Below are 72089 nucleotides of genomic sequence, written 5' to 3' on the forward strand. Positions count from 1 at the left end.
CAGTTCTGGGCAGTAACCAAGCGAGCTCTGGGGGCGCTTGGGTTGCAAGGTGTGAGTTTTGGTACTCATTCCTTTCGAATTGGAGCGGCTTCGACGGCCGCTGCCATGGGGTATTCAGGTCAGGCTATTCAAAAGGTGGGTCGGTGGCGGTCTGCGGCCTACCGCTCCTATGTGCGCCCGCTGAAGTATGTTTGATAGTTACTAATTGCTGTCTTTCTTAGGTCCTGCGTCACGGGTTGGACGACAACGCATCTTGATATGCGGGCACAGTTTTGTCTTCTGGGCTGCCCATCAAGCACGCAGGACGTCAGTTGGGTCCCAGCTCGGACTCAGCGATCGGGCTACTGTGGAATGGCGGGGCTGGCGGGGCCTTCGGTGGCCGGGCCTGTTGCCGTTGCTGTTTGGGGCTGGGCTTGGTATGCCACCCCATATTCTTGTCATCCATTTAGGGGGCAATGATTTAGGTTTGATGCAGGGCAAGGCCTTATCTTCACAGGCGCTATCTGATATGCACCTCATTGCGACGCGTTGGCCGGGAGTGCTGATCATGTGGTCGGCTATGATCCCTCGTCAAGTTTGGAGGGAAGCTGAGGATCGTCAGGCCATCGAGTGGGCCAGGATGAAGGCCAATAGGGCCATTCAAATAGGTTTGGGGGCTGGGTTAGGCGTTTATTTGCCTCACCCTCGGATCAGGGCCGAATTCCCCGACCTCTACAGGGGTGATGGGGTGCACTTGTCTCAGACAGGCAACCAGATTTTTCTCGATGACCTGCGGCAAGGACTTCAGTTGGCCTTAGGCCATCAGTGGGGCACCAGGGCCTAAGCAGAGGCTTGGCCGTGGCGTTGGCTGGTTTGTAGGAGTAGGGTGCGGGACGGTGAGCACCCTTGGCGCTTCCCTATGTGGGAAAGAGGGGCCTGCCTAAAGGGCTGGTACTGCTGTGATGGCTGCCAGGCCCACAGGCAGGCTGCCTTCGGGAACCCCAGCCTGCGAGTCCTTTCCCTCACTGCTATACGGCTGAGGTGTCAGGAGCTTAAAGGGGGGTGACCAAATTTGCCTGGCCGGCTGGGTCCGCCCCATCCACTGGATGGGTCCCACCTGGGGCTGCGGGGCTCGCCCAGACAGGTCAAGGCGGTGGTCCAGGTAGGACACGTTGGCTTGACCTGTACCGCTTTAGGTCCTTGCCGCTGTTTGGCTGGTTTTGTTTGTTAAAGTTAATAAAGTGGCCCTTAGATCCAACTTGGTGTCCGTCTCTTTTCTGACTGTGTGGCAAACAATTTCGCATTTGAGTTCCTTAGAAACTCTTGGATATATTCAGATGTGTAACTTTGTTGGTCTGTGGTAGAAAAGCAACATTTGATGCCTTATCTGATGAAAGGAGCTTCGAATGTTGCAAGTTTATATCCTGAAAATTTCATTGATTGATAAGGGACCACCAGACGCAAAACTTGGGTATATGCCATCCAGACCCAGACGTAAAGTTGTAGGACAGTTAGGCAAATTTTCAAAATCCTTTTTAACATTTGCCTAACTGTTCTACAACTTCATGTTTTGTCACCTCAGTTTTAGTCAGTTCTTTAGACGCCTGTTCTGAAAACAGAAGCTTCTCCAAAACAGCAGCCCACAATTTTCTTGGTGAAGACAGATGCATTCAGTTTCTCAGCCACTTCCCTGTTCTCCTTAAACAATTGTTTCACTCCTTTGACACCAAACATTCCTCCCTGGACACTTTCCTGCTGCCAATATAGTTGAAGAAATACTTAATGTTTATTTTCTCCTTAAAATTCACCTTTTGGTTTTCTTATCATCAACTACGCTTGTTTTGCCAGAATTTGTGCTCTTTTCTGTTCACCCTATTTTGACTTTCTCTTTAAAGAAGTTTTTTTCACCTTTTATGGGTTTCTGGAGTTGGGTCATTAACCAGACTGTCATCCTTCAAGACCTTGTGGTACCTTTCCTGAGGTGAAGTATGCATTCTCTCTGGGCTTCAATTGATGTGTTATTAAATATCTTCCAACTAGGGGTGTGCAGTTCGGGTTTAGGGAAACCCAAAAAAACCTGAATCACCCCTATTCGGGTTGATTCGGAGAAACCCGAATTGATTCGGGAAAACCTGAATCGATTCGGGTTTTCCGAATCGCCATAACCCGAAGCGATTCGGGTTGATTTGGGTTGATTCGGGTTAGCTTTTTCAATGGGAAAAAGCCTCCCCAGACTTCTCTGAAGCCTGAGGGAGGCATTTTCCCACCGAATCATCCCAAATTTGGTGGAGGCCTTCCTCTAACTCCCCTATAACAACCCCCCAAGTTTCAGAACGATTGGACTTTGAGGGGCCATGTTATGGCCCCCCAAACCAGGTCCCCCTATCCTCGCCTAAGAAAAGGGCATAGCTTTAGGTTGCTGCTGCTCATCTTCATTCATTTTTTCCTATGGGGAAAACATGAAGAGGCAGGCTTCCTTTGCCAGGCGTGGCATTTCACATGCAAAATGCCCCCCAACCCTCAGGGGCCCTTCTCCCACCTTTCCTCCCACTGAGCCTTGGTGGAGGGTGGGAGGAAAGGTGGGAGAAGGGCCCCTGAGGGTAGGGCAAGACAAGCCTCCCCAGCTGTAAGTGGTAGAGAAAAGAACACCTACTTGGGGAGGCCATGAAATGCCCTCCCCCAAGTGGGAGCAGGCTGAGCCTTGGTGGGGGGTGGGAGGAAAGGTGGGAGAAGGGCCCCTGAGGGTAGGGGGGCATTTTGCATGCAAAATGCCACCCCTGGCAAAGGAAGCCTTCCTCTTCATTTTTTCCCCATAGGAAAAAATGAACGAAGATGAGCAGCAGCAACCTAAAGCTATGGCTTTTTAAGGAGAGGATAGGGGGACCTGGTTTGGGGGGCCATAACATGGCCCCCCAAAGTCCAATCATTCTGAAACTTGGGAGGTTGTTATAGGGGAGTTAGAGGAAGGCCCCCACCCAATTTGGGGTGATTCAGTGGGAAAATGCCTCCCCCAGGCTTCAGAGAAGCCTGGGGAGGCTTTTTCCCATTGAAAAAAAAACCCGAATCAACCCGAATCAACCCGAATCAATCTGCATCGGTAAACCCGAATCAGCTGGGCGATTCGGGTTTCTGCTAAACCCGAATCGGCTGGGCAATTCGGGTTTAGCAGATTCGGAAAACACGAATCAGGGTGCCTTTGCACACCCCTACTTCCAACCATCCTGGAGGGAACTGACTCTTTTGGTTCTTCCTTTCAAACTTCCTTCACCACTCCTCTAGTTGGCTCCATGATCAACTAAACATCTATTTTTTTTTAATAAAAATTTTTATTGGATTAGACACATAAAATTTATTACAATCACATTCCCTTAAATTTTCCAATTCTAACCCCCTCCCTTTCCCCCCTTTTGTTGACTTCCAACAGTTTTCCAACCCCTTGTCTATTCTCCCTCTACTCATTTCAAACTTATTGTACTTATTATAATATACTTTCAAACTCTTCTAAGCTTTTCTACAGTAACATAGTGCTATCTCTAATTTCCTTCCCAAATGGGTAAAAGTATGACAATCTTAACTTATCTTTTTCAATAATAATAATAATAATCATTTTGGTATTCTGTACTCTATCTTACTCTTTCTAAGTACTTCAAAATGGGACAAACAATTTGTCCCTCTTTATACATAACTTCACATACTTCTATAAACATTGCATACATTTATTATAAATCAATCAATTTGACTTGTACTCTATGTGTTACTCTTTACTTTCTTTTACATGTCTTGTCCTTTTTGATTAACTAATTTCTCCATTATAAAACTACACAACAAACCATTCATGTACACATTCAACAAAAGTCTATCAATTAGACCTATATTATGTATGCTAATGTATATTAATTCTCCATTGTACAGTTATCTGCTTACTTAAAAAAAATTAATTAAATTCTATCCTTATAAGATCAACTAAACATCTAAATCCCACATCTCTATGGCATGACTTGGGCACATGTTTACACAGTCAATTTGAATGTAGTTTAAATTACCTATTACATTTTCCATAGTTAATATTGAGATCATCATTACAGTTTTGATCAGGCAAGTGACTGTATGTTTCCACTTTCATATTAATGTTAGGGCTTGATATCTTCACCCGTAGCAATTTCATTACCCTTATGCTTTCTAGCTTATTCAACCATACATCCTCTTTGATATACAGAGTAACTCAATCTTCAAAACATTCTGCTCTAACCTGTATGTGTAGAGGTATTCACATTGTGGCTTGCAAACAGCTGCATTCACAGTTGCCATCAACTCAAAAAACACATTCCATCCCTGGAGTGAGACCTGAACCTCAGGAGGCTCACAGCTTACTTGTTCCTCTAGCAGCAGCTGTTTAAGTTAGGAACCACCTGTCAACCACAAGTGCCTCTGGTCAAAGGCCTGCCCACTTCCCTGCTGTAGCACAGTGGTTAAGTGGTTGGGCTCTGACTGAGTACCCTGCTGGTTCGACTCCCATGAACTCAACAGGTGGCCTTGGATAATCCACTTCTTTCAGTCTCTCTGCATGAGACATCTTACACAGAGATGCTCAAGTGTAGGGAAACACAATGTTAGCCAGGAAACGTACAAGAGAAGTTTGAAAAGACAGAGCCAGTGGAGATCGCTCCTCAGAGATTTTATTAATTTCATCTTTGCCTCTGAAAGGAAAGGTGAAATTGACAGAGCCTTTGGGGAGGTGAAGATGAAATTAACAAACCCTTTGAGGGGCGATCTCCTCTGGCTCTGTCTTTTAAAACTACCCTCCTGTAGAGAGGTGAAATTGACAGAGCCTTTGGTTCTGCCTTTTTAAACTACCCTTCCTGGTTAACATTGCATCCCCCTACACTTGAGTGTCCCCGTGTAAGATGTCTTGTGTAGAGAAACTCTCCGCTGCAGCTCCCCAGCTGTATTGTGGAGATAATAATGACTTTGTTCACTGCTTTGAACTGGGCACTAATCTGTCTAGAAGAGTAGTAGTAGTAGTAGCACATTGTTATTATTACTATTACTGTTTGTAGGCTAGTGCTGAGTGGGGGAGGAGAGCGGGGAGGAGGCACAGAGGCAAAACACACAGACATGGGGCAGGTGCCACATTGGGAACAGTGCTCAGAAGAGAAACAAGTGGCATGTCAAAGAGTTACATGTGGCTCTAGAACCATGGAGTGAATATAACTGAAACTGAATTTATATCCGGGTATGATCATATTACATTGATTTTCTCCATTTCACCAGGTTTCTAGGTCTAAGTTGTCACTGAACATCTGAAATGTTTACCTGAAATTATGCAAACTCCTGTACTAAGAAGGATACTGCATAGCATCCTAATTTCCTCATCCTGATGCTAAACCCATGCAGGAGCTTAACTCGTGTGTCTTTTTTCAAGATACTTTGTTTCTAAGGTTCTCTCTTGTTTCCCCTAAAATGTTCCCACTGAACTCCTACACAGAACTTCTCTATTAGCATACAGTGTATATGCTCTAGTTACTCTCAGCAAAGACATGGTCTTTCCTACATAAGTGAACTCTGACAGCTGAGGGATATTGCTCCACACAAAAGTCTCAGGCCATAGCAGACTGACTCACATGACAGTTCAAGCAGCAGAAACCCCTGCCACCAGAAATATGTGCTTTAATCAACATCAGGAGCTAAAGAACAAGCAAAAGAAAAAGAGACAGACTCCAACAGTTCAAGAACCAACCAAGACCTCCTCTTAGCCTCTTGCTCCAATCCCATGCACTCACTTGTAATGACACAGCACAAACTCCAAGGGTCAAACTAGATGTTATATGCAGGTGCACATTACGTTCTCCTGAGATTATTATTTTTCAAATGAAAAACAGCCTTGGAAATTTGTGATAAAGAGTGGAAGCATGGTGGGAAGGTAGATGTCTTGTACCTTTTCCTAATATCTCTTTACACTCAATAAATAAATGGGATCAGCAAACTACAGAAAAGCTAATGTAGCTAAACAATGAACATCAATATATGGAATAAATCAAACAACCATGTCTCCAGTCCATAAAATCTCATTTATTGGCCTCGTATACTGCAAACAATAGGGAGAACAGAATGACACTAAGAAGGAACAGATTTTTCTTGTTCTGTTCTATAATAGTTCTGAGGGTGTGCTCTGCTCTATGTCCCACTCTACTTGTTTTGCAGTTTAACTCAGAGAATTTCTAAAATAATTTTGAAAGGGTGGAGGGAAGGTTGCTGCAGTTTTCCATTTGTGTTCTTTATTTCTTATATGTTAATAAGATGTTCCAATGCATATGCACATTGATTAAACCAGAGTACAAAAAGCATGTTTGATGTGATTTAATCTAAGTATACCTCTGCACTGGAGCCCTTCAGTAACCTTCAAGGGGAAAAAAGAGGTGAACTGAAAACTATCTCAACTGGCACAGGTTCAGCACTGTGAAAGAAGTCTGAAAACTGTCATCCAAGCAATTGCAGATTACAAATACATTGGATGATTGTTGATGCTGCTCCAGAAACTCAGAACCTCAAAATCTAGATACAGTCTCTAGGCCTTACATGGTTAGGAACTTACCTCGTTCAGGACCTTGCTGTTAGGAATGACCAGAACCTTTCAGATGCAGATTCCAAATGCCACCCCGTTCAAATGGTTTTGTCACCCATGATTAGACATGGGCAAGAACAGCATTATGAACAGAAAAAAACCCACAAACAGCCTAATCTGCTGTTCTCAAACAAGCTGTTCATGAGGCCCCATCCTAAATAAACAGGTGGTCGTTAAAAGCCTTGTTCATTGCCTTTGGCAAGCCAGACAGTCTTGCACCTGCTGCAATCAATCCCCTTGGCAACTGGAGACAGGAGCTCAAAACACACGAGACAAAATACCTAGATTCAACTCGTGTTCTCTTACCTAAAGGTTTGCCGGGAAGTGTAGGCATCCTTGCAGCTTAAAGTTCAGCATTTACAGTCCAGGCGTCCTTGCAGCTTAAAGTTTAGCATTTACAGAGCAGCAAGGAGGGAAGTGCAGGCACGGGGTGCCTTTCCTCCCACTCTCAAGGTGCATCACAGCATTTTCCCTTTCCCTCACCCGGCCTGGCCCTGCAGAGCGACGCCTGGCTGCACCAGGAGACTTTAAGCTGCAAGGACCCCCGCACATCCCTCTCTGCTGCTCTGTAAATGCTAAACTTTAAGCTGCAAGGACACCTGCATTTCTCCCTGCTGCTCTGTAAATGCTAAACTTTAAGCTGCAAGGACGCCTACACTTCCCGACAAGCCTTTAGGTAAGAGAACACGAGTTGAATCTAGGTATTTCATCTCATGTGTTTCAACTGAGGGAGGGACTGAACTCTGAACTCCTTCTGGCTTTCCTTCTGGCTTTAACCCTTAAAACTACTTCCAGCAGAGTCCCGTTTTTGCCACTGTGAAGAGAAAATGACAGCCAATAAGGAGACCCGTGGATCATGCCTTTCCTGGGGTGCAATCTCTCTGAAACTTGGGGGGTCTTCAGAGGACAGTGAGGACTATGTCCCCTGCAAATTTGGTGGGTATTGGACATTGAGAAGGTAAGTTTGTGGGGTGTTTAAAGGGCCCTTCCCCTTGCACATGGCAGGAAATGGCCCTTTAAACTATCAGCTGGCAGGCATCTGCAAGGAATCCCCCCCTGCCGCCTGCCAGCTGATAGTTGAAAGGGATCTTTAAAGGGCCAGGTAAGTGGGTTTGAGGGGATGGGGGCTAAGTGGGGGGTTTGGGGGTGGGGGAGGTTCTAGCTCCCACGAACAACGAACATGTTCAGGAACAGTTCATGTTCATCCATGTTCATTGTTTGTTGTTCGTGGCTGGCACTGAACGACGAACATGGTGTTCAGGTTTTTTTTCCCATTCGTGCCCATGTCTACCCATGATCTCCCATTTCAAAGGCTGCAGAAATATCTAATAGGATTAATCTAATCTTAAAAGGCACCCCTTAATGGTGCCTTTTAAACTTCTTTAATATAGATCAGTAATTAGGAACAGAAACTTAACCTCTGTGACATTACAGGCTAGGGGGAATAAATCAGATAGGAACACAATACACTCATTGCTCAAACTATCATGGAGGAATGTGTCACAGCAAACACATTGTGGATCTTGCGGAAAAGAAGGAAAAAAATTAATGGTTACATATGATGCAATGCGAATATAGGGGTAAGATAAAATTTCATTAACTGTGGAATGACCCTGTAACAGACCAGAGGAAAAATAATTATTGCATCTTTTTACTCTTTAAGTCTCTATGATGTGAAACAGGAAAAAGTAACTGCAAATGTAAGTTTGATGGCTGTCTTGAAAGATTCAGATGCCACATTTACCTTTGTATTTATCTGTTGTTCAGGCTGATGCTGCTAGCTATTGTATACGTTAGTATTTCATAGTCAATGGCTTGGTTATAATTGTATATAAACAGTTGGCCTTCATGCTGAAACAATGAGATAAACTTGTGTAGTGAAAGCTCTACAGTCGGTAACATTGTCCCCAGAAGAGAAATCCTGGGCCTACTAATCTGAACTTATATTGTAAACTATTCAGTCAGTAATTGCATTTGAGTCTAGGTTTCTTTTGCCGTGAGAAATAATAAAATTAGAACTGGAAGATCTCTGTACAAAGAAAACCCCCAAAGCCTTCTTTGGGCAATATGCTTTTAGCCTAGAAGGAGGGCAATTTCCTAACACATTAAATTAATTAATCATATCCATCCCTAGAAGCCAAGCTTCCATTGCTTTATTTAACTATCAGTGATTTCATGGAATACTAAATAGCCCTTCAATTCTGTTTCTTTAATGGCTATTAAATAACAAAAGTGGAAGAAAGGCAATCATGGCCATCTAACAATTTTTAATTAAAATAAAATGAAGAAGTAGTTGTAATTTACCCACCACCTTTGACGGGAAACAGATAGTAAAGTTTATAGCATGCACTAGTGAAGTATTCTAGCTTTTAATTAAAACTTTAGTACTTTGAGATGAGCATGCAGTAACTACGAAGTTTCTGAAAGCACTGATCAGCTTTACGCAGAAAAACATGGTTTATTATGACTTAAAGGTCTACAGCTAATTTGCCTATTTTGTTTTAGATGTAATTAATAAAATATGAAAATTAATATTACATATATGGTGGATGCAAGTGGAAGTTACTTTAGGTAAGTGAGATGTTAAACATAGCTTTTAGAAACTTGAGTTGTCTGGGCAAAATTATCAGAGAACTTAGAAACTGGGGGAGTCTAGAATATGAATTCTGAGTTGAACATCAAGTTTCCAGATGCTTCCACATTTGGGGCTTAGCTTGCAGTGCTGTGCTTTCTTCCCTGTCACCCACCTTCTTGTCCCAGCTCGGAGGCTTCCCATCATGTTTCCCAAACCTGTCTGAGGCTAAAGTAGCACTGGGGTATGAAGCCCAGTCTTTCTTTCACTGTTTTCAGACATCTGTCCATAAGAGAGACTAGAGCTCTTCTCCAGGAGCATCTCAGGCAGAAGTCATCCTGGGAAGCTTAATTTTCCAGGAGCTCCAATATAGTTCTATCAGAAGAGCACATTTTGGTGCTTTATGAAATATGTATTTAAAAAGAAACTATCAACATTACCCAGGCAAACTTAAAATTAATGCTTCATTGAATATAAAACCTATGTATCTGGGGGATTGCTAGAGAGACATGGAGATACATGACATTACTTCCAGTTATGCCACAATACCACTATTTCCCACATATTCTCCTGCTGCTGTACAAAACAGCAGCAGCCAGAAGTTTTTTTAATGAAAAAAATTTATTATTATTTTAACTGCCATGGGCAGGCTTCTGGAAACATGACATTTTTTTTCAGAATGAAATTATGAGTGAATTGACTTCATGAATCACAAGAGAAGGCCATAAACCTGTTATTCAGAGCCAAGCTACAAGTGACGCCTGACACAGGTTGGACACATGTCAGCTTCCCTCAAGTTTTGATGGGAAATGTAGGCATCTTTGTCTTACAGCTTGGCTCTCCATTTAATTGAAGTTTACGTAACCTCCCCCCTGACACACATACAGAGAAGGGAAAAGGGGGCACCTGGTGAGAGCCTGATGCCTGCACTCCCCTCCCAACTGCATGTTCTCCCTCCCATAGACTGCTGCTCTGTAAACTTCAATGAAATGGAGAGCCAAGCTGCAAGATCAAGACACCTTCATTTCCCATCAAAACTTGAGGGAAGCTGACAAGTGTCCAACCTGTGTCAGGCATCACTTGTAGTTTGGCTCTCAGTCTCAACCTTACTTCATGCATTGAATGGGCCATGGGGTCCCTTTCATGCCACTTCTACTGCCTGTAAAATCAATAACTTGGCTTGCACCCGTACTGCTCTCCACTTTTCTGCCAAAGACCAGGTTGCTTCATTCTGCCCTCTGCACTCAAGGACCATTATTTTTAAATTTTTAAAAATATATTAATGTAAAACAGAAAAATAAAGAAGTAAAAAGAATGGAGGAGAGTGCTGGTTACAATACCTCTATTGGAAAAAACTATACATAGATATCTATAAGTTTTCCAAATATCTAAAAATAAGTCTATATGCAATTGCCTTCTATATGTGTTACGTTCAAATGCTGATAAGTTAATAAGGTCTTCAATCCAGTTATTTATGGGAAGTGTGCTTTTGTCTTTCCAATGTTGAGGTTTGGCAACTGTAAGGGAATGAAGGGTCTATTTCCACTGACCATTAGTTAGATTCCAAGAGAAAAGCAAGTAGTTTAAAAGTACATTACCATTCTCAAAAGTAAGTGAGTTTCTTAACACAAAATTAATATGACTAATAACTTCCTCCCAAAAGGGTTGAATGACTAAACATGTCCAAAGCATGTGCTTAAGAGATGTGTTTTGTGAATTATACCACCAACAGAAAAGAGCAAGTGTCCAGTAGCACCTATAAGACTAACAACATTTGTGGTAGGGCATGAGCTTTCTTGAGTCATGGCTCACTTCTTCAGCTGTGACTCATGACAGCTCATACCATAGTACAAATTTTGTTAGTCTTATAGGTCCAGTAGTACCTGCTCTCTTCTGCAGCTACTGCTCTTTTCTACAGCTACAGATACTGATACAGCTACAGATAGACTAACACGCTACCCAACTTGATCTATACCACCAACAATTAGACACTGTGTTAAAATTCACCTAAATCATGTCCTTAATATTCCTTGGGATCAATATTCCAAGAAAAGTAATAGCATCTGGGCACCATCGAAAATGTCCCTCAATAATTACACTCTGTGATATAATGTATCCCAATGGCATTGTCCTGATTTGGTTCAATTAATTGAATAAGCAGACAGATCACCAACATTATTATTCAAACTCACTAATTCAGAAATGGAAGACTGAAGTTCTGAAATAAATAATAAAAGTTAACCGGCATATAAAATAATTCTAAATTCTAAAGATTTATGTATAAAGCCATACATTGTCTAATAGCACAAGCCTGAAGTTCCAAACATAAGTCAAAAATAAGAGGAGAAAAAGGAAAACCTTGCCTAGTACCTCTTTCAAGAGGAAATGGTGTAGAAATATCAACAACAACAATAACAACAATATTCAATTTATATACCACCCTTCAGGACAACTTAATACCCGACTTCCTGTTTGGGATCCATGGAGGTCTAACGCAGCTCCACTTGCGGAGCTGACCGGACTGCCGTTTTAACCGGCCGGCGGGGTGAAAATAGCCCGGGGCCGACTGCTCTCAGGCGGGGAGCAGGCAAAGAACGCTCAAGACCCTAGGGTGAGCTAGATCTCGGATGAGGGGGGGCTCTACACAACGGGTCCCCTCCCGATCCTTGAGGTCCCACCTTGCGACGGGTCGGCTATAATCTCTGCGGCAGTTTTGGGGCCAATTCGGCTGGCATAAGACCTACATACCCAAGCATCGATTGGGGGAAGAAGCTGAGAGGAGAACTTAAAATCGAAACAGCGATTACAACCCGAGAAAAGTGAAGAGAAGGTAAAGATCATTATCTTCTGAGACGGGACAGATTGATAAAAACAGAGAGGAAAAAAAGTAGATTTTTAAACTGCAACAGACTAGTGAAAAGGAGGGGAAGACTCGGCAGGAATCGAATTTAAAAAGAGACTAAGTTTAAAGAAGTTATTAAAGAAATGGGACTATTGTTTTGAATACCTGTGGCTTTGGAGCTGTGAGAAAAAGACACCATCGCGAGATCTGCTGTGGGAAGACGGGAGACAGGAAGTGCGTAATAACAATAGAGTGGCTGGAGAGAAGCGGCCCTTGCTGGAGGGCAGGAAGTAGGGAATCGCCATTTTTGAAAGGGGAAGGGTCGCGGCTTCAGCGGAAGAGGAAGTAGGCCATCTTGGATTACAAAATCATAGAGAAACCATAGAGAAAAGACGCCCGACATTTTGGACTCTTTAAAATTTAATTTCTATAAGAAGACCGGGACATTTAAAATAGAAAAACGTTAAATTTTACGCCACGGAGTTAAGGAAGAGAGCGGATTCGTGGGAGCGAGCTAAAGCAAGCCCCACGATGTCAAAAAAAGAGTGGCAATCGGCAATAGAAAACCTGGATAAAAACCTGGACAAAAAACATTTAGATATGATTAAAGAAATTAAGGACACGAAATTGGAGCTGATAAAAGAGGTTAAAGAGGTTACACAGACAGTAAAATCGGAGCTGTCAGAAGTGAAAAAAGGTATGGAAACAATACGAAGTGAATTACAAGGAACGCAGCAGAGAGTTAAAACAGTAGAAGACGCGATGGAGAATTTAGCAGACACGCAACAAACAGAGATGAGATTGGTGAAGGGGAGAATGTCAGTTGCAGAAACTAAACATATGGAGAAGCAGCTACGTTTTCGTGGCTTGCCAGAAGTGGAAGGAAAGTCAGCGCAAGAACAGATGACTGAGGTGTTGGCTGAGTACCTGGGGAAGGAGGAGGAGGAAGTTGTGGCTATCCTAGATGTGGCATACCGTGTGAATTCGAGAATAGCAACCCAGAGGAAACTACCAAGAGATGTGATTGTGCAGTTTACAACACGAAATATGAAAGAGAGGATTGTGACAAAACAGTTTCAAGATCCATTGGAGATTGATGGCAAGACGATTATTATAATGAAGGAACTGCCCAGATCAGTGTTACTGGACCGGAAAAAATATAAAGTGCTAATTCAGATTTTGAAGGACATGAAAATCAGGTACAGATGGGAGTTACCGGAAGGAGTGTCCTTTGAGTTTGGAGGGGCCAAAAAACGCATCAGATCTGAGCGAGAGATGGAGCGATTTATTAAGGACAATGAAAAAGACTTACCAACAAGATCATGAGTATGGAGTGTAAAGTATTATCTTGGAATGTAAATGGACTAAACTCACCGAATAAGAGGAAAAATACTTTTCACTGGCTACTAAAACAAAAATGTGACATTGTTTGTTTGCAAGAGACCCATATCAGAAAGCAGGATGTAAAATATTTAAAATCTGGAAAATTGGGCAAAGAATATGTAGCGGCCTCCAACAAGAAAAAGAGAGGAGTGGTGTTGTACATAAAAGAGGAGCTACAGCCAAAATTTGTTATGAGAGATGTGGAAGCTAGATTTGTAGCAGTGGAATGTATTTGGAATTTAAAGAGAGTGTTGGTAGTCGGACTTTATGCACCTAACGGTGCAAAAGAAAGCTTCTTTGAGGATTTAAGGAAGCATTTAGACGATCTTGCATACGACCAGATAATTCTTGCTGGAGACTTCAATGGAGTGACAGACTTGGAACTAGACAAAAAGACTACAACGGCACAAAAGAAAAGAGGACTATTACCAAAGCTTTTTTTTGAGTTGATTCAACAAGAGACTCTTGAAGATGTATGGAGGAGAGAATATCCTAAAAGCAGACAGTTTACTTTTTATTCTGCAAGGCATTCTACATTATCAAGAATTGATATGATCTGGGCCTCAAAAGACTTAGCATTATGGACTAAGGAGGTAGAAATAATGCCTATGGTAGGCTCAGATCACAACCCAATTATGTGGAAATTTGGAAAAAAGAGAAAAAGGAAAGCATGGAGAATAAATGAGGACTTGTTACAGGAAAGAGAGAATATGGAAATACTGAGAAGAGAGACAAAGTTTTTTATACAATACAACATGAATAAAGAAGTACCAACCAATAAAGTTTGGGATGCTTACAAGGCGGTTGTAAGGGGCATACTAATGGACTTAAATGGTAGAGCAAGAAAGAAGAAAGAGGAGAAAAGACAAGAGATTGAGGAGAAAATAAAAGCCAAAGAAATACAGCTAAAAAAGAGACCAGGGAAAAAGAAGGTATACCAGGAAATTAAAATACTTCAAGAACAGCTAACAGCAATGAGCAATAAAGAATTGGAGTGGAATCTCAAAAGACTGAATCAAAAAGCGTTTGAGGGTGCTAATAAACCTGGGAAGTACCTGGCATGGCAATTGAAGAAGAAAAGGGAAAAGAAGATAATAAATAAAATTTGCGAAGATAACAAAACGTATTTGGAGCAGGCTACCATTAGTAGAGCCTTTTATAAATTTTACGCTAAGCTGTGTAATAAAAAAGAAGTAAACAAAGAATCAATAGCGTCATATTTGGAGAAAACCAAACTTCCAGAAATCTCGGAAGCTTGGAGAAATAAGTTGAATAGTGAAGTAACTGACGAGGAAATAAGTAAGGCAATACAATCTGCAAATCTAGGAAAGGCGCCAGGGCCAGATGGACTTACGGCTAAATTCTATAAGACAATGGCTAATGAACTGGCACCATTCCTAAAAGAGGTGATGAATGGGGTTTTAAGGGATCAAAGGATTCCAGAAACTTGGAGTGAAGCGAATATATCATTGATCCCAAAAGAGGGCCAAGACCTGACTAATGTGAAAAATTATAGACCTATATCGCTACTCAACAATGACTATAAAATTTTTGCGAAGATATTGGCGGAGAGATTGAAGGGGTGGCTCTCGGAAGTCATAGAGGAGGAACAAGCAGGCTTTTTGCCAGACAGACAAATAAGAGACAACTTAAGGACAGTGATCAATGCTATTGAATATTATGATAAGCGTTGTGACAAAGAGGTTGGTTTCTTCTTTGTTGACGCTGAAAAAGCGTTTGACAATTTAAACTGGGACTTTATGTTTGCCACTATGGAAAAGCTACAATTGGGAGAAAGATTCATCAGAGCAATTAAGGAAATTTATAGAGACCAGACTGCAGCAATTGTGGTGAATGATGAATTGACCAAGAAATTGACGATAAGTAAAGGAACAAGACAAGGTTGCCCGTTATCTCCATTGTTGTTCATTTTAGTATTGGAGATTCTGATGATACAAATACGTCAAGATGATGAAATTCGTGGAATAAAAATAAAGGACTATTCATACAAGGTCAGAGCATTTGCGGATGACATAATGTTAATTGTAGAGGACCCATTGGAGAACATGCCAAGAGTGATAGATAAGATCAAGGAGTTTGGAGACTTGGCAGGTTTCTTCATTAACAAAAAGAAGTCAAAGATATTATGCAAAAATATGACTAAGCAGAAACAACAATTGTTAATGGAAACAACGGATTGTGAAGTAACAAGTAAAGTGAAATATTTGGGAGTCGAATTAACTGCAAAGAACATAGATCTATTCAAAAACAATTATGAAAAACTATGGACTCAGATAGAGAGAGACTTGATTAAATGGAATAGATTGAATTTGTCATGGTTGGGCAGGATTGCAGCAGTTAAGATGAATGTGTTACCAAGAGTAATGTTTTTGCTACAGACAATACCAATCATCAGAGACTCCAAACAATTTGAAAAATGGCAGAGGAAAATATCAGATTTTGTTTGGGCAGGCAAGAAGCCTTGAGTGAAAGTGAAAGTTTTACAAGATGCAAAGGAAAGAGGCGGAATGCAACTGCCCAATCTGAGACTTTATCATGATGCAATCTGCCTAGTTTGGTTGAAAGAATGGATGACATTAAAGAACAAGAAACTATTAGCCCTAGAGGGATATAAAAAAATATTTGGATGGCACGCATATTTATGGCATGACAAAGTAAAGGTCAACTCGATGTTCCTGCATCACTTTGTTCGGAGAAGTCTATACATAATCTGGAAGAAGTACAGAATTTATCTACAAGAAGGAACCCCTTTGTGGGTGGTTCCATATGAGGTGATAGACCCGAGAGCTGTTGATAATGAACAACAATGTTTAACGTATAAAGAAATAACTAAAACTGAAGCATCCAAACTTAGAATAAAGACACAAGAGGAACTATCACCTAACTACGATTGGTTCCAGTATAGACAGATCAGAGACTTATATAATTCGGACTCTGTAAAGGGAGGTATACGAATAGAGAATTCGGAACTAGAGCAGACCCTTCTTAAAGAAGATAAGAAAAGAATATCCAAGGTATACCAAGTACTGTTGAAGTGGTATACCGAGGATGAGATAGTTAAAACACAAATGGTGAAATGGGCTATAAACTTTAATAAAGAAATAACAATGGAGGCATGGGAATACTTGTGGAAAACTACAATGAAGACGACGACATGTATTAATATCAAAGAGAACATTTATAAAATGATCTATCGTTGGTACATGACACCAAAGAAGATTGCGCTAGGGAATTTGAATACTTCTAATAAATGCTGGAAATGTAAGAAGCATGAGGGCTCCCTCTATCATATGTGGTGGTCGTGTGAGGTAGCCAGGCAGTACTGGGGGGAAATAATAAGAGAAATGAGTGAAATTTTACAATTTCAAATTAATAAGAACCCAGAACTCCTGCTACTGAACTTGGGAATGGAGGGAATTCCAGCCCAACACAGGACGTTGATATTTTATATGACAGCAGCAGCTAGACTTTTGTATGCGCAAAAATGGAAAGTACAAGAAGTGCCAACTATTGAAGATTGGACTTACAAATTGCTGTATATGGCTGAAATGGACAAGATGACAAGAAAATTGAGAGATCTGGACTCAGGGCAGTTCAACACAGACTGGGAGAAGCTGAAACAATACCTAGAGAAGAAATGGGAGGTGGGAGGAAAACTGTGGCAGTTTGAGAACTACTGAAGTATTGAAGTAGAGGGGGGAGACTTTACCGGGGGGAGAAGAGATAAATGTGAATTAATAAGCAGTCAGATTAATAGATTGACATATATATAGATATATATAGGTTAACAAACAGAACATAGAGAAAATAATTAATTATAAGGACTAAATATAAGGAGCGATTAACTAACAATATTTTCTTTTTTTTCTGACAAGTTTTGTACCAAACTGAATGTCTGAAGATATAGATGGGTCAAATTGATTGACTACGTGAGGAGAGATATATAGAACTATTATAAAAAGATAGAATGAGTAATATATATAGAGAATAAGTCAAATTGTTTGATATAAACGAATGTATGATCTATATGGTTTATGATATATAGAAATACCTGAAATTGAAAAATTGGGATAAATTGTTTATCTAAGATGGAAACAAAGGCTTACAGTTTGGGCATATAATGTAAAAATAGTTAAGGATGTACTGCTTAGAATAATGGAGAATATATATTTGTTTTAGATAGAGGAAGCTAATAAAAGTAAGGGAAAGGGGACAAAGGGTTGGAAAGCTGTTGGAAGTCAACAAAAAGGGGGGGGGGGAAGGGAGGGGGTTAGAGATGAAAAAATTGGGGAAAATTGAATGTAAATGTGGAAATAATGGATTCTAACCCAATAAAAATTTTTCAAAAAAAAAAAAAAGGACAACTTAATACCCACTCAGAGCAGTTTACAAAGTATGCCATTATTATCCCCACAACAAACACCCTGTGAGATGAGTGGGGCTGAGAGAGGTCCTAGAAGCTGTGACTGGCCCAAGGTCACCCAGCTGGCTTCAAGTGGAAGAGTGGGGAATCAAAATAATAAAAGAGTGGGGAATCAAAATAATAAAAGACAAGTGTCGTGACTGACTCATCAATGTCCAGCCCAAACCCCTGGGCATAGAAACATGAAATTTGGGAAGAATATTCCTTTCACCCACTAAGAAGGGATTTTAAGAAATTCGCCCCCTAAGGGGGTCAAAAGGGGCTAAATGTGTTTTCCCAAAGGGATCCAGCTTCCCTGTGGGGCTCACAGGCTGCTGCCGGCTTGTGCCCTCACCCACTGCCAGCTTGGCCACTCTTCCCTGATTGGGCCACCCTTTCAAGGACATTTGCATATGCAGGCTGATTGGGGTTCACAACATTCCCCATCTCAACCCCTCAACACACTTCGCTTTATCCAAACACCTTTGCGAAGCTCGGGTACTATGCTATTATGCTACAAAACCTACTCCCCCCCAATAAACCCACCCCAAAAATGTTACATACCCATAAGTATTATAACTGGATTTAAAGTATTTAAATACCATAGCAAAGCACAGGTATCAGGCTAGTCTTATATAAAACTGCCTCGTACCAATTTCAGACCACTGACAATCTAATACTGAGGGAGGATTAAACTTGAGATCCTCTGCTGTCTGTGCTGCATGGCACATATTTAGGTACTTACAGGGCTTTTTTCGGGGAGTACCAATTATGACAGAGTATCTCAGGTTTAAAAATGTATTTATGTTTTAAATAACTAAATAAATACACCTTTTTATCAGCACCTCTTAGGCGTTTAGGACTTGGGCCGAGAGAAGATCATGAGTATGGGCGCTTCCTTTTTGGAAAAAGAAACTACTGGTGTCTCTACCTGTCCCCACAGGCTGGCATCCCTTGGTGGGATGCAACATCACTTTCATCAAAAACCAGACATGACATCATGGCATTGAGGCCAACGCTGTAGGATCCAGAGATCTCTATGATTAATAATAATAACATTCAATTTATATACTATCCCTCAGAACAACTTAATGCCCACTCAGAGTGGTTTACAAAGTATGTTATTATTATCCCTACAACAAAACACCCTGTGACGTGAGTGGGGCTCAGAGAGCTCCTAGAAGCTGTGACTGGCCCAAGGTCACCCAGCTGGCTTCAAGTGGAAGAGTGGGGAATCAAACCCGGCTCTCCAGATTAGAATCCCGCGCTCTTAACCACTACACTAAACAGGATCTCATAGAATCATAGAATTTTTGGTAACACTCCCCATATCATTACTTCACTTGTGAATTTTGATGGAAGTGACGCGTGCTGGCACAGTGCTGATGCATCCACCCTATTGGCCCGCCTCCCTGGTTTTGGGGTTGTGTATTTATGTGTTAATATGTCTTTAATTAATTATTTTGTTTTAAATGCTGTTTTAATGTTTATATATTTTCAAGTTTGCCACCATGGGGATCGTATTTGGATAGAAAGTTGACATAAAAAAGTTTTAAATAAATAAATGAAACACATTTTTATTACACTGGCTTTTAGAGCACCAGCAGGCAACCAACAGAATTGCCAACAGGTCCCTCATTCTGGCATCCCTATGGCAGCAAGTAATCTCAGATAGCAAGGGTGGTGAATTTTGGATCTAGTGATAGTTATCTCTTGGCCAGAACCAACAGCCCTCCTGTATCTGCCACCAGCAATCCAGAGCAGCAGAGACAGTGGAACTATACAAAAGCAGCCCTGTGGCGAAGCAGTGCCAAACTTGCAGCCCATGCTCCAGCTCTTATGACAGACCATTATGCCTGTGGACTTAATCCTTCACAGGATTCTGGACCCAGTTTAGCCCTGGCAAGATGAGTCCCTTGTGCTGCCTTCAGAGCAGGTGGGGCGGTTTCCCTCTCAGTTTATTTAACCCTTGAGCTTGGAGGGGAATCTTGTTGGATCAACCAGTTTGCAAGGCTCCATCTCTTGTGCTGTGGCTCCAGCTTCTATACACCAGGCCCTAGACCAGGGCTCTTCATTGCCTAGGAAGACCCTTCACATTATGACACTCGTTCCATAGCACTCTCCTCTTGTCCTCGGCAGTATGCAGAAGAAGGGTGGGATCTGCTTATAAGCATCTCTTGAGGTTCCCCTCCCATTTGTTAGGCATCAGAAGCCCAGGTCAGCCAGTGATTCCTTATTCTACATCTGGACCAGAGAAACTGGCATAAAGACATCTGTAGCTCAAGCAGAGGCTCAAATGAATACATATTTTAAATGCATTTACAGTGTGTTGTGGGATACAAGCGAGTCCATACAGCTTGCAGGAAAAAAAATCCTACATGAATATTGATTATTGATTTTTTTTCAATTCCACTTTAAAAAACTAATTTTGCTTATAGTTTTATATCCTTTTAAGTATATCTTTTATTGATTTCAAGGCTAGTCAAATGAAAATGTTAGAATATAAGCACTAGTTTTTGTGTTTTCTATGCAGATACTTTTGGTTAATAGGATTAATCAAATATATCCTCAGGGAGATAGGTAAAATCATATTCAGAGAGGATCAGAGTTAATACATTCGCTGCTTTCTGAAGCTGTAATGTGGTGAATTCTCCAGGCCAGATAAATTAAAGAGGAATTCCTGTGATGACATTTGAGGGAAGTAAGATGAAAATGAAAGAACATAAAAATCCCCTTGGATCAGATTAAAGCTTCCTCTAGTCCATCACACTGACTCCAACAGAGCTTGGCCTGAACATAGATGGATTCTTTGGTATTTATCTCCAGAAGCAGAAACTCAAAAATTTACTTGTGAAGATGGAGGCTTCGTTTTATCATGTATGCTAGATACTAATAGAAATATTTCCTATGAATCTGGGTAATCTTTTAAAAACATCTAAAGTAAGAGCACATATTGTGGTAATTAATTTCATGGAGTAATTATTCACAATCAAGCATTTCCTTTCATTTGTTGTACAACCACTGCCAATGATTTTCCTGCATGACTGTTAGTTCTAGATGCGTGAAAGGCATCGAATAATCCCACTGTCTCTTTTCATGCTATCAGTTTACCTTCTTAGATACATTAATCACAGGAAAAGCATCCTGTACGTATCAATTCAGCCCAGAACAAACACTGCCATGACAGCGTTTCCTCCACAGGAATAAACATCACAGTTACAATACATTTCAGTGGAGGCAGTTCACACCTGCAGATGAGTTATCAAATAATGAGATCAAGCAATGCATATGAATGTATGAATTATCTCCAGCTGTGTCTCTAATTTGGTAAAAAAATTACCAACTGTGTATATGTGTGTTTGCATGATTTCAGATTATTGTATGCAGATAATGTATTGCTAACAAAATTTCTTTCTACCCACTAGCATCTTTTTCCAGTGCAACTTGACAGAGGAGAAAGCATTTTCCTAAATGCATTGACTCATTTTTTCCTTACTTTAATCTTTAGCCTCTACATTTCAGCTGTGATGCTTCTAATTACAGACAAGTTATTTGCTTGGGCTTCAGTTCATTGTCATTCTTGGTAATGGTATCAAAACCTTATAGTGATTAATGAGTATCGTTAGCCACTGCTATCTGCATCTTGTGAATCTTACTCTAATTAGTGGCTGACTTCATAAGGTCCGTCATTGTTATGAGACAGGCTGGCAAAGGACACAGTTCAACTGCTGCAGACTTTGTGATTTAGACTGCTACTGTCACATTTGAAAATTACAGTCAGAATGTGACACCTTCATTGTTCTGATTTCTTTCATCAGTGAATTATTTAATGTGGCTGTTTCATTTTGTGATAGAAGAAGAGCCTTTTTCCTCCAGGTACTTCTCCAAAGGAGGCCAGAAAAATCCATTGGATGTGAATATTAGAGGGGGCTAAATGGGCTAAATGGGCTCACACAGTCTACTCAGCCTTTTCTAGGGATCCCAGGTTCCCATGGAGGGAGCGGGGGCTCCCCCATTCCTGCCATCTGACCCCTGTCCCCTGTCCCCACTCACCTAGCTGGTGGGGGGAGGGGGGAACAGGTTTTCCAGACACACCCCCAGGAAAGACATTATTGTCCTGCCCTGAGAGCAGTCCTGCTGAATTGGGCCCATCTGATACATCAATTGGCCAACTGTGAAGCGCGCATGCACCCAGGTCTATGCAATGATGTCAATTCCTGGAAGTGACATCATCGCACTACCCCGGGGAGCACACAAGCTAAAGTGACAAAATGGTGAGTGCCAGGTTCCCCCTCCACTCCCACTACAAAGGTAAGGGCAACTGGCAACCCTAGCCTTTCCCTATAGAAGCCTGGCTCACTGAGTACATGAGTGTATATACTATAGGACAGTGTTTTTGTTAATATTAGCCTCTTATGCCCATTGGGAATCCATGCTAGGACTGGTTTTGAATTTTTCATCCCTGCTGTTTCAACTCCAAAATTTCTACTTAAGCTTGACTTTTCCTTTCTGCTTAATGAAACTACAATCCTTTATTTCCATGCCATGTTTTGTTTCCTTCAACCAAATTTTCCTGCAAAGCGTATGCATTTTTCAACTGTATTTCTGCATCAATAACTCAGAACTATGCACATTATACAAATAAATGGCATACAAAAAACAAGTGTGCAGAGCACAAGATAATCTATAAAACTAACATGGAAAAGTAAAAAAGAAAAGAAAGGAAACCATTAATAAAACTAAAATGAAATGAAACACTGGGCCATGAGAATAGTGCAGAGCCTGCAGTAGGCCTGGATAAAACCCATAGCATTTAAAGTTAAATGTGCTAAAGTTGAAGACTTGTATTTTCTAAAATTATTTTAATTTAATACAAATTAAGTTTTATGCAAGCTTTGTTAGCTTGTGTTTTGTTTACCTGCAATGGATATATTAAATCAAATACCTTCATTATTTATACAGAGATCATGGGTAACATAATCAGGATACATGATTCTCAATATTGTTCCATCTGTGGGTATCTTAAACCAGACATTGGAGCCACGGAAAGCCCAAACATATATGTTATGGCCCAGGAGTGAATGTGTGTGCTTGCTGTGTGCTTGCTCTGTATGAAAGGGGAAAGCTCACACTTCCCTCTTCCCTTGGGTATACCTCCTTTGGACCTGCTACCACCAAATGATTTTCCAGGCTTTCCATTCACCAGCAATTTGGCACTGGTGAGCCTCTAAGCACAACCAGAATGTCAGCTGATAGTTTAAAGGGCCATTTCTTGCCACGTGCAAGGGGCAGGGCCCTTTAAACACCCCACAAACTGACCTTCCCAATGTCCAAAACCCACCAAATTTGCAGGGAACATAGTCCTCACTGTCCTCCGAAGACCCCCCCCCCAAAGTTTCAAAGAGATTGCACCCCAGGAAAGGCATGATCCATGTGTGTCCCCCCTTTTACTGTCATTTTCTGTTCCCAGTGGCAAAAATGGAACTGCCTGTTGGAAGGCAGCTACTTTGAGGGGTTACAAAAGTGACCTTCCAAATGTCCAATACCCACCAAATCTGCAGGGGACATAGTCCTCACTGTCCTCCAAAGACGTCCCAAGTTTCAGAGAGATTGCACCCTGGGAAAGGCATGATCCATGGGTCCTTCCATTTGTTGGCATTTTCTGTTCACAGTGGCAAAAACGGGATTCTCTGCTGGAAGTACTTTGAAGGGTTAAAACCAGAAGGAAAGCCAGAAGGAGTTCAGACAGAGTTCAGTCCCTGCCATTGCCAGAGGAATTGATTGAAAGGTCCCAGACTGTCTGGCTTGATGAACAGCTGATGAAGGCAACGAACACGGCTTGCAACGACCACTTGTTCGTTTAGAATGGAACCTCACAAACAGCTTGTTCATGAACAGACCAACGGGCTGTTCGTGGTTTTTTTCCGTTTGTAATGCTGTTCATGCCCATGTCTAATCATGACACAAAGCATATTCAACTCTGGGTTGGATATGCATCTCCCCAGAATGTTAGGAAATAGGGACAAGATGCTCCCCTATGCTTCTGGTCCCAGGCAAACACAGAGACAAAGAATGAACACAGGTCTTCTTAAACCCTTCTCTAGAGAAGGTGTGTTTTCTTCCCACCAACACTGGGGAAACAGCCTTCATGGGTCCTCCATGCCAGCCTGACCCCCACATATGTTTTGCATGTTGTTTCTGGCTTTCTTTGGCCATCAAAGGTTATGAAAACCCTCCTCTCTCTAGCCTAGTTTGACAGTTGAGTAAATGGTTAGTTCATCATGGTCGGTCAGTCGGTCGGTCGGTTGACAGGATTGCTCCTCACAGGGTGCATGCTGCATAAGAAGTCTTTCTTTAGAGAGAGAGAGAATTTGGAGTAGAAAAACAGTACTTAAGAACATAAGAACAGGCCTGCTGTATCAGACTAATGGTCCATCTAGTCCAGTCTCCTGTTTCACACAGTAAGCAACCAGTTACTCTGGAGGGCCAAGAAAAGAGCACAGAGGTCTTCCCTCACTATTGACTCCCAGCACTGGTATTCAGACACAGGCACAGCAACAGTCCTCCTCAATGGGCACTGACAGCAACCTCCCAGTCATCTAACAACGAGACATAAGGCACGGGCTGGCATTTTCTGATGGCACTGCACTCTGCAGAAGCACCAGAAGAAAGGTATCACAGAAAGCGTGATGAAATGTTCATGACCAATGATAATTTGAGTCCTTTCTGGTACTAATTATGTAGTGAATGTAGTAGGCTCCACTCATACCATTCAAGAGACACTATGGAAATATTCTCACACATCGCTAACCTGGGATGCCTAGGATACAAGAAAATACTTTTACTTCAACCACAGCCTTTTTGAATCACTACACTGGAAATTATGGCCAAAGTTGGACTTCCAGGTGATTTCTTGGACCATGTAAAGCAGCAGGGGAAGGTGCAATCTTCCTGAGGAAGAGAGTGTCACATAAGTGCCCCCTATTCTTCCTGTAAAACCAGGGGGCTTGGATTCACCAGACAAATCCTCCAACTGCTGGATCAGACTAGGGCTCGGTGTCCTTCCAACCTTCGTCCCATCCTGAGGCATGCTGGTTGTGGGGCTAGGAGGATGAATTACCTCCCTCTGGCACTGATGTTGAATAATGCCAGATATATCAATAATAAGACCAAGACACTGCAAGATTTCTTTGCATTGGAAAATGTAGACCTGGTGTGCATGACTGAGACCTGAGTGAGGGATGGCAAAGCAGTCACCTTGAAAGAACTGCCCTCCCCCCTAGGTTTCTTGGTCTTTGACCAGTCCCGGACGGATTGTCAGGGGGGGGGGAATGGCTATTCTCATTCGGGAGTCTTTCTCCTTCTGCCCTCTGCCTGCTCCAAAGATCACTGACATTGACTGTGCTGGCCTGACGTGGGATGCTGAGAAGAGCTTGATTATCTGTCTAGTGTACTGGCCACCTAGTGCACCAGTAGCTACCCTGTCGAGCCTGTTGGAGGTGGTGGTGGGGTGGGCTTTGGAGCACTCTAGGCTGTTAGTCTTGGGTGACTTCAATGTCCACGTCAATAATGCCACCTCCTCACAGGCTGCGGACCTGGTGTCTAGGGCTCTAGGGCTCTCCCAATTAATTTTGGCTCCCACGCATCAAATGAGCCACACGCTAGATTTGATCTTTGGGATAGGGATTTAGGTGGACCTTGATGCTATTGAGGCAATCCCATGGTCGGACCACTTTGTCCTGAAGGCCCGTCTGGGAGTGCCAGCCCCTCCCTGCATAGGTGATGAGCTGATTTATGATTGCCCACGGAGACTAATGGATCCAATTGGTTTCCAGAATGCTCTGCCGAATATGATGCCCCCTGGCAGTTCGTTAGATGAGCTGGTGGAGGACTGGCATGGTTGTCTCTCTGAAGCCATTGATGAAATTGCTCCCTGTTGCCCTCTCTGCTCCCGTGCCAGACTAGCCTCCTGGTACACGTAAGAGCTACGACGGTTGAAGCGGGAGCGGAGATGGCTGGAGCAAGTGTGGCGGTGGAATAAGAGCGAGGAGGCAAGATCATCTTATAGAGCATTTATGAAGGCCTATGAGGTGGCTGTGAAGGCACCAAAGAAGGAATATTATGCTGCCTCCATAGCATCTGCTAGCTCACACCCAGCAAAATTATTTCAGGTGGTTCGGTCCTTGGTCTCCCTCTCTCAGGGAGACTGCCAAATTAGAAATTCGGCTATTAGCTGTGAGTCTTTTGGGAGCCTTTTTGCAGATAATTTATTTATTTTATTTTATTTTATTTGGATTTCTATTCCACCCTCCCCACGAAGGGCTCAGGAGGGATTACAACATATTAAAACACATTAATTTATACAGTTAAAAACCATGAATAGATTAATAAAAAAACATAGTCTATTATAACATATTTCACATATAAAAATATAAAAATATATATTTAGATATATATTTAGATATATATTTAGTTGGCGGCAATCGATAGCAGCAGATACAACTCAACTTGATAAAGTGGTGGACAAGCACCTTGTACCTCCGCCGCAACCTGCCAGCCACAGTTGATACAGTAAGGGAACTGGAGATCCCTTGGCCGTCTTCTGGTCCAATTTTAGATCACTTCAGTCTGGTCTCCCAGGAGGATGTTGACAGGATCCTGTGGCTGGTGATGCCCACCACGTGTTCCTTAGACCCCTGCCCCTTGTGGCTGGTTAAGTTTGTGGTTCTGACCTATAAAGCCCTAAACAGACTGGGACCAGCATACCTGAGGGACTACCTCTCCCCATATGTACCTCAGGGGGCTCTTAGATCTGCAGGTAAACACCTACTGGTGGTTCCTGGCCCCAGGGAGTCTCGGCTGGCCTCGACCAGGGCCAGGGCATTTTCTGTCCTGGCCCCAACCTGGTGCAACTCTCTGTTGGAAGACACTCGGGCCCGCCAAGATCTTGTATCTTTTTGGCGGGCCTGTAAGATGGAGATGTTCTGCCAGGCATATGGTTGAGGCCAGCACTGGATCCAACTAATTAGCCTCCCTGCCGGTCTCCTGCCAGTGTGTGGGGGGGAGCATATGGTCCATCTGCCTCCCCATTCTTGAGGAGTTAGAGTTTCACCTACCCACACCTCCACCCTTTTCTTCCCTTGTGTATGGTGGGCAGGGAGGGGTGCACCATCTGGAATGCTGAAATCCATGTTGGTACTGAGATGTATTTTATTGGTTTTATTTATTATAATTTATTTATTATTGTAACCCGCCCTGAGCCTACTTGCGGGGAGGGCAGGCTAAAAATCCAATCAATCAATCAGTCAATCAACTGAAGGTAACTAGTCCAAAAGGCAGTAGAGCGGGTCATCACTGGAATGCCGGGAAATGCACCTATAACACCAGTATAGCGCTAGCTGCATTGGTTATTAGTGGAAGACCGAATCAGGTTCAAGTTTCTGATTTTAACCTATAAAGCCCTATGTGGACTGGGACCAGTGTATCTGCAGGACCACCTTTCCCCATATGAGCCCCGGAGGGCGTTTCGTTCTAGTGAAAAACAGTGATTAATGGTCCCTGGCCCCAGAGAGACCTGCCTAGCATCGAGCACAGCCAGGGCCTTTTTGGTCCTGGCTCCAACCTGGTGGAATGTTCTGTCTGATGAGACCAGGGTCTGGCAGGACTTGCTATCCTTTCGCCGAGCCTGTAAGACAGAGCTGTTCCACCAGGCATATGGTTGACGCTGGGCAGGGCCCCCCACCAGTCAAATAGGGGGGATCATCCCTCCCTATCATGAAATAGCTACCACTCGACCGTTTTGTGGCATTTTTTTAGGGATGGTTGGATGATGGATTATATGAATTGTTTCTGTGCTGCTGCTTTTTGTACTCTGTATTTTAGATTTTAAATTATATATCATTGTCTATTGGTTTTAAAGCTGAAATATTAAAGTTTTTTATAATGTATATGTTGTAATCTGTCCTGAGCCCATGATGCAGGGAGGGTGGAACATAAATTGAATATAAATAGATAAATAAAAATATTTCTATCAACAGAGCATAAGTTCCCTGCATCCCAAAGCAGCTCAAAATATGCCCCCCTCCTCCACACACACACACAGACACAAATGCATCTCCTGGAGGAAAAGAAATAGCATTGTGGGGGATTCAGAAGTTTGCAGTGGAATGGCAAAAAAATTCTCTCCTCCTCTGTTTACAGAAATCCTCAGAGCCAAAACACACGAGAAGAAATACTTAGATTCAGCACGTGTTCTCTTACCTCAAGGTTTGCTGGGATCTGTAGACGTCCTGGAAGCTTAAAGTTTAGCATTTACAGAGCAGCAGGAAGGGAAATACAGGTGCCTGTATTTCCCTTCCCCTTCCTGCTGCTCTGTAAATGCTAAACTTTAAGCTTCCAGGATGCCTACAGATCCCGGCAAACCTTGAGGTAAGAGAACACGTGCTGAATCTAGGTATTTCTTCTCGTGTGTTTTGGCTCTCAGTTGGATTCAAACCAATGGCTTCCTCTCAGACACTTTACATCTCACTTAAGCATGTTTACCTTCTCCATGGTTGTACCCACTGATTCTTTACAATCCAATTTTCTTAGGTGCAGCCAATTCTGAAAATAGCAATAACAAAAATTAAAACAAATCTGTGTAATTTGCCCTCAATTTTCACAATATAGTTTAGCTGTGGAATTTGATGTTCTTTAATATGGATTTTAATGCAGAATTCACAGTACTGTCATGCATATGCTAGTTGCTGCTCCACAGCAGAGTATTATTCAAGTGTGCCAATCTGTGATAGATAGATCAAACAGTTAGACAATAACAATGGCAAAACTGTAGCAATATTAATTTCCTAATAAGTAGGTCAGAAGAAATCATTTCCAGTCTTACTGCTATAACCTTAAGTTTACATTTGTTTTAATCTCTATGCACACAGTCTAATTGGATTTTTAAGAGACACACCGTATAGGAAGAAATAAACAGGTTATAAATAGCGTAATGCTGGAGAAGCAATTTGTTTTCTGTATGTTCTGTTAGTGTTTATCAATCATCCAAGCAATATCTAGTTACTCATCTGTATTGCAGTGATCTAAAAATCACTTTATGCTTACTTAATCTGTCATGAAGTTGACAAAAACATTCATGTTTAAAAGAAGGGGGCAAGGCATTCTCTCTTCTCTGTAACCAAAGAAATCTGTACAGTTAATTGTATGCAAATCAGCATCACTAACAGCTACCTAAATAACCTAACCTTGTCTTAATTATTCAGAGAGATACCATACATTTCTCAGGGAATTAGACAAGGGATATTAATCAAAATGCCTTGTAATCCCAAACAAGCTTATTTGATAGTTGACCGCTGTGCTTTCGAAGAGTGGAATAAATATAACGGATTTTACAGGAAAAGACATTTCCACCAATATAGATAGGGAGAGGAGGTGATTTAGAAGCTCTACAAATGTTTAAATTAATACTAGAGAAATAACTCTATTAGTCTGTTGCAGCAACAACAATGTGTTTTTTCACACTTAAACGACTGATGGATGTAGTGCAGCGTAAACTTTCAGGTAGCAATGCTGCAATCTTTCTGTTCAGAAATTGAATTTACCTGCTTACAATGTCTGTTTTCTCTCAAGCTGTTTTCTCTCAATGCTCTCATTGATGATTCGTTCACAATTTAAAACAAGCAGCATTTTGAGCACAGAGTTTGCACAATGAGTAGTATTCTTTCACATGGGCAGGTGGTAAGCAGCCGCTATTAATACATATCTAGAACTGAGAATTTTGTTAATGGTAGTTTTCTTAACCTTCTGATTCAATTTGTGACATCATGAAACTTGTACTGCTCATCAACCCTGGAAAACAAACTAGGGAATACTGGGGAGAATAATTTACAGGAAAAATAGGCCCACATTGCAACCTGACATCTAGTGCCATCCTCCAATGGTAGATTGCACTTCTCATGCCCCATTTAGAAAGATAAGATTGATGGCTTGAGGAGGGATGGGACTGGTGGAAGGGGATTGACAATTTTCTCTGTGTGGGAGAAGTAGGGGATTTTATACTACACTGTCAGAGACTCACAAATATCCAAATACATTTCAGTGTTCAACATGGATGCTCAGAAAAAAAATTACTGGTTTTGTGATGAGGTTGAGGGTGTTCATCTAATTTCAGGAAACTTTTAGACTGCCTTCCAGAGTCATAAACTGCACATTTTCCTCTTTCTTCAGCAGGTGCACAGGAACAGCTCATCATGTGTATGGGGGGAGGGGTACAGCATTGCTAACTTCTACCACTGCTATACTGCCATTGATTGCCTTCCAGAGAATACAAGCAAAACTTTTTACCTCTGCTTTTATCACCTTTCCAGTCTATAGTGCTTGCATTTAAGGTGTGAAAGCAAAATGGCTGCTGTGCAAGCAGGTGCAGTGACAGAAAAGAAAATATAACAGCATAGCAAGCAAATATGGACCACCACTTAATAGTTCTCCCCAAGGCAGTGTAGAAATTATCAGAAGGTAAAAATGCTCTATGCACAGAAACATCTATCATCTTTAGCAGTAACATCTACAAATCTTCTAGCTGGAAGATTTGGTGGAACTGTGCTTTATGTACTTGGGAAAACAGCCTTTCTTTCTTTCTTTCTTTCTTTCTTTCTTTCTTTCTTTCTTTCTTTCTTTCTTTCTTTCTTTCTTTCTTTCTTTCTTTCTTTCTTTCTTTCTTTCTTTCCTTTAAGGTTCAGGAATATGTCTGAATCATTCCATGTCTGAATCATCTAAATAGTGAAGAACATAAGGTTATACAAAGTTAAGCAAGCCTAATATATACTTGAGTGTGTAGTTTACTTAACAGCAACCTCCATCTCAGATGCTGTCTCACATTCTGTATAAATAGCTACATATGGGGGCAGTCCTAGCCACAAGCCATCCAAAGCAGCTGCCCCATACCTCCAGCTGAGGGCCTCCTCTCCTACTGAAACAGCCAGATGGAGAATACTGGCAGTGATAGAGAAGCCGGTCGACAAATGCTGAACCCAGGTACTGACTTCTATTGGTGGCTGATGCAGAAGCAGAGAGCTTCACATTTAACAAGCAGGCTATATGGCTGCTGAATCTTAGCAGGAATGCGAATTTAGTTTATCACCCCACACAGGTACACCAATAAGACAAACAGTATTTTCCTTGGCATGATGGACATGAAACCTAAAACCTAAACAAAAAGAGTCCAGTAGCACCTTTAAGACTAACCAATTTTATTGTAGCATAAGCTTTCGAGAATCAAGTTGAACTTGATTCTCGAAAGCTTATGCTACAATAAAATTGGTTAGTCTTAAAGGTGCTACTGGACTCTTTTTGATTTTGCTACTACAGACTAACACGGCTAACTCCTCTGGATCTAAAAACCTAAACAGAAGCTCTGGCAATCACCTTCCTGTATCTGGCTTCCTTGCAAAACAAACTACACTTCCAAGGCACTAGGAAGAAGAAAAGTGGCAGCTGGAGATTAAAAAAACCATGTTGGAGCAGCACAAAGCAGGTCAACTGGAAATGGAGATGGGGTGAAAAATTAGGCTGTGAAAGTCTGCAGTAGGCAAATATTAAATGTGTGGGTGGGAGAAGCAGAAAGAAACAAAAAAATGGGTCTCAAAGCTGGTTCTGGTTTGGACTGTTTCTGCTTCTAAGTTCACCAGATCTCTTAATCAGGTTATTTATTCAGTAAACAACAAAAATCAAGGGGTGAGAATGACCTTGTCAACAGAAGTCTCTTCTAATGCCATCTGAGTTCATAATTGTAAAAAAGAGGGAATATTTTAGAAGAAAAGTTTTCCCATCCTGTAATTACAATGAAAATAATCACAAGACAGAAGTGAATTTTCTAACTAAATATGGTTCGGTCACATTTGGAATATTGTATACAGTTGGTGCCCCCACCTGGAAAAGATCTTGTAAAGCTTTAAAAGGTACAAAACCCAGGGAACTAAAATGATGAAGAAGTGTGAATACTTTTCTAGAAGGAAAGGCTAAAGAGTTTGGGGCTTCTCAGTTTTAACAAGAGGTAATGGTGGGTGGGCATGGAGACATGATAGAAGTTTATACAATTACGCATGAGTGAAGATTTAGTATAGAGGAAACTTTTCACCCTCTGCTAAATACTATAACTGGTGGCCAAGTGTGACGGAATGGGTTTTAAATGCGATTACCAAATGCTGCATCCAAGGACTGGAATGTAAATGGTTAAAACAAGGCCTGAAGGGAGGATTATTGGAATGCTCCCCCACCCAAAACACTGGCCAGTGAGAAGGTGACAAATTGGAGCTGACAGGATTGTCAGGGGAGAGTCCAAGCTTGGAATCTGACCAGGGAAGATCAGACTGAGAATCCTCTGTGTGAAGAAAAAAGAAGGGGAAAGTTTGCCCTAACTGGGGCAGCTTAAAGTTTATGAAAAGCTTTTAGTTCATGAACTAAAGCCAGCACTAATTTTACTCAGACAAGACAGAACTTGGGAGTGTGTGGTTGGCAAAGGAAGTGGGTAGTAAAAGGAGACTCTCCTTCAGCCAAGAGAACAGGGTTACGTCTTTAGGAGAAGAATAATTTCTGTGCAGTGTGTGAAAAGGGAGTTTTGGCTCTGTGGAGTACCCTGAGTCTGGAGTAAAAGGAAAAGAGTGCTGTGTTGGTCAGAACACCTAAGCTGTGAAATAAAATCTATGAAGGAACCTTGTTTAAGTAACTTAAATCTGAAACTAACAACCTCTCACATCTAAGATCTGTACCTACTGAAACTAAGCTTTTGGAAGACTGTTGTGCCTAATGCTTGTGAAGTATTCTGTTCAACAAACAAAATTTACCTCAGCTTTCCTTTCCCTGCCTATTTACATACCAACCCTGCCTGTTGAACAAACCTGGTGTTATCTTTTCGAACTTCATTTAGCCTCTAGTTCCATTTCATTTTAAAGAAGACGTGTGCTTCTGCTTTGCCCCTACTTAATTTTGGGCTGGGATATAGGCCATATCTTTCTATATAAAGACACGTGTCTTAACTGACTCATCAATGCCCAGCCCAATCCCCTGGACCTAGAAATGTGAAATTTGGGGAGAACATTCCTCTCATGATGGAAACACCCACTAAGAAGGAATTTTAAGAAATTCACCCCTAAGGGGGTAAAAAGGGGTCAAATGTGTTTTCCCAAAGGGATACAGCTTCCCGGTGTGGCTGTCAGTCTGCTGCCTGCTTGTGCCTCCACCCACTGCCAGCTCAGCCACTCTTCCTTGATTGGGCCAGCCTTTCAAGGACATTTACATATATAGGCTGATTCGGCCTCACAACATTCCATACCTCATCCCCCCCCCAAGACAGTAGGAACACAAACTTCATTTGCATATGTGGCCTGATTGGTCTTCACCTCCCACATTCTAAACAGTTTGCAGTTGCTATTGGGAGTCCTTGAATGTGCCCTGAGGTCAAATTCACCTCCCAGTCTTCCTCTCACAGTTCAGTCTGGTTACCAATTTCCCTGTGGAGCCTGGCTTTTCTGTGTGGCTGACAGGCTCCTGCCTGCTTGCACCTCCCTCTTTCTGATTGGTCAGCAGTGGAACTCTGTGTTCTGATGTAAAAATCAGGTAAAGGAAACTGCAGACAGTTGAAGAAAGAAGGTACAAGACTTCTTAATAGGGATAACACGCTTCACTTTATTCAAATACCTTTGTGAAGCTCAGATACTATGCTATTGTACTACAACACCAATAACCGCCCCCCCCTACAATGTTACATACCCACTCAGTATTATTAAAATTTGATTTAAAGTAGTTAAAAACCATAGCAAAGCATGGGTATCAAGCTAGTGTGTGTGTGTTTGTGTGTGTGTGTGTGTGTGTAAGTTACACAGACACATGCTACCAGAGGCAGCCCCAGCAAACAACTTTATCGGTTTTGAAAGGAATGCAGCAACCACGGCCACAGCCATTGGCTGCTATGGCCGGGTGCCGTCCTTTGCCTCCCAGGAAGGAGAAGGAGCAGCCTCTCCTTCCTGGGCATCCAGCCACTGTGAGAGGGAGCAAAGCCAGGTGCCTTATAAGGCAGCTCCACCCCCCAGTGCTCTCAGTCTATGCCTTGTATTCGGCCTAAGCGGAGCTCATCTCAAGCTCTCTCAGATGAGCTCCTCTGAGGCTGGTTTTACTAAAGACCCTCAGGGCTATGTAGCAACAGGTTCCTTGGAGAAGCTGTGATACTCCTGTGCTTGCTACCTTCAAACTTCAGGATGAGAGCCAGGGCCCAGCACCAGACTCACTGGTTTGGCAGAGACTTTTTTAAAATTTACATTTCGGGCCCATTGTCTATCAGTCAGGAGAGATTAAAGCAGGGTTAGACCCCCGCAGGCCTCTGTTTTACTTTGTTGGGAGAGAGTACTTTCAGCAGCAGCAGCAATAGGCTTCGCTGTAGGCCACAGAGGTGAATTGCAGCCATCTGAGGGGTGGATTAATTCATATATTATTGCTAATGGCCTAGCAGGGTGGATGCTGGTAGCCACCCCCTCCCCCCGCTGTCTCTGCTTTTCCCTCTCCTGCCATTTACACTTACTTGGGAGGGAGTATTACCAGCAGCAATAGCTCGGCCTAAGGCCTTCAGGCAGCAGGGGCCATTTTGTGGGAGGGTTTGGCAGTTTATTCAGTTGGGTGCAGCCATTTTGAGAGTGGCACGCAGTGGTCTTCATAGCCTCCTGGCAGTGCAGCCATGTGGTAAAGGCATCTACAATATGCACAGCTCTGGGGGTAGGCTTCTCTCCACACACACAACAGCAACAGCCTTGCTGTAAGCTTCAAGAGGAGCCATCTGAAGGGCAGATTGCTTCACACCTGGGCTGGTAGCTAGGGTTGCCAGCCTCCAGGTAGTGGCTGGAGATCTCCCGGAATTACCACTGGTCTCCAGGCCACAGAGATCTGTTCATCTGGAGAAAATGGCTACTTTGGGGGGGGGGACTCTATGGAATTATGCCATGCCAAGTTCCTTTCCCTCAACAAACTCCACTTTCTCCAGGTTTCATCCCATCAGAAGCAGCTGTGGCTCCAGGTTTCATCCTATCAGAATGGTGGGCTTCACAGCCCAGCTGTGAGGGCAGATTGCTGGATGGGACCTCCTGGACAAGTCCTTCCCTCAGGCTCCATGGCTTGGGGTGTTTGGAGCTTTAAGAGGGGCACCATTTCGCCTGGCTGGCTGGGCCCAAACCATATCTATTGGATAGCTCGCACCCGGGGCAGTGGGTCTCGCCTAGACAGGTTCAAGGAGGAGATCCCAGTGTGACTGCTGGCTTGACCTGTACCACTAGTTAGGCCCCCTTTGCCACATTAACTGTTTATGTTGTTGCTTTAATAAAGTGGCCCTTTATTACTTGTGCCTTGAGTCTGCCTCTTCGTTCCGACTAGGGTGGGAAAAACTACCTCATCATAGGGGAGTGAGAGTGGGCCAGCACATTATACCAAATAATAAAATTCATGAAAAGTACATTCCAGACAAACAAAAGAAAGGACTTCTTTATAATAAAACATGAACTGACTTGTGGGACTCACTAGCATAGCGCTTGATAATGGCTTATAACATAAGTGGATTTAAAGAGAGATTAGACAAATTCATAGAAAATAGATCCCTAGTGATGATGGCTAAATGGCCAGGGGCAGTACCAGTGAAAATTGCTGGAGGGAAAACACAGGGGAGAGGATTCTGCTTCTATGAGCCTTCCAATGCAACTAGATGCAACAAACAGGTTGCTGGACTAGATGAACTATCAGTCTTATCAACCAGGGCATACTATGCAGGGCATACCACAATCCTGCAGGGTGGAACAGTTTCAAAGTGGAGTTCAGGATATGTTACAAATGTGATAAATACAGAGTAAGATGGGTAGAAAAAATAATTTCAGAAAAGAGAAGATGCTGCATCTGACTTTGTAGGTGAAAGAAATACGTTTATTCAGTGGGGGAGAAGAAAAGGTACTCTGCATATGCTCAGAGGTACTCTTTACAATATTTAATCCTACAAAGCCTTCATGCTGTGAACTGGCTTGGAACCATCCCCTTGTCTTAAACCAGGCTTGCAACACAATGGGCTGCCCTCTGCTTTAATAACTTGCCTCCCAGCAAGACTTTTCTGTGCCTGAGTGAAGCTGCCACCATAGCAGCTCCAGAAGTGACATCACTGAGGGATCAATTTCCTTGTCATCATAACCTCTGGAGTTTTGGTAGTTTCACTCAGGCAGTGGTTGGCAACAATCAACTGCACAGCAGTCAAGGAGGGGTGCACTGCCCTGTCCATAGCAGCCAGTGCTTCAGGGGGGGGGGTCCATCCTTGACTTTTGCCTGGGGACCCAGAATCACTAAGACAGCCTCAAGTACATATGCTACGTAAAATATGTAATCGTTTTACATATAAAGGTCCCCCCCCCAGAAACTTACACACTTTTTTCATTGTTACAAGAATACCCCATTCTTTCCAAAACACAGGCAAATCTGGGGCGGGGTGGAGAGGGTATGAGAAAAATGCAGTTGATTAGTGTGGTAGGCTTCTCATGATAAAACATTTTGTTCTTGATCTGTTTGGAACATTTCAGAGTGCAATTTAGTCTGTTATTTTCCATTCCAAACCTCTTCAATCAGCCCTCTCTTTCTAGCTTCCTCCCTGCCATTGATTTATTTCAATTAAGGATTGCATATTCAAGTATCATAATTGCCCCTTGTCACTATTAATTCCCATCCCCTCAAATTTATACATGAATCTGAAGTCCATGATGAAAACTTCAGAAGCACTTGCTCATCTCCGCCCTAGCCAAATAATGATGGAGAATTTGGGAGACAGAAGACTCAACAAGCCTTAAAGTAATGGGATAAGATTAGAGATGGCAAGAAATGCAAAAATGTTGCTTTGGATTCCAAACAGAACAGAATACATTCTCTTTAGTTAGCTAGTAATTCTGTTCCCCACCACTAAATGGGGCCAGGGAGGATTTTCTTCTTGGAAGGAATAGGGACATGGGACATGCTGCGTAAGCACCATTTTTTTCCCAATCAGGTGAGCATTTTGAGCACTGCAAACACTAAGAGATTTGATGGCGCTCAGTACCTCTCAGCATAATTCTGCGCAGGCAGTAAAAACATGACATGACAGCATTAGGTGTACTGAGTTTGAAGCCAGGGTGGGGTTGCCCCTTACTCAAGAAGCCTTTAGTGGATTACATTTATCTGATCTATATAAACTGAAGTGTTAAAAGTTAAATAGAGTTAATATTTCTGCTGCAGATCAGTGTAACCCACATATTTGTATTTCATATCTTCATTCGGGAGTGTGTGGGAAAAGTAAATGTAATAATTTCAATGGAGTAGTTTCTGCCCATAAACTTACATAGAGATATCTAAACATGACTTATACTGAATCTGTTAATGTCCATCTAGCTCAGTATGCTCACCTTGACTAGACATGGCCCTGTAGGGTCTAAGGTAATAATAATAATAACAAGAAGAAGAAGAAGAACACAACAACAACTGTTCTTATATACTGTTCTTTTAGACAAAATAGTGCCCCATTCAGAGCAGTGATCAAAGTCCCACAATACAGCTGGGTAGCTCAGGCTGAGAAGAGTGGTTTACCCAAGGCCACCTGATGAGCTTGTGAGTTGTGATAGTAGTGGGATTTGAGCCAGCAGAGTGCTACTGATTGGCATACCAACCACTTGATCTCTATGCTACAGCAGCAGATAATGTCTTTCCAAACTCCTGCTACTTGAAGACATTTTAATTGTAAACACAAAGAATGATAGCTAGGACCTTCTGCATGCAAACAGCCTGTTCTGCCACTGAGTCAACCTCTTCCCTCATCTATGCTCCTGGTGGACTCTTAAGCCATGTTGTAATTAGACATTAAAATCTCTAAAGAGTTTATGGTGGTGACTATTTTTTAACATCTCTAGTGCCTGATGCATGAATTCTTTTAAATTTATAATTACATATCTAAACAGTTCTGGGTGGGAAGGCAGCATGATAAAGCCTGAGCTTGTCAAATCTTGGAATCTCAGCAAGATCAGTACTTGGATGAGAGATCACCAAGGCAGAGTCTGCAGAAGAAGCTTCTCAGCTCTCCTTTTAAGTTGCCTAGAAAACCCCTTTCTGGGATCACCTTAAGTCAATTTTGAGTTGGTGTCACGTAAGTACACTTAGTGGATTAGGTCAGCCAATTTTCCACCGGTAAAAAAAAGAGAATAGAGGTTCCTCCCTGACTTCCAAAAAGACTATTCTGGGGTCACATTGGATTCAACCAGATGTCAAAATCAAAGTATACCAAATTGTGGTGAGTTTTTCTACAGATTCAACACAGCAAGGCAAACCACATATTTGTACATACTTGTACAAATAAAGCTCTGTGAACTGACTTATTTTAGAATATGAATGTATCCAGAATATATCCACCATCTCAGGAAATGACTTTTCTGAGCATGGTTTCTGGATGACAGGGATTTTTATTTTTATTTGGCATACACTTGAAGCTGTTATAGTTAAGTCCTGCTCACCAGGTTGGAGGCAACGGTTCTTAGCTTACAGTTCAAAATAAAAATCCAGGGTCAAGTAACACATTCCAAAATCAAGGTCCAGTAGCAGCCCAAGGTTCAGGCAGCAAGGGCCGAAATGCTTAAAAACAGTCAAGACAAACACTTGTAGGCTGGTCAGCAGGAATGTAAAAAGGTAGATTCTACCCTAGCTCCAGACTCACTGTAGAATTATTTAGGGAGTTTCCCCTACAAGTGAGGCTGGATCCCTATTAGACTCCTTTCTACAAGCTGAGTCATCTCCGCTTCATGGGGAGCGTTAGGACCCAGGTCCTGAAATGACTTAGGTCGCTCCTGGCACTTCCACAGCAGGCAGAAGGCCTTGAGCCAGGCCTTTGCCTTCTCCACTCCTGGGGTCCTTCAGGAGACAATGGAGGGTCTGGCAGCAGGCAAATCCTCCTAGTGCCTCCTGGCTTGAGAGGATCCCTTGTGTGTGTGTGTGTGGGGGGGGGGTATCTTGAGGAAACTTCCTCACAGCAGGGGTCTTTCAAAGTACTTAGGGGCAGGTTCTCCTCCTCCTCCGATGAAGATTCATCTTCTGACTCAATACCATGGCAGTCCATGACAGGCTAATGATGGATGAGCTTTCCTTAGCTTGCCATATTTCATTTATCTTTTAGCATTCTTAAAAAAAACTTGCACCTTTCCACGTTGTTTTTACCAGAAAGCATAGAAAGCATAAACCTTGCTCATATGCAATTAAATACATAATTAATTGCATAGTATTTCTTCACAACCCTATATACCATTGCAATTCATAAATATCAAATAAATAACATTGCAATTCATAAATATCATACATAATAAACATAACATACATATAATAAATATCATATAAATAACATTACAATTCATAAACATCATATCAATAACATTGCAGTTCACAAATATCATACACAATAAATCGCAAAATACCCATCCATGATGTTACATGAAAAAAGTACAAAATAGATACAAAGTAGACCGGTACTGTTTCAAGGCTAAGGTCTCAATTTCATTCATAAATTGTCAGTAAAAAATATGCAGTAAAAATACACATTGAGATGGAAGTCATCATATTACGTACGAGGGATACACAATGGGTGTGTTATAAAAAGACTGAGAAGTCAATTTCATTATTAAGACCATTTGGGGTAAGTGTATTAAATCTAAAAATCCATCTGGCTTCAGGTTGTAATAGAGCCTGGTTCCCTGGTTGTTTGACCACTTCTAGCACAGAAAAATGTAGTTCTCTCTCATTTTGATGATGGAGCTCAAAATGTTGAGTAAGGGGTGCCTCTCTATTCAAGGTTCTTACTTTAGAGAGGTGCGCCTGCACCCGTGTACGTATAGGACGTGATGTGCCATTTTCACGAGCCAAACAAACCAGTTCATGGGGGTGGGCCAATCTATGGCCCACCTAATTTGTTTTGTAGCCCCCCCGGCATCTTGGTGTTAATAATTGCTCCCGCGCTGTTTTTACTGCCCTATTTCTTGCCGAGTTAATGGCAGTCTGCGGGTATCCCCTGCTAGCAAAGGCATCGTCTAGGAGGTTGCTATTATAATGGAAATCCTCTTTTCTCGAAGAGTTACGTTTTAGTCTCAGATACTCGCCAACCGGAATATTGTATTTTAGTCTTCTCAGGTGGAAGGAGGTGTAATGAAGGTAGGAGCATCTGTCTGTTGCTTTTTTAAAGGGACGCACACCCAATTTATGTTCCCCTCTTTTGTAGATGGTGACATCCAAGTAATTTATGCATTCGATGTTCCCCTGCCAGGTAAACTTAATATCTGCACTAATAGTATTTATCCAGTGTCCAAAATCCTCTGCTACATCTATGTTATCCAAAATCGTGACCACGTCATCTATGTACCGCCGGTAAAAGAGAATATGTGTCTTAAAGGGATTAGTATTACTATTCAAAATATATTCTCTTTCTATTCTAGTTGGGCCATAAAGAGGTTGGCAGTGCTGGGGGCGGCGGAACACCCCATCGCCACCCCCTTTATCTGATAGTAGTATCTGTCATCGAATTTAAAGTAGTTCTGCTCTAGTATGACGTCAATGATGTTAAGGAGGAATGGGGTGGATGGGCACTGCTCAGGTCTAGTTAATAAAGCCTCCTCCACCACTGTTCTAGCCCCTTCATGGGGAATCGAAGTATACAGGGCGGTTACATTAAATGTCATTAAGTAGGCTGTGCACGGGATAACAAGTGTCTCAATCAGGGCAATCAGTTGCATAGTATCTTTTAAATAGGCTTCCGTCTGGACTACCAGTGGTTGCAAGAAGTGGTCAAGGTATCTTGAGAGAGGTTCAAGTACAGAGTTACTCCCTGAGATGATGGGGTGCCCTGGGGGAGGAAATCCCCCTTTATGGATTTTAGGGAGTATATAGAACACGGGCGTTCGGGGGTTCCTATTTGTCAGTGCATCGTGGGTTTTTTTGTCTATTTCATTGCTCATTAATCCCTCAGCTAGAACTACCTTAATAATCCTCTGAATGTGCGATAAAGGGTTAATGGCTATCCTTTTGTAATCTGTGCTGACCGATAATTGGCGTTCCGCCTCCTGGACATAAAGGGCCACATCTTGTATTACAATCCCCTCGCCCTTGTCTGCTGACTTAATGACAATGCTTCTATCCTCCTGAAATGATTTAAGGGCGTCCCATTCGCATTTGGTCAAATTATATCTCTTAAACCTATTCCCTTGTTCAAGTTTTTCCACGTCCCTTAACACCACTCTCTCAAAACAATCTATCACAGGATCTGAAATGGATGGGCAGTAGGAAGATTGCTGCCTGATACCTGTATCAGGTGGCATTTCCCTATTACCCCCAAAAACCTTTTTAATTTTTATCAATCTGATCAGCTTGTATATATCTAACCTGGTGTTGAAGGCGTTATAAGTTGGAGTCGGCACGAATTCAAGTCCCTTATTCAAAAGTGATGTCTCAGCCGCGCTTAGCCATGGGTTATATGCCAATTTCTTTTCACTATTTCTGCTATTTTTCCTGAGAGGGGCAAGAAGTCTAGCGCCCAGGTGATCTGATTTTCACTCGCAGGGCTATGAGCTTTATATTTTAACAATGAATCACGAGGGATTCTATCTGCCCTTTCCTTAGCTTGTTGGATTATTCGTGCCGGATAAGCACGTGCCTTAAATGCTTGCCTCATTTGTCTGGCTTCTCTAATGTAATCCCTCTGAAAGGACACACTTCTCTTGATACGCAGAAACTGGCTGTAGGGTATATTCCGCTTTAAGTTGGTTCTATGGAATGATGTGTATTCTAAATAAGATGATCTATCAGTCATCTTCTGATAGGGCCTGACCCCTAATCTACTTGCTGTTTTTTTGAAGACCACTACATCCAAAAATGTGACACTATGTAAACTCCCATGGTGGGTAAACTTGATGTTTTGGTAAATGGAATTCATCCAGTCCATAAATGCTCCCTCACACTTCTCATTTTTTAGAACCACAAAAGTATCATCAATAAATCTTTTCAGACAAATTAATTGATCATAGAATGGATTAACAGCACTATTTAGGACAAACCTACTTTCCAATTGAGCCATAAACAGAATGGCAATGCTGGGGGTTGCAGAGCACCCCATCACTACCCCTTTGACTTGGTAATAGAATTGGGTCTCAAATCTAAAGTAATTCCATTCTAGGATGAGGTCTAGTAGGTCCAGAAGAAAATGAGGGGGGGGGGAATTATTTGCTCTTTGATTCAGAGTCGATTCTATAACTTGTCTGGCTTCTTCATGGGGGATGGACATATACAAGGATTGTACGTCTATTGCCATTAAGTATGCTCCCTCTGGGATTCTCAAGTTTTCTACAAAGGCAATGAAATCTGTGGTGTCCTTAATATAGGAGTCTACCTTCACTACAAATGGTTATAGGATATTATCTATGAAAATGGCAAGAGGCTCTAAGACTGAATTTGAAGCGGAAACAATCAGTCTTCCTGGGGGTGGTCTAGTGCCCTTAAGAATTTTAGGAAGACAATAAAACACAGGAGTGGGTGAGTTTTTATTCATCAAGTCACTGTGGTAACCTTGGGGCTTGCTCTGTTTGTAAAACTACATGGAGGGATTTCCCTTTAAGAGTAATTCATGGGTTAATGAGCCATGACGTTATATACTTAGTAACAACGGGTAGTGCCTCAACCCATTGATATTGACTACACTGGAGACAGAAGGTGGAATACTGTTTATTGGAAAGAACTGTAAGTTTAAGACTTTATTTTGTTATGCTATACATGAATGCCTTGGAGTAAATATGCTGTGGTTATTTGTAGAATTATTGGCCAGAAAAAGACTGTTCTCGAAACGAGCCTAAGGAGACGGGGCCAGCAAAGCTCATAGCCATCAGGGTGGAAATGCCGCCTCTGCTTTTCCCCTGCAGAGAACAATCAGCTTCCATTAACTACAGATTGAAAGATTGGTGTGTGCTCCACTATAGGCACCTTGGATACTAAAGGAATAGGAAAACATATGACAGTTTGGTGTATGGGACTTTATTATTGGACTGGACTATTCTGGTTATTACACTGAGACATAAAACTGGTTATTGTTAACAGTTGTTTGATTGCAACCCTTTTGTGTGCCTCCATGAACTTTGGCTCTCTACTCTTGAGTTGACAAGTTTTCCATATGTCAAGAGACACAATGTTAGCCATGAGGCGTATTTTTGAAAGACAGAGCTGGCAGAGATTGCTCCGGAGGGAACGGATTCTCTTCCAGCACTCCACTGTCTCTGGTATCTCCCCTTCTGGAACCTCATTTCCTGATCTTGTTCTGCAGTTCTGGAAGATGCTTTAGCAAGCCAAACCAGCTATTTCTGTGTGTATTTTCAACTCCTTTTTTTTTGTTATACACACCCCTAACTACAACTCTTTTTTCTACCTTGATGCACGAGAATTATATTCTACCTTGATGAACGAGAATTGTTGTTATCTATGCCTGATGGCCAGTTCATTGAATTGCTCCTGAGAAGAGATGGGCACAAAGCGGGAAAACACTGAACCATGTGGTTCATGGTTCATCAAATTTCAAGAACCACGAACTTTCACAAACCTGCCCCAGGTTCATGAACTGGTTTGTTTGGCTCGTGAAAATGGCACATCCAGATCAGAAAATTATCACTTCTGGGTCAGCAGAAGGTCACTTCTGGGCCAGCAGAAGGTCTGCAGGAAGTCCATCCCCTGTTGCCTAGGAAACTGATAGATTGGCACAAGGCTGTCTGCAGTGATGAACCAAAAAAATGAACCAAACAAACCAGCCTAAAAGTTCATGGTGGTTCATCAGAAACGGGATCTGATGACCCGTGGTTCGCGAACCACAAACTGGCCTGGATCGTACTTAATCTTGGTTTGTATTTCAGTTCGTGCCCATCTCTACTCCTGAGGGGACGGATTCTCTCACAGTCCTCTGCCCTCGCTTTTAAAAAAACCTCATCCATCTAGCCCCCTTTCTTTTTCCATTAGAGGCCTGCATTTTTAACCACAGTAAACATATATTCCAACCCCCACATTACTTAGATGAAAGGAAATACACAAAAATATTTATGTAGCAAAACATTACATGGAGGATAATTTTTTCAAACATTTTCTGTCTTTTTTAATCCCCCTTCAGCAGTTTCTGTGTACTAAAGTGCAGCAGAAACAATCAAGGACACAAATTCATATTTTCTGCACTTCACACCCATGCTCTAACAAGCTAATTACACTATGTATTACAGCTAGCTTCCTGACACTGTCATTTACAATACCCTTCCCACCCTCTGCCTGGATTGTAAGAACATCTCCTTTTTTCTGGTCCTTGTATCTGGCAAAGGGAGCTCTGACTCTCAAAAGCTTATATCCTGGAAATCTAGTTGATCTTTAAGGTGGTACTGGACCCAAACCTTGCTCTTCTACTACAGACCAGCACAGCTAGCCCCTTGAAACAATATTTATTCACATTCCTTGCAATAGAAACATCCCTCTAGATAATGGTAGAAAGTTCTCCATAGTCACAAACTACTGTTGCTTCAGTGACAGGCAGGTGTACTCATCTATGTGGGCACTGCAGGGCTTCAGCAACAGGAGCACACTTGCTGTGTTTACGAGTCAAATCACTAATTGAAGTAAAATTTCCTGAATTCTTAAATAGTGGCCATTTCTAAACTACTCACCTTCATCTGGAATGGGGTGCAACGTCGCGAAAAAAAGCGGTAGATAGTGTCTTCTTGTGCAAGTTTTGCGTGATGTCATGCAAAATTTGCATGAGAAGACTATCTTCCATGGGGTTTTTTGCAACGTTGCACAATTAATGTTGCGCAATGTTCCGGATGAAAGTGAGTAGTGTGGAAATGGCCCAGGTTTCTCTGCTCCATTCTTTAAGAACTGGTCTCTCTTTTCATTTGTCTCTCTTTTTCTCTGCCTATCTGTTCCCCCCCCCCTCGTTTGTCATGCTGAGGCAGAAAGAAAAATACATCCCATTGGAATCAATGAAGCTTATTTCTCCTTTTTAAACCCCTCTTTTCCTTTCCTTTTTTAATCTTGTGTTTTTGTAAATGTGTGAGAGAGGAAGATCTAGAGGGAATGTGTCCTGTGTTAAATTGTAGCCTATCTAAACTGCCAATGGCAGAGGACTACATAAAAGTAGTAAGTTTTTGTGGTGCCTTTTGGAAAGTTTGTTACTCTCGATTCTTTTTATTATTGGCATAACTATTACAGTATGTCATTTGTATTAATTCTTTTGCTAGCACAATGTAAAGACTATTTGTAGTATGCATTGTTACACTATCTTTCATAATCCATGCCATTCTCTGAGATGTACGGTTTTCATTCTAAGGATTTATTTTAAAGGAACTTTAAAGTGGCTTTATGAATACTTCAAAAATACTAGAACAAACTCTACTGAGTTATTTTCTGTATTGATTGTAACTGACACAGTAAAAGAGCCAGCATCGTGTTGGGTTTAAAGTGTTAGAGTAGGATCCGGACGTTTAAAGTTGGGTTTAAAGCGTTAGAGTAGGATCCGGAAGTGCTAAGTCTGAATCCCTGCTCTACCATGAAAGCTCACTGGATGACCTTGGACCAGCCACATTCTCTCAGCCTAACCTACCTCTCAGGGTTTGTTGTGAAGATAAAGCAAAGGAGAGGAGAATGGTGCAAGCCACTTTTGGTCCCCATTAAAGAGAAAAGCAGGGTATAAGTGAAGTATATATTCAATTCAAAAATTCTCCCATACATTCATGACAGGTAAAGGTAAATTAGCTGTCAAGAGGAACATGGCCTAAAGAACTGTAAAATAGATTGCGAAAAACATCTAACACTTGGGGAAATTATAGATGACCATTGCAGATACTAACAAATTTCCTCTTCTGGAACAAACTGAATTTTTGTTGTTTCAGTTGTTTGTTTTGGTAGAGCTTCAATGGCAGAGTGGCAGAATTACCAACAATTTGATACAAAATGTTAGTAATTCACTCCAGGTGGGGAATTTTTTCAGCATTTTGCAGAAAAAATAAACATGAATGGCCTCTTAATTTATTATTTCACACAATTTTATCTCACCCTGCTGTCAAAGAGATCAAGTCAGCAGTCTTTCTTCTTTCATCCTCACAACAACTTGGTGAAGTTGGTTGTTCTGAGAGACCGTGACTGGATTAAAGTCACCCAGAGAATTTCATTGTAAGGATTTTCTAGTTCTGAGTCAAGCACCCTAATCACTATACAACACTGACTCTCCAACTAATAAAATTTTATTCCAGTTTCTTGGACTGTGAATGGATTCTTACTATGCAGCCATTTTACGTATGGATATGGAGCAATAAAAGCAAGATTGACAGGCCATGAAATGCAGAAACTGCCAGATAAAATGTAATTGCATAAAATTCAAATCTAATCAAGAAAAATATTATTTTTATATAATGAATTTTCAACCTGAACTTCCAACATTTCATAGCTCCTTCAACTTGGCATTTTAATAACCCTACACACAGGAAACAATGCTAAGCCAGTCTACTCAGAAGTAAGTCCCATGTTATTCAGCAGGGCTTACTCCTAGGCAAATGTCTTTAGGATTACAGTCACAACAACTGCATGTAGTGGGAATCCCTGAAATTGGAAATTGGGACCATCTAATCTTGTCTCTGCTAATTTAGAGTCCAAGTTGGAACAGATGTGAGAGATTTTATCTGCAAAGTGCTTAGCAAAATGATTGCAGTGGGCTGCAAAGCAGTCCACTTCCTCCTGTAGGCCAGAACCCAATAGGTACCTGATCACCCAGAAGAGTTTTGGAGGGCCTTTTCCACATGGCTTACCTGAAGCCGGGCCATGGCGCAACGTTGCGGATCATGACGGGGAAAACGTCCTTTATTGATTTAAAATCTGCCTTTGATTCCATTTCCAGATATATTCCATGGAAGAAGCTAAGTGCCACTACAATTGACAGAAGACTCCTACTCCTTATACAGGCCTTATATACCAACACTGCTGTCAGGGTAAGATGTAACAAACAAGGACTCTTGATTAACCCTATTCCAACAACAAAAGGAGTAAAGGAAGGCTTTTCCCTGGCCCTACCCTTTTTGCTATTTATATCAATGATTTGGTTAACAACCTTCGCTTAGTTGACACTCATCCTCCTTCCTTGGTGGATCGCCACATAGTGGCTTTACTTTTTGCAGACGACACGGTTCTGCTTTCTAGGACACCAGTAGGCTTGAGAAGAGCACTAAAGCAGTTTGATACTTATTGTGATCTAAACCACCTAGAGATCAACTACCAAAAAACAAAATAATGGCTTTTGGCCCCAAACCCAAGCCAAGAGAGTGGAGCATAAAAGGCTTTAAGTTACAACAAGTGTCAACTTACAAGTATTTAGGGGTTATGATTCAATCTACTGGAGCAAAAAAGTCCCATTGTGAATATGCTGCAAATTCTGGTCGCAAGTCTGCTCAAGGAATCATTAGGTTCTTCCATACCAAAGCAGGGCAGTACATTCCCGTGGCTCTTAAATTATATCTCTCGAAGACGGTGCCACAACTCATATATGGAACATTACTAGGCCTGGTACCCTCAAGTCTAGCTCCTTTGGAGAAAACTCAGTCTAAGTTCTTAAGAGCTATATTTGGATTTCCATGTAGTGTCCCAAACGCAACTTTATGTATGAAAACCGGACTGCTGAGAATAGAGGCCAGGGTAATTCTGGCTTCAATCAATATTTGGCTTAAGCTCAGCCATTGTCCATCGGATATTACTTCCCTAATCCTTAAAGACAGGTACTGTTCTGCCTGGCTCGGGACCACCCATCAGAAATTTAAAATGCGGGGCTTCTCATTTGAATCCCTACAGCTGATGGCCCTGGACCAGGCAAGGGCTGTGGTCAAACAGCGTATACTGGATGTCAAAAGACAGAGGGATCTTGCGAGGGTCTCCGATTTCCTAGCCCCCCTGCAAACAAGATATGTAGTTTCTCCAGCCTCTTATCTATCAAGCCTGGAGATCCCGTCCCACCGTAGGGCTTTCTCATTAGCCTGATGTAATACATTCCCATCTGCAGTACTTGAAGGCCGTTATAAGAAGGTCCCGATGGCTGAGCGAGTTTGTCCATGCAAGGCAGGGAAAGTAGAAACAATTGAGCACATTATGCTTGCTTGTAAATTCTACCATGAAATATGTATAAAACATATCCAACCTGCATTGAAGAAGCTTTCGAGCCTCCCTGACACTGAGCAAACGAATAAGCTCCTGTTAGGTGCTGACCCCCAGATCACGTTGGCTAGTGCCAGATTTTTAGCCACGGCTTGTAGAATCTACAGGGAATGTGCAAAGTAACATCTCCTTTTATTTCTAACCCTGAAAGCCCACACTTTTGTACGTATATTGCCAAGTTTTTATATAATTATATATTTATATAATTATTTTTATAAAGTGGTCTATTTTGTGTATGATACTCATTTATGTTTTTTACAAGTCTGTACTGGTTTTTAACTGTAAATAAATCTGACTGACTGACCCTACCTCACACCCTATTGATCATGGCACCATACCCTGTCCCATTCTGCATCCCCAAACACATCCCCAGTCAACCGATGACACAAGGACAAACAAACATAATTAAACACTAGAATTCAGATTTCAGCTCTCACCTGGATCTGGACAGGACAAACACAACCAGGAACCTGCTCCCACCTGGTTCTGGACAAGACAGAAATACAAAGACAACCAGCTCTCACCTAGTATTAGTCAGGCAACAGAATGATGTACCTCCACCACCCACCCTCCTGTACAAAAAATAGTAACCCATTTACTAAATGACTGGAAAGTAGGAGGGAAGAACTCTTAATTACAGGGATTTAGTAATTTGGAAAGAGTGGATTTAAATGAAATAACATTACATTGGTTTGGGATTTTCTGTTTGCTGCCTTCTGAAAGCTTTGTTGACACAAGTTAGCCCATCAAGACATTATAATCAACTGAAGTGCTAAAAGCTAACAATTACAGGCATGAATCAGGAATATTTAGCAAAACAGCCAAGACAAGTTTTTATTTTAAAATTTAGGTGAAAACAATCTGGACTTCTCGAAAACAGATGAACCTTAAAACAAGTGAAAAGTCATAGTTTTACACATCACTAAAACAGGTGGCCTGAACAACCATTTCTTCTTTACTGGTAGGCTTCCCTTAATTTCTTCATCTTTCTTCTCTTCATGATATGAGTAGAGTCAGTGGACTATTATGATTACTTTTTTAAATTTCAGAATAGATTGTAGAAGATTATTTGCCTTTATGGGTCATTCTACCTTCTGTGTATCAGCTGCAAGTTAATTAATTCCTAACTGGGTTCCAAATTCTGGATCTTCTCTTCCATAACAAATTATCTGACATTTTCTACATAAAACTCACCTTGTAGTTCCAAGGATAAGATAGTTTCAGAAGTTTTCATACCTAATTATCTCTTCTTTTTCTGTGACTAATAATGCTGCTGTTGCCATGGCCTTATTTTGACTTGTTTTCATTCACATACTGGATTTCTTGAATCTTTAATTAGGAAAGATGGGAAATCTTTGCTGGAACACTCTCCCTGTCTTTCTAACTTGTTGACCTTCTCAGTCAGTACAAAACTCACATGTCAGCTTACTATCCATGGTGCCAAGTCCTTCTGTGCCAGGATTTAGCAAACTGAACTGAGACAAAAAAACCCCAAACCCACAGACAGCCTAGGAAAACAAAACACAAGTTAGGAAATGTTAATGTCCCCCTTCCCCATACATACTGTATATACACAGATCCAACTTCCTACAGAACAAATCCAGACAACTCAAAGCACAAGCTTTTCATTCAATTCCAGTTCCTTCTATTCTCCAGCTGTTCCACATGTTTAATGTTCTAAGAAATGAGCTACTGTGAATTATAATCAAACATATATAAGAAATATAACCTTTATAAGAAACAACAAATGTGGAAACCTGAAACATGCACAAAATATATTTACCAGATTTCCATTTGCCCCTTTGTTCACCTCCCTCCACACTTTCGAATTATGTGCTCTTCATCAAATGTCAATATGAGTAATTTTTCATTTGCAGTTGTGCATAAAAGATCAGAGTCTCATCAATAACATCTAAGTTTGCATGCTTGAAGGAGGCAGAGGGCAGACACAAAAGCATGGAAGATTTAATTTTCAGATCATACAAATTTCCATCGCTTCCAAGGGACAAAATGAGGCATAATCTACAATTTGTATCTGCTGTGCTTATTTCAGATGCCTTTGTATTACAAAACTGGGTTACCAAAATAAATAAAAAGATTGGAACGAACTCCAGGGAATCCTTCTGAGAGGTGTATTTCTTTCTGCAGAGTCAATTTCAGACATAAAACCAGAAGATATTGATCTTGTTCAACTCAATGAACTTTCAGATTTATTCAGAGCCATAAATGATGCTGTGATAAATAGGAAAATGATATATGGATTGACCTTGCATAAAGAATTGTGTTAAGCAAGAAAATTCTTTTTCTGCAGTAAGAGAGCAAACCTCCCCATTGGAATTTGGATCCTATAGTCTATGCACAGCAAAATATGCAGACTCTATAAAAATCTTCCTGTACATGCTAGATCACAGTGAAGTTAATAGCAACATTCCTGCTGGGTGCAATCTACCTCAAAGTTCTTTGAATGAATGATTCTGAATTCCATGCAAGCATACAAATCTAGCAAATAATCTATGAACATGATATGAAAGGGCTGATACACATACAGAGTATCCAGAAGGGCTGCACCCATTCATTTCAATGTTGACAGTAGATCCAGTGCCCATTCCATTATGTGTCTTTTCAATGAAATAAACAAAGGAATTTTTTATGACCACAAGCTCCGTAGGGAGATCTTAGCACTTAAAGGACTTTGGTAATTTCTTGCCAGAGTGTCTCTTTCTCTTAAATGGGAAGAGCGCTATTACTGCTAATTTGAATATATCTATTTATAGTATTTGGATGAAATCTCAACAGAAGGATCTGAAGATGGAGATTTTCAGACACGTGCTTGTTCAACATCAAAAAGGTTTGAAACAAGACCTAAGATGGAAACTTCCATTAATTAACGTTCTGCATGCTGTTTTCAATCATAATCTTCTTTCTAAATTCCTGACTGAATAAAATAAAACCAAAATATATCTCATGTAGACTGACACTATCATGTGAATAAAATTGTCCACAATCGACTTCCGGTTTGGGATTCATGGAGGTCTAATGCAGCTCCATTTGCGGAGCTGACCGGACTGCCGTTTTAACCGGCCGGAGGGGTGAAAATAACCCGCGGCCGACTGCTCTCAGGCGGGGAGCAGGCAAAGAACGCTCAAGACCCTAGGGTGAGCTAGATCTCGGATGAGGGGGGGCTCTACTCAAGGAGTCTCCCCCCCAATCCTTGAGGTCCCACCTTGCGACGGGTCGGCTATAATCTCTGCGGCAGTTCTGGGGCCAATTCGGCTGGCATAAGACCTACATACCCAAGCTTCGATCGGGGAGGGAAGTCGAGAGGAGAATTTAAGATCGAAACAGCGATTACAACCCAAGAAAGTTGAAGAGAAGGTAAAGATCGCTATCTCTTGAAACGGGACAGATTGATAAAAACAGAGAGGAAAGAAAGTAGATTTTTAAACTGCAACAGACTAGTGAAAAGGAGGTGAAGACTCGGCAGGAGTTGTATTTTAAAAGAGACTAAATTTAAAGAAGTTATTGCAAAAATCGGACTATTGTTTTGAATACCTGTGGTTTTGGAGCTGTGGGAAAAAGACACCATCGCGAGACCTGCTGTGGGAAGACGGGAGACAGGAAGTGCGTAACAACAATAGAGTGGCTGGAGGGAAGCGGCCCTTGCCGACGGACAGGAAGTAGGGAATCGCCATTTTTGAAAAGGGAAGGGTCGCGGCTTCAGCGGAAGAGGAAGTAGGCCATCTTGGATTACAATAACATAGAGAAACCATAGAGAAAAGACGCCCGACATTTTGGATACAAAAAATTAATTTTGGCAAAGATTGGGACATTTGAAAAAAAGGAAAACGTTTAAACATACGCCACGGAGCTAAGGAAGAGAGCAGATTCGTGGGAGCGAGCTAAAGCAAGCCCCACGATGTCGAAAAAAGAGTGGCAATCGGCAATAGAAAATTTGGACAAAAAGCTTATAGACATGATGAAAGAACTTAAGGACACGAAATTGGAGCTTATTAAAGAGGTCAAAGAAGTTACACAGACAGTAAAGTCGGAGCTGTCAGAAGTGAAAAAAGGCGTGGAAACGATTAGTAGTGAATTACAAGGAACGCAGCAGAGAGTTAAAACAGTAGAAGACGCGATGGAGAATTTAATAGAAACGCAACAAACAGAGATGAGACTGGTGAAGGGGAGGATGTCAGTTGCAGAAACTAAACACATGGAGAAGCAGCTTCGTTTTCGTGGTCTGCCAGAAGTGGAAGGGAAGTCAGCGCAAGAACAGATGACTGAGGTGTTGGCTGATTACCTGGGGAAGGAGGAGGAGGAAATTGTGGCTATCCTAGATGTGGCGTACCGTGTGAACTCGAGAATTGCAACCCAGAGGAAACTACCAAGGGATGTGATTGTGCAGTTTACAACTAGAAACATGAAAGAGAGGATTGTGACAAAACAATTTCAAGATCCATTGGAGATTGATGGCAAGACGATTATCATAATGAAGGAACTGCCCAGATCAGTGTTACTGGACAGGAAAAAATATAGAGTGCTAATTCAAACTTTGAAGGACATGAATATCAGATACAGATGGGAGTTACCGGAAGGAGTGTCCTTTGAGTTTGGAGGGGCAAAAAAACGCATCAGATCTGAGCGGGAGATGGAGAGATTTATCAAGGACAATGAAAAAAACTTACCAACAAAACCATGAATATGGAGTGTAATGTATTATCTTGGAATGTAAATGGACTAAACTCACCGAATAAGAGGAAAAATATTTTTCATTGGCTACTAAAACAAAAATGTGATATTGTTTGTTTGCAGGAGACCCATATTAGAAAACAGGATGTAAAATATTTAAAATCTGGAAAATTGGGAAAAAATTTGTAGCGGCCTCTAATAAGAAAAAAAGAGGAGTGGTGTTGTACATAAAAGAGGAGCTGCAGCCAAAATTTGTTATGAGAGATGTGGAAGCTAGATTTGTAGCGGTGGAATGTAATTGGAATTTAAAGAGAGTGTTGGTAGTCGGACTTTATGCACCTAACGGTGCAAAGGAAAGCTTCTTTGAGGATTTAAGGAAGCATTTAGACGATCTTGTATATGACCAGATAATTCTTGCTGGAGATTTTAATGGAGTGACAGATTTGGAACTAGATAAAAAGACTACAACAACACAAAAGAAAAGAGGACTATTGCCAAAGCTTTTTTTTGAGTTGATTCAACAAGAGACTCTCGAAGATGTATGGAGGAGAGAATATCCTAAAACCAAACAGTTTACTTTTTATTCTGCAAGGCATCTTACATTATCAAGAATTGATATGATCTGGGCCTCAAAGGACTTAGCGTTATGGACTAAGGAGGTAGAAATAATGCCGATGGTAGGCTCAGATCACAATCCAATTATGTGGAAATTTGGAAAAAGGAGAAAAAGGAAAGCCTGGAGAATAAATGAGGACTTGCTACAGGAAAGTGAAAATATGGAAATATTGAGAAGAGAGACAAAGTTTTTTATACAATATAACGTGAATAAAGAAGTACCAACCAGTAAAGTTTGGGACGCGTACAAGGCGGTTGTAAGGGGCATACTAATGGACTTAAATGGCAGAGCAAGGAAAAAGAAAGAGGAGAAAAGACAAGAGATTGAGGAGAAAATAAAGGCCAAAGAAATACAGTTAAAAAAGAGACCAGGGAAAAAGAAAATACATCAGGAAATTAAAATTCTTCAAGAACAGTTAACAGCAATGAGTAATAAAGAATTGGAGTGGAACCTTAAAAGACTGAATCAAAAAGCTTTTGAGGGTGCTAATAAACCTGGGAAATATTTGGCATGGCAATTGAAGAAGAAAAGGGAAAAGAAAATAATAAATAAAATCTGTGAAGAAAATAAAACGTACCTGGAGCAGACTACCATTAGTAGAGCCTTTTATAAATTTTATGCTAAGCTGTATAATAAAAAAGAAGTAACCAAAGAATCAATAGCATCATATTTGGAGAAAACCAAACTTCCAGAGATCTCGGAAGCTTGGAGAAATAAGTTGAATAGTGAAGTAACTGATGAGGAAATAAGTAAGGCAATACAATCTGCAAATCTAGGAAAGGCGCCAGGGCCAGATGGACTTACGGCTAAATTTTATAAGACAATGGCCAACGAACTGGCACCATTCCTAAAAGAGGTGATGAACGGAGTTTTTAGGGATCAAAGAATTCCAGACACTTGGAGCGAAGCGAATATATCATTGATCCCAAAAGAGGGCCAAGATTTGACTAACGTGAAAAATTACAGACCTATATCACTACTTAACAATGATTATAAAATTTTTACGAAGATATTGGCGGAGAGACTGAAGGGGTGGCTCTCGGAAGTCATAGAGGAGGAACAAGCAGGCTTTTTGCCAGACAGACAAATAAGAGACAATTTAAGGACAGTGATTAATGCTATTGAATATTATGATAAGCGTTGTGACAAAGAGGTTGGTTTCTTCTTTGTAGACGCTGAAAAAGCGTTTGACAATTTAAACTGGGATTTTTTGTTTGCCACTATGGAAAAGCTACAATTGGGAGAAAGATTCATCAGAGCAATTAAAGAAATTTATAGAGACCAGACTGCAGCAATTGTAGTGAATGATGAACTGACCAAGAAATTGACGATTAGTAAAGGAACAAGACAAGGTTGCCCGTTATCTCCATTGTTGTTCATTTTAGTATTGGAGATTCTGATGATACAAATACGACAAGACGAGGAAATACGAGGAATAAAAATAAAGGACTATTCATACAAGGTTAGAGCATTTGCAGATGACATAATGTTAATTGTAGAAGATCCATTGGAGAACATGCCAAAAGTGATAGACAAGATCAAGGAGTTTGGTGACTTGGCAGGTTTCTTCATTAACAAAAAGAAGTCAAAGATATTATGTAAAAACATGACTAAGCAGAAACAACAATTGTTAATGGAAACAACGGACTGTGAAGTAACTAGTAAGGTGAAATATTTGGGAGTTGAGCTGACTGCAAAAAATATAGATTTGTTCAAGAATAATTATGAAAAATTATGGACTCAGATAGAGAGAGACTTGATCAAATGGAATAGACTGAATTTGTCATGGTTGGGCAGGATTGCAGCAGTTAAGATGAATGTGTTACCAAGAGTAATGTTTTTGCTACAGACAATACCAATCATCAGAGACTCTAAACAATTTGAAAAATGGCAGAGGAAAATATCAGATTTTGTTTGGGCAGGCAAGAAGCCTCGAGTGAAAGTAAAAGTTCTACAAGATGCAAAGGAAAGAGGCGGAATGCAACTGCCCAACCTGAGACTTTACCATGATGCAATCTGCCTAGTTTGGTTAAAAGAGTGGATGACATTAAGGAATAAGAAACTATTAGCCCTAGAGGGATATAAAAAATTTTTTGGATAGCACGCATACCTATGGCATGACAAAGTAAAGGTCAACTCGATGTTCCTGCATCATTTTGTAAGGAGAAGTTTATATACAATCTGGAAGAAGTACAGAATTTACCTACAAGAAGGAACCCCTTTGTGGGTGGTTCCATACGAGGTGATAGATCCGAGAGCTGTTGATAATGAACAACAATGTTTAACGTACAAAGAAATAACTAAAACTGAAGTGTCTAAACTTAGAATAAAGACGCAAGAGGAACTATCACCGAACTACGATTGGTTCCAGTATAGACAGATCAGAGATTTGTATAACTCGGACTCTGTAAAGGGAGGTATACGAACAGAGAATTCGGAACTAGAGCAGACCCTTTTTAAAGAGGACAAGAAAAGAATATCCAAGGTATACCAAGTACTGTTGAAATGGTATACCGAGGATGAGACAGTTAAAACACAAATGGTGAAATGGGCTATAAATTTTAATAAAGAAATAACAATGGAGGCATGGGAATACTTGTGGAAAACTACAATGAAGACAACGACATGTATTAATATTAAAGAGAACATTTTCAAAATGATCTATCGTTGGTACATGACACCAAAGAAGATTGCGCTAGGAAACTTGAACACTTCTAATAAATGCTGGAAATGTAGAAAGCATGAGGGCTCCCTCTATCATATGTGGTGGTCGTGTGAGGTAGCTAGGCAGTTCTGGGGGGAAATAATAAGAGAAATGAGTGAAATTTTACAGTTTCAAATAAATAAGAACCCAGAACTCCTGCTGCTAAACTTGGGAATGGAGGGAATCCCAGCCCACCACAGGACGTTGATATTTTATATGACTGCAGCAGCTAGACTTTTGTATGCGCAGAAATGGAAAGTACAAGAAGTGCCAACTATTGAAGATTGGATCTACAAATTGCTGTATATGGCTGAAATGGACAAGATGACAAGAAAACTGAGAGATCTGGACTCAGGGCAGTTTAACACAGACTGGGAGAAGCTGAAACAATATCTGGAGAAGAAGTGGGAGGTGGGAGGAAAACTGTGGCAGTTTGAGAACTACTGAAGTACAATAAAAGTATAAAAGAGAGGGGTGACTTTACCGGGGGAGGAAGAGAAATGTGAATTTATAAGCAGTTAGATTAATTAATTGATTGAGATATATATAGATATGTAAAGGTTAATTGATAGAATATTGATAGAGAATAATTAACGGTTTAAACATGAGGATTGAGTAATTAACAATATTTTTTTTTACTTGATAAGACTTATATGCACCAAACTGAATGTATAGAAGAGTTAAAATGACTGACTATGTGATGAGTTATATAGAAATACTATAAAAAGAAGAAATGATTAATATAGAGAGAACAAATCAAATTGTTTGATTTAAATGTGGGAAATTTTTATGGTTTATGACATACAGAAATATTCAAAACTGGAAAATGGGATAAATTGTTTATCTAAAGAAGTATAGTTTGGATGTTTAGTAAGTAAAAGAGTTAAAGATGTACTGCTTAATATAATGGAGAATATATATTTGTTTTAGATAGAGGAAATTAATAGAAGTAAGGGAAAAGGGACAGAGGGTGGGAAAGCTGTTGGAAGTCAACAAAAGGGGGGGAAAGGGAGGGGGTTAGAAACGAAAAATTAGGGGATAATTGAATGCAATGTAATGTAAAAATATTAATGTTCTAACCCAATAAAAATTTTACAAAAAAAAAAAAAATTGTCCACAATCCACCTAGATAATAAACACCACTAGCAATGGAGAAAAAAGTAAAAACAAAAATTTCTTAAGATATACCCTATATACCTGCATATTATTAAGAATTTAAAGCTTCAATTTGTAAAGCAGTTTGAATACAGAATAATGTCACTCAAGAAGACAATTAACTAAGATAAGCCTGAAAACTTTGCTAAAGCATATGGGATTTGGCTCATATTTCTTAAGAACCATTGATGTGTAAAATCAATCTCCTATAGCCCAGCTATGTGTTAATAATTATAAAACAGACCATTTATTACCAACAAGAGGTACAAGACAAGGCTGTCCCCTCTCACCCATTTTGTTTGTGATTTCAATCGAACCTCTAGCACATGCAATCCATCAGGATCAAAATGTAAAGGGAATCATTATTGACTCAATACCACATATACTAAGCTTATATGAAGACAATGTTGTCATTTACTTAAGTGACCCAACAAAATCCTTAAGTAATCTTATCCAAAACATCAAACTCTTCAGTGCTGCTTCAGGATTTACCATTAATTACTCAAAAACTGAAATTTATCCTATAAATATTCTTCTAAATACCAAAAAAGCAATCACAGACAATTACCAGTTTAAATGGATATTGAAATCTTGCAGGCACTTAGGTGTTATTATTCCAAGCAACTTAAAAGGCTTATCTGAATGTAATTTCAAATCCCTTGATAAACAAATACAAAATCTTTTATATGATTGGTCGAAATCACAATTAACTTGGTTGGAAAAAATTGAACTAATAAAAGCCACAATTTTATCCAAATATTTATTTTTATTCCTGAACATCCCTATCAAAATATGTCCAAAGGAAATAAAGATCTGGCAAACGAAACTAAATAAATTAATTTGGTAAAATAAAAACCCTAGAATCAATTTTAATTTATAAGACCCACCAAATTAGGAGGTTTAGGTTTTCCAAATTTATTAAAATATTATGAGGCAGCACAACTCAAAAACCTAATATTGTATATCACTCAGAAAAAAAACCAAGCATGGCTACAGATTGAACATTCATGTGTAGCACCTAAAAATTTTCAGGAAATCATTTGGAACAAACCTCAAGAAAGATAAAGGGAATCTGGGATAACCCTTTTTTGAGAGATAGCCTACATATATGGGACAAACATAGACACTTGTTAGCACCTGGTACCTCCTCTATAATGGCATTCTTAGGACAAAACTGGTTTATACCAGGAGACAACCCAGATACCTTTAACATCTGGAGAAATATAGGCATTTATAGATTTTGTGACATATATAGTAAAAAGCAAATGTATTCAAAAGCTTATCTAAAGATAAAATAGAAGGTAGAAATTCTTTGGTTTCAATATCAACAAATTCACAATTTGATTAACAAAAGAGGTATTAACACTCTATTGGACAGAACTTTAACTTTATTTGAAACACTAATAAGCAAAGGCTGGAAAGGTGTTAAAGGATTAATTTCTATTCTTTATAAACTATTGAATCAAAATATCTGGTCAACAGCAACCCCATCACAAAAAGCTTGGCAAAAAGTCTGTTGTAGGGATATAAGAAAAAATCAATGGAATCAGGTATGGTCTTCCAAAATATACAATATCAATGCTTTAAATTAGAGTTGAGCACAAACTGAAATACAAACCAAAATTAAGCACGAACCAGGCCGGTTCATGGTTCGCAAACCACGGTTCATTAGATCCTATATCTGACAAACCGCCATGAACTTTTAGGCTGGTTCATTTGGTTCATTTTTTGGTTCATCACTGCAGACAGCCTGATGCCAATCAATCAGTTTCCTAGGCAACAGGGGATGGACTTCCTGCAGACCTTCTGCTGACCCAGAAGTGAACTTCTGCTGGCTTGGAAGTGACCTTCTGCTGACCCAGAAGTGATGATTTCTGACCTGGATGGGACGTTTTCATGAGCCAAATGAACCGGTTTGAGAACCAGGGGAAGGTTTGTGAAAGTTTGTGGTTCATGGTTCATGAAATTTAATGAACCACGAACCACATGGTTCGGGTTTTTTCCAGTTCGTGCCCATCTCTACTTTAAATATCAAACTGCAGTCATACAAAATCTATTCAAGATGGTATTTCACACCAAAAAAACTGTATTATTGTAAAGCAAAAACAAATCCCAATTGCTAGAAAGCCTGTGGTAACATTGGATTATTTATTCATTGCTGGTGGTCCTGTCCACATGTCCAAAAATATTGGAATAAAATGCTAGAAGTTATAGAAAAGATCATAGGACACAAAATAGAAAAATGTCCAGAAACTATCATGCTCAATTTATGGAATGATAATGGTGTTTCAAAACTGAGAAAAGATTTTGTTTCATTATTGTTGACAGCAGCTAAGACTGCATTAGCTCAAAATTGGAAAACAGACAAGATCCCCACTGTCAAACAGTGATTGCTGAAGGTTTGGGACATGTTGGTGATGGAGAAAGTAACTGATCAGATAAGATCTATGAATAATCCCAATTATCAATCTTTATATATAGAAAAATGTCCCCCTTTTTGAATTTGTAACCAACTATGCTACAACTGACAGCTCTGTACCCCCCCCCCCCAAATATTTTCTTTTATATTAATTGTATATGGTATAAAAATCTGTATATCAGGTTGTTTAGCTCAGTATCTTAAATGTTGTTATATAAATCACTCGTTTGGTGTTAACATTTTGTTAACGTTGTAAAAAAATTATAAATAAAAATAAAGAGTTAACAAAATCTGAGATAAGCTTAATGCAAGTGTAAAGGTGGCAGAGGGCAGGCTCTGGGGCCTGAAAGCAGAAGGTCCAGAAAGAAAAGCAGTCAGGCAACTGGATTATTACTGCGATTTTCCAGAAGAGTAACACAGATCTGGGATGATTGGAAATTATGAAATCCCCACCATTGAAAAATCCAGATTGTTTTTCATCTCCAGGTGCATACCATTAGCAATACAGCAATCATCTTGTTTTTCTTTGACTCTACTGATTTTCCAAGCAGTGGCCAGATGTAGGCAGCACCCAGCCATAGAATCATAGAACCATAAAGTTGGAAGGGGCCTTACAGACCATGTAGTCCAACCTCCTGCCCAATGCAGGAACAGCCTAAAGTATCCCCCCAGGGTATTTGTCAAGCTGCTCCTTGAAGACTCGAATGACTAAGAGGGAAACCACCACATCTCTAGGCAGCTGATTCCACTGCTGGATTACTCTTAATGTGAACAGATTTTTCCTCATGTCCAGGCGGTACCTTTCCACCAGTAGTTCCCCGTACCAGACTAGTTCCCTGGTATACAGAGGAGCTACACCTGAAGAAGCAGGAGCTGAGACGGCTAGAGGGAGTATGGCAGCAAACTTGTGACGAAGAGGCAAGAGCATCTTACAGGACATTTATGAAGGCCTATGAGATGGCAGTGAAGGCTACAAAGAAAGAGTTTTATGCAGCCTCCATTGCATCAGCTAGCTCACGCCCAGCAAAACTGTTCAATGTGGTTCGGTCCTTGGTCTCCTTATCAGGAGGGGACCATCAAAATTCAAATTCGGATATTAGCTGTGAGGCTTTGGGGAGCTTTTTTTGCTGATAAAATCTTGTCTGTCCACCGTGATCTCCTAGCCACAGTTGATACAGTGTGCGAACTGGAGGCCCCTTGGCCACCTTCTGGAATAAGATTAGGCCATTTCAGTCCACTCTCTGGGGATGAGATTGGCAAGATCCTGCGAGCAGTTAGGCCTACCACATGCTCCTTGGACCTGTGTTCTTTGTGGTTGGTGAAGGCCAGCGTAGATGGGCTACGGGATGCCCTGGAAGCCATTGTCAACATGTCTCTGCACTCCAGGATCTTTCCAGAAGCGTTGAAGCAAGCTGTGGTTAGGCCTCTCTTGAAAAAAAACATCTTTGGACCCTGCTGACCCGGTCAGTTACCGCCCAGTTTCGAACCTCCCGTTTCTGGGTAAGGTGATTGAGCGGGCAGTGGTAGAGCAGCTGCAGGTCTTCCAGAATTATTCCTCATCCCTTGATCCCTTCCAGTCTGGGTTCCATCCAGGACATGGGACGGAGACGTTACTGGTCGCCCTGATGGACGATCTCCGTAGACAGCTGGATCAAGGTGGGTCGGTGCTGTTGATATTGTTAGATCTATCAGTAGCATTTGATACGGTCGACCATGACCTGCTGATCCACCGCCTTGCCGATGTGGGGATACGAGGGACAGCCTTGCAGTGGTTTGTCTCTTTTCTCCATGGTCGGGGACAGAGGGTGGCTTTGGGGAGGAGGTGTCATCCCATGACTTGACTACAGTGGTCCAGGCAATGGTCACCTCTAGGTTAGACTACTGTAACATGCTCTATGCAGGGCTTCCCCTGAACCTGATCCGGCGGTTACAGCTGGTGCAGAATGCGGCGGCATGTGTTATCACGGGCCTGCCGATGTGTGAGCATATAACACCGGCACTGTGTCAGCTGCTCTGGTTACCAATTGAGTACCTGGTCCGGTTCAAGGTTCCAATGTTGACCTACAAAGCCCTATGCAGACTGGGCCCAGCATACCTTCGGGACTGCCTCTCCCCATATGTTCCCCGGAGGTTGCTTCGATCAGCTAATAAGCCGTTGCTGATGGTCCCTGGCCCCAGGGAGGCTCGCCTGGCATTGACCAGGGCCAGGGCCTTTTTGATCCTAGCCCCAGCCTGGTGGAATGCTCTGTCTGAAGAGATTAAGGCCCAGCAAGATTTGTTATCCTTTCGCCGGGCCTGCAAGACGGAGCTGTTCCGCTGGGTATATGGGCAGTGCTAGGCGGAGCCCCCCTGGCCAGTTGATGGGGCCCTCCCCCACCACCAATTCCCCCCCATTTTTAAAAAACGTTTTAATGCAGAGGTGCTCTGAAGTTGTTTTAAATTTTTGATCAGTCAAATTCTGTGCCGCTATGCTGATATTTATAATTTATAATTGTATTTTAATTGTGTAAATGAGATGTTTTTAGAATTGTTAATTATAATAATTGTTTTATATATTTTAACCTTTATGTATGTTGTAATCAGCCCTGAGCCTGCTGGAAATGTGGGGAGGGCGAAATAAAAATCGAAAATAAATAAATAAATAAATAAATCCCCCCACCCATTGGTGTGTGGTGTCCCTCAAGGGGCAATACTCTCCCCCTTGCTATTTAACATATACATGCGCCCCCTCGCCCAGCTGGTATGGAGTTTCAGACTTGGGTGCCATCAATATGCAGATGACACCCAATTGTATTTGATAATGGACGGCTGGCCCGACTCTGCCCCAGATGTCCTGGAACATGCCTTCGGATGGTTGAAACAGAGTTGGCTAAAATTGAATCCCATGAAGACGGAGGTCCTGCATGTGGGTCTAGGGTCCATGAGTGCAGACTCCGGCTCCCGGCTCTCGATGGAGTGCCGCTTGTGCCAGTGTCAAAAGTTAGGAACCTGGGGGTGGTCCTGGATGCTTCCCTATCTATGGAGGCATAGGTCACAGCGGTTGTTCGATCCTAATTTTTCTATCTTAGACATGCTCAGCAACTTGTCCCTTACTTATCGACCCATGACCTTACGACAGTGATCCAGGCAACGGTCACCTCCAGATTAGACTACTGTAACTTGCTCTACATGGGGCTTCCCTTGGGCTTGATCCAGAAACTGCAGCTGGTTCAGAATGCATGAGTGATTGCCAGCGTTCCAACCATGGCACGTATAACATCTATCCTCCGACAGCTGCACTGGTTACCGGTTGAGTACTGGGTCCGGTTCAAGGTTTTGGTGTTGACCTATAAAGCCCTATGTGGACTGGACCCAGCATACCTTTGGGACTGTCTCTCCCCATATGTTCCTTGGAGATTGCTTCGATCAGCTAATAAGCATCTGCTGATGGTCCCTGGCCCCAGGGAGGTCCGTCTGGCCTCTACCAGAGCCAGGGCCTTTTCAGCCCTGGCTCCGACCTGGTGGAACTCTCTGTCTGAGGAGACTAGGGCCCGGCAGGATTTGTTATCTTTCCATCAGGCCTGCAAGACGGAGATGTTCCAGCAGGCATTTGGTGGGAGCTAGGCTGTCCTCTTGTTGACCATACCATTGAAGAACATCCACCACCCATGCAGGAGCTCACAATGTCCGATTCATGGCATTTTGTAAGACCTAGGCCCTGAATTTTAATATTTACATCCGCCACTGAGAAATTTTATTGTATACAGAAAAATGTTTTAAATGTTTTAAATGTTTTAATTGTTTCTTCGTGATGTTTTTATTGTTTTAAATTGTATGTTGTAAATTGTTGGTTGTTACACCGCCCTGAGCCCGTCTGATGGGGAGGGCGGTCTAGAAATGTAGTAGTAGTAGTAGTAGTAGTAGTAGTAGTAGTAGTAGTCAGAGAGGCCAAAGCTCAGAATTAGCTGAGTCTGGCCAGGGAGGATCACCATAATAGTAGTAGTAGTAGTAGTAGTAGTAGTAATAATAATAGTTTAAACTCATTGTTTCAAATCCTATCCTCTGTTGCCAAGAGGAACAGCTCTCTCTCCTCCTCTAAGTGACAGCCTTTTAAAGGGAGTGATCATGTCTCCCCTCAACCCCTTCTCCAAACTGAATATTCCCAGATCCTTCAGTCTTTCCTCACAGTGTTTGGTCTCCAGGCCCCTGATCATCCTGGTTGCTCTCCTCTGCACCCATTCCAATTTTTCCTCATCGTTTTTTAAATGACACCTCCAGAACTGCACACAATACTCCAGATGGGGCCTGGTCGGTGTGGTATACAGTGGGACAATTGTCCCTTTTCTTAGGTTTTAGAGGGGGACAACCCAGAAAGTTAAAAAGACAGAGAGGTCAGGGCATCTGTTTACCCCTTACTGGCCTGAACCATCCTTTGAAGTGTAGATTGCTAATCTCAGGACTTCTTCCTCGTGAGTGACATCCTTCTCTTCCTCCATTTGTCACGCAACTATCTCTTCTTTCAATCTTGCACTATGGATGCTGGACTTATCCTGCAATCCATGCCCATCCTTAGACTAGATAAGTAGATAGGAATCTCTCTCTTCTCTTTCCTATCATAGTACAGTGTTCCTATAATAAAGAACTGTTATTTCTTTTCTAAACCTAAGCTAAGTATAAGTTTGTTATTTTCTTTCTCACATTCACTCCAGCCAGCAAGCTCTGAAACACCCATCATATTTTTTCTGAGATTAACACTACTCTGCTACCCTCCTAATTAGTTTATAGAAGCCTAGGGTTTTTTTAAATAACGATGACATCCTGTGATTTGGATGTTATGCCTTTGTTGATACACCCTAAGATTGCATTTGCTTTTTGGGCTGCTGCATCACACTAACTGCTCATATTTAGCTTCCCATTCACCTATATCCCAAGATTTTGTTCACATACGCTCCTACCCAGAAGTGTATCCCACATTCATTATGCATGCTTTGCATTTTTGTTACCCAGGTGCAGAACCCAGCACTTATCCATATTAAATGGTATCTTATTCAAATCTGCGCACTTTTCCAGTTTGTTCAAATCTCATTGAATTCTATCTTCAGGGGTGTTTGCTAGTCCTCTCAGTTTGATGTCATCAGCACATTTAAAGAGGACTTTCTTCACACCCTCATCCAGATAATTTATAAAAATATTGAAAAGCACCGAGCCCAGAACAGAACCCTGTGGCACTCCACTGAACACTTCTCTCCAATCAGATGTGATGTTATTGACAACTATTCTTTGGGTGTGGTTATCCAGCCAGTTCCCTATCCATCTAACCATCCTAGAATCCAGTCCACAGTCCTCCAGTGTACCTTTCAGAACATCATGCAGAACCTTCTCAAAAACTTTGCTGAAATACAGATAAACAGCTTTCCCATGATCCAATAGGCTGTCACTCGGTCATAGAAGGAGATGAGGTTGGTTTTGTAGGATCTGTTTGTGACAAATCCATGTTGACTTCTCTGTATCACCATGTTGTCCATCAGATGCTTGCAGATTGACACCTTTAATATCTGCACCAGTATCTTTCCAGGGACAGAGGTCAGGATGACTGGCCTGTAGATCATCATTTTTCCTTTTCTTGAAGACTGGAATGACATCAACATCTTCCAGTCTTCCAGCGCATCACCTGTCTCCAAGAGGCCTGGAAGATGATTGATAAAGGCAAGCTCTTTCAAAAGTTCTTTAAGCACTCTCGGATGCACCTCATCTGGCCCAGGGGATTTGTACACATCCAGTGCAGCAAAGTGCTTCTACACAATTTCTCTTCCCATGTCAACAGTAGCCCTGAAACCATGCCTTGCCTACTACCATCTCTAGGTTGGCCTGTTCTCTCCTTCAGGGAGAAAACTGAGGCAAAATAGGCATAGAGTCTTTCTTTCATCTCTCTGTCTTCTGTCAGAGTTTCTCCATTTTCACCCTGTAATGGAAGTATTTCCCACTTTACCTTCTGTTCACTCCTCTTTTTATTATGGTGATCCTCCCTGGCCAGACTCAGCTAATTTTGAGCTTTGGCCTCTCTGACAGCTGCCCTATAGTGCCTAGCCAGGCACAGGGCCTAGCACAGCAGTCGTTCCTGCTCACTCTTTCTCCTTCCCTCCATTCTTTGTGGGGGCAGGGCCCTTTTTTCCTCTGCAAGTAGGCTGGCTGAGGAACCTTGTTCAGTGACTTGTAGAATTGGATCCCTTGGTCCAATTTCCTTGAAATGTGGGAGTTCATTAGTGGACAGGCAGCCCGAGCTCTGAGACAATTTTGGTGTCATTTAGTTGAAAAGTTGCTATTTCAGCCCCTCACACCCCCAAAAGTCCCCCATAAGGAATAATGGGCCACCTGCAGACTGGGATGGGGGGCAGTCTGCAAAGGAAGCCTTTGTCACTTTCTGAAACCAACAAACAACAGACGATGACTTCCAAAAATACTAAAGGAAACCAAATTGATATCTCTCAAGACATCAATCTCAGTGTCAAAAAATAGCTAAAATGTCAAGCATTGCACTCAGTATTAATGATATGATTTTCGGGGTCAAGTCAAACATTGGAATTTATTGAACAAATTTATTGGAGGCTGGAAGAGACCCCTTCTTCCTCAAACCTGTGTGTGCACATCCATATGGATGTTGGTTGTTGCCAGAATTTCATTGCATTGTGTGTAAAAACATGTAGAAAGGGATTGACAAGGAGATGTCAACAGTACTGTGCTGTCTGCTCTTCCTCTCCCCAATGGGAAGCAAGCCTCTTTGCGAACTGGAGCCACTCAATGCTGCCAATGCCATTATCCAGGAAGCACTGAAGAAAAAATGCACTCATGCACAACATGCACAATCCCTTTCCCACCAACGGAGTTATGCTATGCTAGGATTCAGTCTCTCCCCTTGGGATCCACTTGCTTGGTTGCCATTAAGGAAAACAGTTACAGGACTTCCGGTTCGGGATCCATGGAGGTCTAAAGCAGCTCTAAGAGCTGAGCTGTCCGTGCCACTGTTTGTGGAGGCTAGAGGGACACAGATTGCCTGCGGCCCCCTGTTCTCAGGCGGAGAACAGGCAAGTACGCACTGCATCTGAGGGCGCGTTGATCTCGGGTGGTGGGGGGCTCTAAGCAACGAGCTCCCTCCTGCCCTTGAGGTCCCACCCGAAGACAGGTTTGCTAAGATCTCTGCAGCGGCTCAGGAGTCAATTGTATTGGCATAAGACCTGCATGCCTGAGCTTCATTAAGCAGCAAGGGAAACGGATTCGTTTGATTAAAAGAAACAGCGATTACAAACCAAGAAAAGACGTTTAAGAAGGTAAAGATTGCTATCTCTCAAACCAGGACAGATTTAAGTGAATAATAAAGTTTAAAACTGGACTTAAAAACTGCAACAGACTGATTAAGTGAAGGGGAAGATTCCGGCAAGGGAAAATCTAAAAAGTGACATTTTAAACAGTAGTTAAAGCGAAAAATTGGATATTGTTTACATACCTGAGGTGGGAAGAGATACTGGACTGTGGGAAAGCTTGAATATCGCGAGAACTGCTGCAACCATTAAAGAAACAGGAAGTACGTCAGGACCATAAAGAGACTGGCAAGAGGTGCTCTGTGTTAATACAGGAAGTGGAAGTTTGCCATTTCAGAGAAGGGCAAAGTTTTGGCTTCAAGGAAACAGGAAGTAGGACATCTTGGAAGAAGGTAAGGGTGTTTGCTTCAAGTTAAAACCATAGAGAAAAAACGCCCAACATTTTGGACTGAGCAAAACAACTTTTAACAAAAACTGAGTAAATTGGGACTTTTTAAAGCAATTGGAAGTAATAAATCAGCGCCACGGATTTAAGGAAAAGGGCAGACTCGTGGGAGCATGGTAAATCTAGCCCCACGATGTCGAAGAAAGAGTGGCAAGCTGCGATGGAGAATCTGAATAAAAAAGTTTCTGAAGTTACAGAAGGCAATAAAGAGCTCAAAGGTATGATACAGGAGATGGCAAAAGACTTTAGAGACTTTAAAGAGACACTTAAATCGGAAATGGCAGAACTGGTAAAAGACGTATCAGATACGCAGCAGAGAGTGAAGGTAGTAGAAAACACAATGGATCTGCAGAGGACAGAGATGAGAGGACTGAAAGCGAGAGTGACCATCGCGGAAAGTAAACAAACGGCAAAACAGCTAAGATTTCGTTCGATCCCAGAAACAGAGGAAAAGACCGCCCGAGAGCAGATTACAGAAATTTTGGCAGAGTACCTGGGGAAGGAGGAAGAGGAAATTGCAGCTCTCCTAGATGTGGTGTACAGAATTAATTCAAAATTTGCATCTCAGAGGAAGTTACCAAGGGATATGATTGTGCAATTTACGACAAGAAATACAAGGGAACTAATTGTGACCAAACAGTTTCAGGATCCACTAGAAGTTGATGGAAAGGCGGTAAGAATTATGAAGGAGCTGCCCAGATCGGTGTTGTTGGAAAGAAAGAAATACAGAGAGCTAGTCCAGATGTTAAAAGAAATGAAAGTAAAATACCGATGGGAAATACCAGAGGGACTGACATTTGAGTTTGGTGGAGTAAGAAAGAGCATCAGATCTGGCCAGGAAATGGAGGATTTTATTAGTAAAAATGAAAAGGACTTACCAAAACCCACAAAACCTTGATCATGGAGTGTAAAATTATATCTTGGAATGTAAATGGACTAAACTCACCTTGTAAATGTAAGGTTATTTTCCACTGGCTTGTAAAACAGAAATATAAAATTGTATGCCTACAAGAGACACATATTAGAAAGCAAGATGTAAAATATTTGAAAATGGCAAAACTCGGAAAAGAATTTGTAGCTGCCTCCAAACAGAAAAAGAGGGGTGTTGTGTTGTATATAAAGGAGGAACTACAGCCTAAAGTGGCGTTCAGTGATGTTGAAGCTCGATATTTGGCGATGGAAATAATTTGGAATTTAAAAAAGACATTGGTGATTGGAATTTATGCGCCTAATGGTGCAAAAGAAAATTTTTTACGGACTTACAAAAACAGTTAGATGAACTGTCTTATGACCAAATAATATTGGCAGGTGATTTTAATGGAGTCACAAACTTGGAGGAAGACAAGAAATCTAAGACTACACAAAAAAAAGAGGACTATTACCAAAGTCATTTTTTGCAATCACGAAACAGGAAAGTTTAGAGGATGTATGGAGGAGACAGTATCCCAAGAATAGACAATATACATATTACTCTGCAAGACACTCTACACTATCAAGAATTGATATGATCTGGGCCTCCAAAGAACTGTCGCTCTGGACTAAAGAGGTGGAAATAATGCCAAAGGTAGGCTCAGATCATAATCCAATTGTGTGGAAATTTGGTAACAATACCAAAAGAAGAGGATGGAGAATAAATGAAGACCTGTTACAATCGGAAGAGAATATTGCGTTGCTGCGAAGAGAGACTAAGTTCTTTTTGCAATACAATTTGAATAAAGAAGTATCGACAAATAAGGTTTGGGACACATATAAGGCCATGATCAGAGGGATACTAATGGACTTGAATGCGAGAGACAGGAGGAAAAAGGAGGAGAAAAGACAAGAAATTATGGAAAAAATTAAAGCCAAAGAGATTCAGCTCAAAAAGAGACCAGGCAAAAAGAAAATATACCGGGATATAAAAATATTGCAAGAACAGTTATCGGTAATGAACAACAAAGAATTGGAGTGGAATTTAAAGAGGATGAATCAGAGGTCGTTTGAAGGTGCAAATAAACCTGGGAAATATTTGGCATGGCAACTAAAAAAGAGGAAGGAGAAGAAAATTATTAGTACGATACGAGAAGATGATAAGCTATTAAGTGATCAAGTCGCCATTAGTAGAGCCTTTTTAAATTTTATGCAAAATTATACCAAAAAAAAGAGGTGAACAAAGATTCAATAGCGGAATATTTAGATAAGATGAAACTTCCGACACTCTCTGAAGAATGGAAAGAGAAATTGAATAAGGAAGTGACAGAAGAAGAAATAAAAGAAGCTATTCAATCAACGAAATTGGGGAAGGCACCAGGCCCGGATGGACTAACGGCAAAATTTTATAAAATAATGGGCCAAGAATTGGCACCTCTCCTGAAAGAGGTGATGAATGGTGCTATGCAGGATCAAGGGATTCCTGATTCTTGGAAGGAGGCTAACATATCATTGATTCCAAAAGAAGGACAAGATTTGACTAATGTTAAAAATTATAGACCAATTTCATTGTTGAATAATGATTATAAAATATTTGCAAAGGTGTTGGCGGAAAGAATTAAAGGATGGATGTCGGAATTCATTGCAGACGAACAAGCGGGATTTTTACCTAGTAGACAAATCAAAGACAATCTGAGAACAGTAATAAATGCTATTGAATACTATGATAAGCATTGTGATAAGGAGGTTGGTTTCTTTTTCGTAGACGCAGAAAAAGCATTTGACAATTTGAACTGGGACTTTATGTTCGCCACCATGGAAAAGCTGCAAATGGGAGAAAAGTTCATACAAGCAGTTAAAGGAATTTATAAAGACCAAAGTGCAGCGATTGTAGTGAATGACGATTTGACAAAAAAACTGAAAATAAGTAAAGGCACAAGGCAAGGCTGCCCATTGTCTCCACTGCTGTTCATATTGATTTTGGAGATATTGATGATTCAGATACGAGAGGACGACACAATCCGAGGTATAAAGATAAGAGAGTTTACCTACAAGGTCAGAGCATTTGCGGATGACATAATGTTGATTGTAGAGGATCCAATTGACAATATGCCAAAGGTAATAAAGAAGATAAAGGAATTTGGAGATCTGGCTGGTTTTTTTGTAAATAAAAAGAAGTCGAAGATACTATGCAAAAATATGACCAAACAGAAACAACAAGAACTGATGGAATTAACGGACTGCGAGGTAACAAACAAAGTAAAATATTTGGGAATTGAACTAACTGCAAAAAATATAGACTTATTTAAGAAAAACTATGAGAAGTTGTGGATACAAATAGAGAGAGATTTGATAAAGTGGAACAAGTTGAATTTATCATGGCTGGGCAGAATCGCGACAATAAAAATGAATGTTCTACCTCGTGTGATGTTTCTGTTACAAACGATTCCGATTATTCAAGACTCTAAACAATTTGAAAAATGGCAAAGAAAAATTTCGAATTTTGTGTGGGCAGGCAAGAAACCACGTGTTAAAATGAAAGTGTTACAGGGTGCGAAAGAAAGAGGTGGCTTGCAACTGCCCAACTTAAGACTGTATTATGAAGCAATTTGTTTGACATGGATAAAGGATTGGATAACGCTGAAAAATCGCAAGCTTCTGGCATTGGAAGGTTATAAGAAAATATTTGGATGGCATGCATACCTATGGTACAATAAAATAAAAGCGGACTCTCTGTTTCTGCATCACTATATTAGAAGAAGCCTCTTCACAATCTGGAAGAAATATAAGATGTATCTGGAAGATCAAATCCCCTCTTGGGTGGTCCCGTATGAAGTAATAGACCCGAGAACTGTTGAGAACGAACAGCAATGTTTAACTTACAAGGAGATAATACAAATACAATATTCAACAATAAGAATAAAGTCACAAGAAGAATTGTCTCCTCGCTATAGTTGGTTTCAATACAGACAGATAAGGGATCTTTACAAATCGGACTGTTCGAGGGGAGGAGTAAGAATGGAAAATACAGAATTGGAAGAAGTAATGCTACAAGAAGGCAAGAAACAAATCTCAAAGATCTATAAGATACTTCTAAAATGGTACACTGGGGATGAAACAGTGAAAGTACAGATGGTGAAGTGGGCAATAAATTTTCATAAAGAAATAGCAATGGAGGCATGGGAGCACTTGCAGAAGAATACAATCAAGATTACAACGTGTACGAATATTAAAGAAAATTTGAGAGCTTTTGAAATAAGACATTTTAAACAGAAGAGAGAAGTGACTTTACCATTAAGAATTTATATGTATTTTAATCTAAACTTGGATTATAACATAGCAGAAGAGGGGTGAAATTTAGAACTGATTTTTTAAAGAATAAGATAGGGAGGTTACGATAAGTAATACCTTTCTCAGAGTATATGAATAAGGGAATAGTTAAATAAATATACTGATGGGGCATACTATATATACTATTATGTTGGTAGATCAGATTGTATATTATATAATGAATGTGCAGTATGGTGCTGTGTGCGGTGCCACATTGGTGGCAGGGCGCACAGTAGGGGTGTTAATACATATTATAATGACAATAGTATATTTGTTAGAATATATATTTAAAAGAAATAGAATATGTTTAAACTAAGACTTTTGTTATATATTATATTATATTATATTATATTATATTATATTATATTATATTATATTATATTATATTATATTATATTATATTATATTATATTATATTATATTATATTAT

Source organism: Eublepharis macularius, chromosome 6, assembly GCF_028583425.1.
Source record: "Eublepharis macularius isolate TG4126 chromosome 6, MPM_Emac_v1.0, whole genome shotgun sequence".
Lineage (NCBI taxonomy): Eukaryota > Metazoa > Chordata > Lepidosauria > Squamata > Eublepharidae > Eublepharis > Eublepharis macularius.